Source organism: Colius striatus, chromosome 1 (assembly GCF_028858725.1).
Source record: "Colius striatus isolate bColStr4 chromosome 1, bColStr4.1.hap1, whole genome shotgun sequence".
Taxonomy (NCBI): Eukaryota; Metazoa; Chordata; class Aves; order Coliiformes; family Coliidae; genus Colius; species Colius striatus.
The window spans coordinates 187394492-187466580 of NC_084759.1; the positions used below are offsets into that span (position 1 = coordinate 187394492).

General features: G+C 38.7%; 1 protein-coding gene across 1 annotated transcript; it reads left to right on the forward strand.

Annotated features, from left to right (window-relative positions):
- Nucleotides 1–24073: 24073 nt before the first annotated feature.
- On the forward strand, nt 24074–29263 carry PIM3 (Pim-3 proto-oncogene, serine/threonine kinase). Its single transcript, XM_062018316.1, has 6 exons — nt 24074–24866; nt 25078–25187; nt 25341–25391; nt 25708–26071; nt 27324–27500; nt 27669–29263. Exons 1-6 carry the CDS (start codon nt 24782–24784, stop codon nt 27851–27853), a joined length of 972 nt encoding a protein of 323 aa, XP_061874300.1. The 5' UTR covers nt 24074–24781; the 3' UTR covers nt 27854–29263.
- Nucleotides 29264–72089: the final 42826 nt, after the last annotated feature.

Consider the following 72089-nt stretch of genomic DNA (forward strand, 5'->3'; position numbering starts at 1 on the left):
TCGCTCTATCCCATCTATGTGTTGCAGAACCATATAACATAGTAGTGCTTTAATTCACACCATCTTGTTTTGAGTCCACCTCTAACAACATCTCGTCATCTTTTCTGTTGTGTCTGAAACTGAATTGTCAGGGTAGAGAACAGATGAACGGATGTAGTTATAATAGAGCATAAATTATGATAAAAAGTAAGAAAAATTACAAGTGAAACTGCAATTATGTCATCTGTGGTTCCAGCTGAACACATTAGACAGGTCAAGAGCTAAAAGAAACAACTACCATATTTATTTAGTGAATTCCATGGGTAAATTCTGGTAAATCCAGATGGCTCAGACTCCAGTGAAGGCTGTAGCAATCACAAATGCACAGGAATTGAAGTTCTGTCTCTACATGACTTCCTTCATGCCTGATACCCAAGAAAGAAGAGTGCCACTCAACATCCAGTACCAGGCATTTCTGTCAGAACAAGTTGGTTTGTGAAATCTTGCAATATTGCTTTCTGCATCACCCATTACACTGTACATCCCACAGGTGCTACCATGGAACTACATTGTACGGGCTGGAAGAAATAACGTACATATCACACACTGATGGTGACAAAGCTTTGTCTGTGATTGGTACCCACAGGCAGTCAGGGACAGATTTAATAATTCCACATTTCCACTCTTCAGTCTGATGAATCATAATTTTGTGCAGACTTTAAGATCAAATTGCTAATTAAAACACTGATTGTTTAACTGATTTACTATATCTGTTATCAAAGGTGTTTATGATTCCCTGGACATTCATGAGACAGTAACTAGGACATCTGTTGATGGATGTGCAATTAATTTGACGTTTTTCTGTACCTTGACCTACATGAAACCTCTCTCATTTTTAGATATGTATGTGGAAGTATCATTTAGGCCAGTTTGCTTGATTGTATCTATGCTATTGCATGTCAATAGGCTATTTTCCTGTTATCTCCTCTGCTCTCAGCTCTTATCAAATGTGTCACACAAACTGATGAATATTCATGAGATCACAATAAGACAAACCAATTTTCACAGGATTAGTGTTCAGTGCTCCCACAAATCTTTCAGTATGATGGAACCTGTCTTTATCAAATTATGGTACTCAGAATTATTGGTACTTAGAAACAGCTACATACTTAAGTTTCATAATTGCAAACAGCGAATGCTACTTGGTTTGTATAGTTGCATATTAACTGTACAGGCGACACCAAAATTCTCGTACATCATCAGTCCTGTACTTGTGTTATCCTGCTTAACCTATTACTTACATGGATGACACATAGAAGTACAAAACCAGACAAATGTTATGGGTTCAAAGCTCATTCCTGGAAATTAACACATGAACATTAATGAAATTCACACATCTTGTACAAAATTTCAGCTATTTTATTAATTTAAAAAAAAAAAAAAAGGAAGCTAAAAGGCAGCCACATTGATAGTCACTTAGTAGAGAATTATCATGCCATAACTAGTTCTGCTGTGCCCAGTCACTGTAGTGTGCTAGGGCTTTCAAGTGGGAAGAATTAATCCTGGGAAAAATGACATGGGAAGAGGCACTGGAGTGCACTCTTGTCAAGTCTGCAGATGACATCAAGCTGGGGAGAATAGCTGATATGATTGAGAGCAAGGCTGCTCCACAAGGCAGACCTGCAGAAGGAATGAACCAAGAGAAACTTTATGAAATTCAACAAGGAGAAATGCAAATTCCAGCACATCATGAGGAGAAGCCCTTTTGCATTGACACAGGCTGGAGACCAACTGGCTGGGGAGCAGCTCTATGGAAAGGGAGCTTATTAGTAGAATGCAAGCTGAGCATTAGCTAACAGTGTGATCTAGCAGGAGAAAACAACAACAACATCAACAACTAAACTAACAAACAAAAAAGTGCACCAGCAGTATTCTGGGCTGTACTAACAGGAATGTAGTCAGCAGAATAAGGAGAGGGATTATCCCCCTCTACTCAACACTCGTCACATCACAGTGAGGGTACTGTGCTCTGTTTTGGTCTCTCCAGCACAAGACGGACATTGATAAACGGCAGTGAGTTCAGCAAGGGGATGTGACCATGTTTGGGAACTGAAGCACTTGCCCTCTAAGGAAAAGCTGAGGAAGGCGGGCTCGTCCAGTCTGGAGAAGAGATGGCCTTAAGGGGAGCTAGTAGCAAGCAGTCTGACAGTACCAACAAGAAGATTATGGAGAGGACAGAACCAGACTCCCCACAATAGCTCACGGTAGGAGGACAAGAAGTAATGAGCATCAATTAAAACAAGAGAGGTTCCAACTATATGTAAGGATAATCTGTTTCACCTTGAGGACAGTCAGGCTGTCCTTGGAGGTTTTCAAGACCCAATTGGATAAAATCCTGAATTACCTGATCTAATCTCAAGTCAACCCTGCTTTCAGAAGGAGGTTGGACTACAGAACTCCTGAAGCCCTTTCTATCACGAATTGCTCCATGATTAAACTAAGTTATTGAAAATGCTAATTCTGTTCTTTAGTTGTAATGGATTAAATCTTGGGATTGCTTTGCCTTTCCAATCAGATGAACATGTCACAAATTTAAGATGTGAGTTTTCTCAGATACTTAAATGCATATCTTTGAAAGTCCTTCCTTCAGAATACTTTCACCAGTGTCAAACATTTTAACATAGAGAACAGATTAATAAAATAATTACACATAAAATATTTTCTTTTTTTCATTTAATATCTTTAATGGACAACTTATATTAAATCTTGCTTCAATGATTTTAGGCAGATTTTAGGCATTACTCTCCCAGCTGACTAGGCAATCACCTTCTGAGAGATTACGTCTTTGAAAAAGACTTGGAAGAAGTAAATAATCACTGAATAAATCCAGATCCAATAAAAATTCAAGCTTCTTAAGTCTCTAATAACCATAGGTTTGACCAATGCTATGGGACAGTGTCTTGGAGCAGGCAAACGCTCTTTTCTGATGATTTTTTTGAACAGGAAAATCTTTGGCAGAGACAAGAGACAGACATCTGAGGAAAACAGTTTAAACCATTACAACAAGATTCAACAGAGTCCATCTGTCTGATCCAAGAATGGTTTCAACATAGAGAGAACAGTGTATATGCAATTGAGATACCGTTTAAAGCAAAAAAGGACGGCTATGATAGTGATGGTTATCACCTTTAAAGACAAACCTTCAGTATGATCAGGAATAGTTAAATAATGTTTCACTAGTCACTAATTATCATATATAGTTAATAATATGATGTAGTATGGAAAAAACCACAAAAACAAAAACAAGAAACAAACCATCTCAAATTAGACTGAATTTGCTATACAGTCTAGTTAGCTAAGACATTGCTAGCCCAATATCTAGCTAAAGGAATCTAGTGATCCTTCTAATTGTGGCCATTGTATGACAGGAAGGATATATAGGCATCTATGCAGGACATATAAATATATATATATATATATATATATATATAAATGGAAATATAATCTTGTTAACGTAATCAAGGTCACCTTAAGAGTAGCTGGGTTTCTTGCTCCCCCAGAAGACTGCCTTAGAGCATCATTTCTTTCTTGAAAACTTTCAAATTTGCACTCTAAACTGATTTATGACTTTTACCTTGGGCCATTATCATCCTTTTTCCTTTCTGGTAATTAGTTCCTTGACATAGCCACCAGAAACATTCTAGCCTCCCTTAGATCTTCTTTATCTAGCCCACATTTGTAATGCTCTTGCAGCTTTTCCTACAGTAGCTCTTCATTTCCTCACTTATGCAATAGGCTTTGAACCTTAATGAAGGAACAACTGTAGCATAAAGTCTTCCATGTTGGATACCAAGACAGCAGAAAGACTTTTTAAATATTTTTAATCAGAAATCACACTTATATGAAAAACAAAGTCAATCACTTGCAATCATCTAAGGAAAAAAAAAAAAATCTTGTTGATTTCTGATACCTATAAATGTAGCTTTCATGATGCAACTCAATTACTACTCTTGATTGGGAAGAATCAGCATAAAGCAGAGAGCAGTATTTGCACTAGATTTCATGTTCTTGCAGCTTCTTTTTCCTAATCTTTATTTATTTATTTTGAAAGATGACATTGTAATGACTTCTGAGGCCTAGCAAAATTTTAACATTCACATTTTAATTTAACATTTAAACACCTTTACAAGTAAAAATATTGCTAATGTAAATTACAGTTTTCTTTCAAAGGCATTGGTGAGGAACACACAATCTCCTTTTCCAGTACATTTTCCTCTGCCCTAATCTATCTGTATAAAGGTTAGGATTTTGGTCTAAGGTAGTTAGGTAATTGGTCTGCTCCTACAGTCAGTGCAGAGATATGTATCTTAACAAGGCAGTTCAGTAGGTGTGTAAAATATGTGCCCTAGGCCTTCCCCAGACTTAATGCAAAAAAGAGAGACACATTCAAAGGTCTACCACAGAGGGGACGAATTTAGTTTTCTTTCTTCCCATATCTTTTACATAGTACAGGGAACTGGACTGGATCATGATTTGAACAGCACTGTACATTAGCAGTTGTTCAACAATGCTAACCAGAGAAGCGTGAGTGTAACTCCAGCAGAATTCAGATCATCATTTGGCCCTTGGTGTTGAGTAACTCCCATACTTTCAAAACGAAACAGTTTGCAAACCACCGAAACTGCAAGCCAAAACTTGCTAGGTTGGCTTGTCATCAGAAGAGCTCTTGTGGGAAAGTGCTTAGGGAACATAAATCTGCCAATCTATCCTTTTACTTGTAGTAAATCACATCTCTGTCGGTGGCCCTAATATTAATTTTGTTGCACTAAAGCAAATGAAAAATATATTCTTGCATAAAGAACTGAATTCAACTAAAGAGCCCCAATTTTTCGCAGTCTTTATATGAAAAGATGCCGGTTTCTACTACAAGTCATGATTCTTGTAAAAGTAATTTTCTCCAATGAGAAATCCTTTTATAGCAGGATAGTAAACTGCAGAAATTCTATATGGCATACTTTGCATATGTAATTCATTATAATTGCACCAAGGGCTTCTGGACAATTCTCCTACATCTTGGCAATATACGGACTGTGCTCTGTTGTTGTAATAATCTGAGTTTTGCAACACTCCACATCTTTCTGTTGTGTACCCTAGAGTCAGCTTAAAATGTACAAAGCTTTCATCAAAGTTGGCTTGAATTTCTGTTTTAAGTTCTATTTGAGATAAAGCTTTACTTCCTTTTTAAAAATTATATATATACTTGTGCCTTAAGGGATTTTTTTGTAAGCATTGATGCTAATGAATAATCTATGTAATTAGAAAATATGTCTTCATTTTTGGCAAATTACTTAATTCTCTACTTCTCTTCCATTAAGAGATGAACTGTTTAGAAATGAAACATCGGAATATTTACCAAAACAATTAAACTGTGTATAGTGATCTAAATTAGCATACTTTACAAACATAAAATGGCTTTGACTCTTCTTTGATTGACCAGCTAGAATTCATTAACATAATTTGTGTCCATTAAAGGTAAAATTTACAACACAGCAATAATCTAAAAATACTATCCCGAAAAAAATAAAATAAATCTATTCCATTTATAATGTAAAGATATACAAACTACAATTCACTAAACCAAGTTTCAAAATTACTATTTCCTTTCAGATCACCTTCCAGGTCATCACAATGCAATGTCTGAGAAAGTTTCTCTCCTTGCAACTCATCAAATGTGAAATGGTAGCAGTATACTTAATCTGTTTTAAACTTGTAACATATATGCATCGTGTAACTGATATAAATGAGGAGACAGTAATACAAAACTATGTCTTTGAGAGTCGGTCTGAGGACATTTGTTCCTAACCATGCAGAAGCAATACGGTTTTCTGTTCCAAAATTCTCCTAAATTTTGTGGAGTCCAGGAAGCTGATTCAATAGTGCAAGGACTCAAGGAAACTACGAAGGTCCTGATTCTGATCTATGCTTTCAAAGATTGCTTGAGTGACAGGAAAAAGAAGCAGAGGACAAACTGCTACACAAACACAATTTTAAAACATACTACAGAATTATACAGAATCAGATTATTTAGATTAAATGAAAACTAAAGGAAATAAACTTAACTCATTTAAAACTGGAGCTAGATAGTCCTACGGAAGTTATAAGCCATAGTTCCTCTTGATACTGACCTAGAAAGTCCCTTTCCCACATTGTGCTGTAATACTGAGATGAAAATATCATTAAAATGCAAATACTGAGAAAAAGAGGAGATGATATGGACAGAAACTGCTCACACCCAGCAGCTTGCTGAGAACCTGCTGAAGTGGAAAGATTGTTCAAGCATTAATATCTACAGAAAGGGATTTCTCTTTTACAGGGAAAAACAAAACAACAAAACCTTCATCCTGAAAAATACCACGGGGAGAAGGACAACGTGGAAGAGGAAACAGTTCACAAACCCTGTGAAACCAAAAGTAAAGTTCACAAGGTTTACAAAACCTCAAAATAACACAAGGTTTGCCCATCCCTTACTATTAGTCATCTACGAGAAATGTTCCTCCCTGACCTCTGATGAATCCTTTCCCTTGCATAGTTGCTCCTTCAGCCTTTGGATATGGTGCCTTCTGATAGGGTGCTACACACACTATTATTGAGGAATCTTTGTTCTGAGAGCAAACTTACATCTGGCAAAAGAACAGTTGACTTAACTACTGAGATGAAATGAGAAAGTTTATAACAGAGCAGATAGAGAACATTCTCTGTGTGTTACACTGGAATGCAACCAAATCCTGCAACAAAATAATTTCCAGCAGCCACCACTAAAACAGGGAACTATTTATTTATTTATTTAGGTTTACCACTGACTTTTGTTCTCCAAGAAGGTGAGAAATATATTTCAGCAGCAGGAAGCATATTGACAGCATTCCCAGAGAGACTTCCTTTTCATCCACTGCACCATCCCCCTTCCTTATTTCAGGACTTGTGAAAGTCTAGAAACGTTGTAATAGACAGTGCCCAAGAAAAAAAAAAATTATATGGGCTCATGACATAGTTTCATATACAGAACTAGTTAACAAAGTTAGTTTCCCTTTTCCCCTGTAATTTTCAGGAACTAATCCTGAGCTGCAGCTATTGTTCTACACTGAAGACTGTAGAGTTGCACCACCCTGCAGGGACTACTGGGATAGAAGGAAACAGATCACTTCTTAGAACTCTGTATTTGCATTGGAGACATTGGGTGTGATCTGTGACACCCTTAGCATAAAGCACTACTTCGTTCCAGCATGAGCAACCATTTCTGGTAGCCTGTTTGTGTGGGAGATGAAGGTATACTTACACTTTCTGTCTGCATATTGCTTTGAAATACTTTCAGGAGATGAAACTTATCAATTCTTAAAATACATCAGTTGCAATCCTGGACTACACAGGAAGTTTAGAATGGAGCAAAAGGGGATAATTTCTTTCCAATTAAATAAGGAATGGGTCAGTATAAGAATTTTCTTTCAACAACGTTTCCTTCTGAAGAGAAAGATTTTTTGCAGTCATGATACAATGCTTACTATTTCCTCTCCAAAGTCTTGCTCCTAAAAGTATTAGAAAGCCAACTGCATACCAGACTTCATTAGTGTTAATTTAGAAACTCTCCGAAGCAGCCTTATACGGCTGCTTGGCAGTAATGAGAAAGGGTGGAGTCACATACTATTTGAACAACAAAGCAAACTACAAGCTATGATAAATAAATGCCTGAAAGAAAACACCCTGACCCCACCTTTGTCTGATTCAAATGAAAAAATACTAGTTTCACCCAAACCACAAATGCGTACATGCACACACACATACACACAAACACTGCAATTCTAAATTCCATTACTGGATGACTGAAACATTTTGAGCAGGTGAATAACTGCATCAATAAAAACACTGCCCTTTTAATGAAGATTCACAATGTTTACAAAATCCAGTTCTTTGCTAATTTCAAAAGTTTCAAAAATAAGTTTCAGAAATTATAATATCTACTTGTTCTTAAAAATATAAACATTTTATATTACTTTTGCTGTATTGGTTGCTTCAGTGCTTACTGCTTCCCTTTCACAGAGTGTCTTCCTAAGTACATGCCTTGTCCTATCAATAGAATCTTATTTCCTTTGCTCTTTCTCTATCAATGAGCATCTTCTCTAGCTCTTCATCACATTCCCTGTTGTTACTGTCCTTCCTTTCAGTTTTGCATGCTTTACATGTTGTCCATAAATGGAAAAGACAAATATTTTTTAATTTAATTAAATTAATTTTTTTAACTTCTCCCCCTTCTTGGCTGCACATAGCCGGAAAACTGAAAAGTATCTCCATACTGAATGACAAGCTGCAAAGCTACAGAGTAGTTGCTGTCTTCCTGGAGCCATACATAAATAAACCGTAAGAAGAGCCATAACAGGTAAAAACAAAGTTCTCTTTAGCTTAGTTATCCAACAGTGTGTATTAGCAGATGCCTAGGGGAGAGCATACAAACATACAGTATATAGCTTCTGTACATTCTCCCAGCCTCCAGCAATCCGTGACTCAGACATGATGTCTTCCATCTCCACAGAGGCCAAAGAGCCCCAGAGAGGCAAGGAATAAAACATGACTCAAAGAACATGCTGCTAAGTGAAGCACAACTAACTTGACGGGAGGAAAGAAAATGTATCTATAAATCAATCAAAATATTAAAAGTAGCTCTAAAAAAGACTGCTTTAGATACTGAGTGCAGTCTAGCCACAGAGGATAGCAGTATAAACTTACTTTCTAATCTAGCTGTACCGAGTAACAGGCTGCCACTTCCAGACTGACAAAGAGCCCCCTAACCCATTTTGGTAGAGATGGGTAATTTGCCTTAAAGGATTTAAATAGTGGGTCTTGCTGACCCTTTTGCCTGAAATAGGTTAGGAAACACAGATCTACAGGCTAGTTGTATTCATAAGAGAGGCAACAAGCTCTTCAATTGGCATACTTAAACATGACAGGTGCTAACAATCCACAGTAGAATAGAGCCAAAAATGAAAACAGATATACCCTGTGGCAGCCAAAGGTACAATGATTCCCAGCTATCTGTCATCATGCTGCCACTATAGCTTACCACATTTACAGTTCTGCAAAACTGAGTGCTTTAGCAAGGGACAGAATCAGTCTCCTATTGGCAAAGTTTCCTTTATGAAGTGCAGATGTCACTAGCAGAACAGCATTAATGCTTTTTCATGACAGCACTCCTTTACCAATTCTTCTGCACTAAAATGAGTGAAGTGCTTCCTAGTCTGCATCAAGACAGATCAGCTAAACCCCTTTCCATTGTTAAACTATTTGAAATAGCTGGTTTTGTCGGAAGTAGAAAGTGCTCATACAAACTTCCAGCTGAAGTCCAGGATGGGACAAACTATAACAGAAGACAATAGTACTCACCTAGAAAGCAATAGTAGGATATCTTCAGTTGCAAGTTATTTGCAGAGCATACACCTACCTGCAATTATGGTGTCATAGACAAACCAGTACAACTTAAAGACTTTTACTTAATGCATGGTCAGCTAATAGAAGTTTTGATCACTGATACTCAGTATTGAGAAAAAAAGAGAGCATTATTCAATAACACTCTGAGAGAAATACATTTTCCCCCTGCCCAAGCTCAAATGAAGCTGAATGCCTCTGCTCTCAGGCTTCTAGCCATGACTAGCCCAAAACTCATTGTGGCTTGCTACACACTGTCTCATCATACACCCATGTCCTGTTGCAGTGATGCTATGCACTCCCAAGCTTCCTGACTGTCTCAGCATCTAGCCCCAGGAGGCTCCTCATTTGATTTCTCAGAGCATGAGCCCTTCAAAGAAAATCCACACACAGACTAGACATCACAGGGAGCTATTGAGGAACTCAAGAAAGATAACATCCAGAAATCTGTACACTACAGTGCCAGCTTTTTATGCTTTCCCCATTTTTTCAAAAACGCAATGGTGTCTGAAAGACACACAACCCTCTTTTTCATAATATAGTACCATTGTGTCAAGTCATACTTCCAGTAATCTGTAAGCAGGACTATCCTGGAAAGTTTTAATGCACTATTTCTTGTTTGCACATCCTCTTTTATACAGAAGAAAAACTAGTAAAATTGCTGCTTTACCAGAGCAAATGAGTCTTATAACAAGGCCAAAAACTTTGGCATAAAGCAACACTATCTCATATACAAGTTGTTTTAAGAGACCCTTTTTTTTCTTGGCAATGCACAATCACATATTTTAGAAGAATAGATGTCACCACCAAAGCAAGGAGGAAAGAGTGCTCAACTGTTCCACCCCCAGATGTCTCCAGAGAGGTTAGAAAGAGTTTGGTAATGCAACTCTTTACCATCAGTATAAGAGCAGGCACACCAGGAACCATCAGAATGAGAGGCAATTTAATACATTTTTACATTTGCAATACAGAGTCCTGAAGTAGTAGGTACAGTCTGCACTGGACCCTTGATCCCTCAGAATGTAATACTTTATACCTGTTAAGGTATGAAGACTTAATGAAGGCAAACATTGTGGATTTTGAACACAAGACAGATTTCTGTATGAAGAAAGTGCATTTTGCCTGTTTATGCAAAGGTAAGGTGTAGACAGTTTAATACACAAGTGTACCAGACATTGCTTCTAAGATTAAATTTCTCTCTTCCTTCATACATTATGGAAGACGTTCTGCTCTTGGACTTGGCATGGCATTCACTATTACAAACTATTATTATGGCATTTAGAACTTTTAAGTTGAAACTAGACTCACTACATCAAAAACTAGTCTAAAAGGAAAGTTTTTCTATTCACTTCTAATGCATTCTATGATTCCTTATTGTGCTCTTAAAGCACATCATGTCAGTTTGTATGATGCTATATAGAAGATCTCAATGTGTTATGGTATATTGTTTTCTGCAGTGTGTAATCCTGAAATCAGAGCAGGCAATGAATTGCATCTGTTCTTTATGTAATCCTTTCACTATTATTTCCAATCAAAGTGTAAAGTTCAGCAGTATCTGTAATCAGGCATCCCTCACCTCCCCTAAAAAAAAAAAAAAAGATATGCAAACAATAAAATGTAACTTGAGGAATTACAGTAAAAATGAAACCAGTGCATGATATTTGACTGGACTACTTCAGACTATTTTTCTGAAATATAAACCTCAAAGCTGAAAAGTCTTTGCTCTGTTACCCTTTTGACTTGGGTAGAAAGGAGGGCAAAAAAAATGCCCATTTGTTCCAGCAAAATAATGTACTGAGAACCACAGTAAGTGATAGATTGGTAAGACCACAACTGCATAGATGTGCCTGCATTGGTCTTACTTAAATCACTCTTACAGCAAGGGAAATCCTTTTGAATTCAGAGGGGAAAAGCCAGGATACAAGAAATGAGAACTGCACTTGAAATCCTTGTGAAGCACTGTGGGAACAAACACAAAAGAGTCCAATAATATGAAAATAAATGGCAACAGACATAACAGCTTCTCTTGCGAATTATTAGAGATAGTCTGGCAGAACTGGTCTCACTATACTTTGCCTCTTTTTACTTGAACAGAATTTAAAGAAACTGTAACTAAAATACGGTGAATTTATAAGTTATGATTATTATGGAAAATCTCAGCTAAAACAATTGAGATAACTTTATCATAATGACTTGACCTAAAAATTGTAGCAGATGCATCAACAATTGCATGATGTACCTACCGGCTTTGTCCCAAAGATAGCAGTGGTCTGCTTAAGGGCAAGGCATAGGACTGAGGGAATTAACAAACATTACATTTTCATCTGGTGCCTCAGGTCTGTACATGTCCTCAGATAAGTACTTTTTACGTACCTAAAAATGGACTTCAATATTCACATCATTAATTTAAATCTACTTTACCAGAAACTTCATATTCTATGAAATAGTATGAAGATCAGTTGTGTGGCAAACAATATGACAGTGACTCACTCTCTTGTTTTTGACAGATTAGAAATTATAAGGGTTTAGATTTAAACTAGAGAGGCACTAACTTCACCCCATGCATTTCACACATTTTCAAAATGTAGGGCTTTGTTATTAAGTTTCTCACATTTTACTTTTTTTAAAGTATTAGTAATATAGATACACACAGTTTCCCTGCAGACAGATGGCAAAGAACAGTAAATAAATATAGAATCAAGACATGTAAAACAGAATTTAAGAAAAAAATAGGTAACAGAGAAAGTTAAAATTATAGGCAGAAAAATTCTGCATTCGGTAGGAATAAGGACAAGAAGATATTTTAATAAAAATCCGGAATAAAAGAAATTCTAGTTCATGTGAATGTTGCTATAAAGAGGTGGCAAGAATATCAATTACATCAGAAAAAGCAGATGACAAAACCATTAGTCACGTAGGAAAAGGCAGAGGTGTTCAGCATGTTTCTGTTTTGTATTTGGAACAAAGCTAAGCATATCCTTGTACTGTAAAAAAATGATGAAGTATTTCCTTTTCCAAGATAAACTAAGGATGATGTTAAAAAGAAGCAGTTATAAAAAAACACTGCAAAATAAGCAGGTCTGGGTAACTTTCTCCCAAGAATTCTAAAATAATTAAGAGTCATCTGGATCCTTGAGAGTGCCAACATATTTTGAAGACTCAGAACTGCCTTTTTGTCTTTCCTTTCAGAATTTTATTTGCCAATCCTTCAGAGAGAGAAATGCAATAATCCAAGGCAAACTAATGGCACAGCTGCAAAAGGCCCACCAATTAAAGAGGGAATTGTTAATGCTGATTATTTTATCCCATAAAAAATCAATTCCATTTCTATTTATATGGTCTAAATTTATATGAGGGCAGCATACATCTGTTCTCATTCCTGTTGGTTGCCACTATGGAAGCCTAGTTGATACCTCACTGAAGCATCAGAGAAAGAGATGACTGCATTTAACTCAAAAAATTTACTCAAAATAATGTATTTCGGCGCTGGCTCATCCAACTAAAACAACTGGCACTTTTGGGTGAAGCAAGAATAAGAAGAGTGAAGGACAGAGATGTTTCCCATGTGAGGAGAGAATTCAAATTCTATACAGTAACAGAGGCCACAGCTCAAGAGAAAGTGCTAGATACCTCCTTGGCCTCTGATCCTAGCTGGAAATGTCAACACAGACTTTCTAACATGTATTTTGAATAAAGATTCTGAACTACTAAATATTATCAGGCTTAGTATTGAAACCAAAGTCCAGAGAAGTAGAATACTATTAGCTGCCCTTGCTGTTCATGGAAACAGAGGGATGTTTGTCATCAGTTGCCTTTTAAGATGTCATCCAGAAAGAAGTCCTAGTCATCATTCTCTAGTCTAAGCATGGCTGGGTACACCTTAGGCTTTTCTGTTCACTTTCTTGCAGTCCAAGCTACTCAGTCTTTTTCATTTCCCAGCTCCATCAATCTAGCAATTATTTACAGTTTCTACTTCGTTACCAGCTAAAACACACTTTTTACCACTGCTACCAGCTCCTTCAATACAACTTTTTCTCTGTTGCTCTCTTACACGCAGGTAACTTTGTTCCTTTTCACCTCACATGAAAAATACATTTCATACTGTAGTATAACAGCGTCCTTTTGTTTCATGCAATAAATACTGAAACGATCTCTGGACCGGGATTTAGAGTCCAGTACTTCTGTGTCACACAAGATTACCCTAAACAGGAAGGACATGCTCAGAATGCTTAAATTGTGATTTCATTTGGAATGTAAATTCTCCAGGCTCAAGAATAATTCATACTGCCTATCTTCAACTCACTTTACTGTTGAATATACTTAAGATCAATAAAAGTTATTAGAGGACTGGAGTATTTGACTGATGCTTTGTTCACAAGTGAGTATTGTTGTCCTCTGCCAAATCCTGAATTAGGTGCCTCTTCAGACATGTTTTACATGATGAACATCCACACTAGTACTGAGGATTGGTCAAAAGTGATTGTCAAAATTTCTTCCTCAATCCCAAGGCTGAAAAGTGGGCAGCCAGGATTAAAGCTGTACACCTCATACTTTGGATTTGGAAAGCAGAGTGTTTGGTCTGTGACACAATCATCTCTTTCTTGTCTCAGATTCATTGTTGCTAACAGGTGAAAATTACACGGAAATATGTAATTAGGAACAGGGAGTAAGTCTACCAGAAGCAGTTTTTAGCAGGACAGGAACACAGGTAGCTTCCAACACACAGCAGAAATAGAAGGGCTGAAGGACAGAGTTTTCAAGTGAATATTACTCCTGGAGGTCAAGCATAGCTAAACAATTATTAGGACTCAATTGTCAGGACTCGTACTGGTTCGTTGACATAAGCAGAGCTGAAAATAACCTCAAGATATATCCGTAATTTCTGTGTAGGTAGGCAGCTATGAGTGTTACACAGGGTATATCCACACCAGTCTGGTGAAGATTCTGATTGTGCATTCATGGATAATCTGAACATCTAAAGTAAATCAAGAACACATACAGTAACTTACAGGAATACAGGCACTAAACAGTAACAGAAAGAATTATTCGGGTGTCCAAACTATTAGACATCTGAATAATTTCAGCTAACAGCACATCTGAGGCTTCCACATAGGAAGATGACAAAGCAGATGACAGCAGATAACAAAGGACCTGTACAACAGTAGTATCATTCTTGAGCAGCAGTAGGAGGCCAAACAGGAAATCCTTGCTAACTAAAATGGCATCTCTTTACATACTTGAATTACTTCCTAACCTTCCATAAATACTAAGAGGATACTGAGTCCCCACCTCTTCAAAATCAGACCCTTTTTAAGGCTATCCATATATATTTGAAGCCAGAAAGTCTCATATTTTGCCTGAAAAAACATGTACATGGGAACGGAAATTAAGATAATATGGCTAAAATATTAAAAATGGACATATTGTCTTGGATGTCACAGTTTTTGCTGTCCAGTTTTGTTAACTTTTCCTCCTTTTCTGTGGACACATTTTTAGATCAGGCATAAGAGACTTACCAGAAGTTCAAAAGATAAGTAAAATCATCCTTTCAGAAAGCATAATAATTAAATTGCAGCATGTTTGATGTTAGATTTTAACATTTAGGAAGCAATTAAAAAAAACCCCAACTTATCATAACATACCATAAACCACAATAATCTTTATGAAGTCCATGGAAACACAACAGAAAAGGAAAAATTATGATCATAAATTTAGTGTGCTACTACTGCTAAGATACACTGTAAAGTGTCCTTTGATCACACAGTCATACGTGGTTTATGGTACATACCTTGGTTATCTATGAATAAAACATTGAGCAAGGACAGTCACTATGTTTTTAATTATAGTATAAATGTTGGAAAGTGTTCAGCTGAGCCTTGATCAAAGATCATTTAATGATACTCATTCCCTCCCTTTTTAATAGTACATTAACAAATCTGGTATCAAATTTCTATACATGCTAAACAGAATTTTTCTTCTCATAGACTTGATCTGACTTTGGAAAATAAAAACGTGCAGCCTGTGCTGACAAGAGTCATTATACTCATAGAAAAATGTGCTCAATACATACCTTCTCCTCCACATCAATTTCTGTTGTCAATTATAGGCATTAGCACAGTATTGAGGATCCTTTGTACAAGACACACACCTCAATTCAGTTTGCTAATGATATTGTCTGTGTTTGATACTAATGAAAGCAGCAGTGACCAGTGACAGTTCTGCAGAAGCCTACATGGGGCACGCTCGTCCAGGACTTGGGTTTTCACTGGCTAGTAACTATATTGTTTTATCTTAGCAAAGTTTGTCATTCTGAAAGCTGGGACACACCTATTCAAAGTAATCTAGTGGTTCCCTCCTATAGGTGGTTCAAAGGGCAAATCTTACTTCTGTGATTACACCAACTTTACAGTTGTTTTCTCAGTACAGAGTGGTTTGAGAAACTGAAGTGGAGAAAGCAGAGATGGAGGCACACAGGAAGTGATTGATGGTGAGGTAGTAGGAAAGGTTTGAGTGATTTGACCCTGTTCAATTTTGGCTCATAAAACCTTAACTACGACCTTATACAGCTATAAAAGTTGTTGAAAACTTCAGCTGCGTTCCAAAATGCATCCACCTATTGCACTTAAAAATATGAACTTATTCCATCACAGTGTTACAACTATTGTATTATAAAAATTCTTGATTTAACTTACCCACTGTCCTTTCAGTCTCTTTTAAATGACTCCTTTCTTTTAACATTAGAAATATATCTCTATGTAGAGTATGAATTAGTAGCATAGGATCATATAAACATAGAGCATTTTGTTTCACAATGTGGGTAGTATAAGTTTGGTTTAAAATTTGGTGTCACAATTTAAGACAGATCAAGTGAAGAGCTGACAGCTCTGTATATGAAATCTCTATTTGCAAGCCTCCAGTAATTTTATTATTTATTATTATAAACATAATAATTGAAAACCAATTACACTTTTCTATCTGTTCTCAAGTATAGAAATACACATTAGTACTGTCACTGATCATTGGAATTAATTTATGATTAACAAATTACTGAATTATTTTACTGAGAGTACAATGATGTGCATTTTGGATCAGGTCACTGATCCAATGGAATTATTTAAACTTTATAGCTATGATGGCCATAACTCAGGTAAGGCTTTCATATATTTATCCTTCACATTTCAAAATTTTCATACAATAATTTTGAAAAGGGAATGTCCAACAGAATGCAGTTCAATCTGTATACTAACATTTCTTTAAAATTCAAACACAGGCACAAAAGAAATACTTTTTGCTTCATGCTGTGCAGTAAATGTCCCTGTAAATTCATGACTTGTACCTGAAATCACAAGAGATCAAGTGTCCCAGTGTTCCTCTAATTGTAACTGAAAGATTGAGTTCATCTACTTTTGCAACTTGCTGGTTTTTACCACGCTTTTTTTTTTTTAATCAAACTTTTTAAAATTATTTCTCTGCTTGGCCCTCTCAACTTTGTTTGATGCACGTGGGCAAACCTAAAATACATGGGACACTATTTCCAACAGTACATAGATTACATGCTAAAAAATACTCATCCAATCTATCACACTTAACGTAACATTGGGATCAATTTTTCACATCATTACAGTAGTTCAATGCTACAGAAACAAACAGAATTGAATCAGACAAATGCAGGACTTTATTAAAGAATTGTCTTGTTGCACAAACTATTCCAGCATTTTGGATCACTCTGTACAAAGACTCCAGAGCAGGCAGAGGTGAACCACTTCCTTCTCACCCATATTCCTTATTCACTGGTTTGACAAAGTCAGTATCAACTCATTCTACAAGACAGAAAGTTGGTTTCCACCTTGAAACTTGAGACTTAATAGTCCTTCTATTATTTTTATCCTCCAATCATAACTCTGAATATTCTTGTTATCCCTAAAAATATAATACTCCTTTTAATCTTGTTGCATTCCTGACCTTCATGACTTGGCAGTGAGTTTCACGGTCTAATTACAAGTTTTATAAATGGAAGTAATTACAGGTTGAGTAGGTTTTTTATCAGTTTTGAATGTTACCTTTTAATTTTCCTTGATGTTCCTGAGCTCATGTTAGAAGAGAGAGAACACAGCCATCTACTGTACCTAGACCACTATTTTACTGCATCACCTTTCTTAATCTTCTCTGAAGTGAAAAAAAAAAGTTCTAATCTTTCAGAAGAGGGTTTTTCTCATGTTCTCACTCATTCTCATTATCCTTCGTTGACCCCACTTTAGTTCTCTAATACGTTTTTTTAAATGGGGGAAACACCTACTGAAATTGTGCAATCTCTCTACTGAACACAATGTGCCATCTGCATAACAGTGGAAGATGAGCTCCTGAGAACTCAGTTCTGTGGAGAGCCATGCTGTTTGAGTCATAAATATTAATGCTGCAGCGACTTTCCAGTCTGACTTCCCTTGACACAATGTCATGGTACCTAATGCAAACTCTGTATCAAATGTGTAAGTTCTTTTTACACGTGAGCATATCTTCTTGCCTCATTTTAAATGTAGTTTCAATGTGAAGTCTTCCATTAACAGAGTACTAAATCCACATTTATCCTGTTACCTGCTTGTACTTTACTTCTGCAGTTTGTTGTTTTCTTCCAGTTCGCAGGCTGGGAGACTCTTCCCGTTTGAGACATAAAGGAGCTGCCAGATACCAGGTGTGGGGGGGGAAAGAATAAATTGCACATACTTCTAGACTGTGAGGGCAAGAGGTTATCTCTTAAACTTCTCCCAGATAAACAGAATAGACTGAGCTATGAAAGCTTCACATTTTAAGACACTGGTCCTAGACTCATATTCTCCTTGAAAGCCTTTTTGGCTTTTTCAGCCTTCTTTTAACAGCATCCCAGTATTGGTCTCACTATCGCTGTACCAAAGAGGCTACATTCTTTGCCTACTCTTAAATTAATAGTCCCCTGAATAAAGGTCAGCGTTCACCTTCTTTGCTTACAAGCGTCTTCACCAGACAGGTGGTTATGTCTACAAGTGTCTCACATTCCTGTCTATCATTACCACATTCCTACATAATCTTTCATATGCAAAGGCTATTTCTCATTTCTATTATTTATATTATTTTTTACCACAGAAGAATCTCCATCACAGACCAGATATTTCTGCTGTTCTACACACCAAACAGATGGTCTTTAACTCAGAGGTATCTTTGGATTGTTCTCCTCTTTTTCCATCCCTCCAGCTTAGGCTGAACACATTTCACCAAGAACAAAGTATATAGATAGGCAGATTAATCTTCATGTTAAATACAACCTATAAACTTATATGTTTGTGATTTCATCTGCCATTCTCCATGAACACAAAAATACATCCTATCAGTTCACTAATAACAGAAGTTTAATGTATTTCTCAAAGATACAGAGTGTACTAAAATACATGACATCTTTTGAAATCTCATCATATCTTCTTCACTGATTCATTGATCACTTACCACTACCAAGTCCTAAGTTCTGACTGTCTCAAAGCAGCATTGCTTCTGTAGCAATGTAATAACGGTTATTTTTAATAAAGTCCTTGTTCTAAACAGCTAATTAGAGTACTGACAACATCTATCCATATATATAGTCCATTGCTTGATTTGAAAAACAGTAATTGTGGTTATATTAAACAGATTAAACTTCTAGCAATGCTACTAATGACAGATGGTAAATAGATATATGGATCATTAATGACAACATATGACAAAAACTGCAGACCTGTGTGTCTAGGAGGGGAATAGAGATTAAACAATAGGTGTATACTACCTAGACAAGTTGCAAGAAAAATTCTGTTTATTAATGTAGAAATATGAACTAAAACGGAAGATAAATTTCTTAGTGGTAGGAGTCATCTTTGACTGAATTCACATTGTTTGAGTGATAAAGGAGAAAAAATGTAATGTCCCTGTAAAAGTCTATTACTGATGGAGTTTTCAACATCTAATCACTCATAATTCTAACAATAGGCTCTTTAAATGCAAAGACACACTGGTCAAAAGGAAAGCAGTGAAGCTGCTGAAAAAGTGCCTTAGCAACCTGTATGCAAGACTTGGCAAAGTCAGACATATCTGTTATCCATCCCAATTGGGCAGTAAATAGGCAGGTATAGCAGGGGCTTGCCTTAGCGGAACAGTGACTATATGACTGAGCTCAACAACAAAAAGGAAGCATCTGGGAGGTGGAAGTGGGGACACAACAAGGAGGAATACAGGAGCATTGCCCAGGCATACAGGATAGAATTAGAAGTCCAATGTTTGCATGGTTAAAATTGATGAAGAATGTCACGGGTAACACCACTTTTGCAGAAAAACTAGAATAAAATAGTATTTTTTTTAAAAAATAGAGTAAAATCTAGATCTGCTGCTGAACACAGCAGCTAACCTGTGATACAGCACACTGGTACTTAAAGTCTTCTTTGTCTCAGTTTTCACTGGCAAGGTCTGCTCTCTGGCCTCCTAGAGCTCCATGTCAAGTAGCAAGGATCAAGTTAGTGTTCCATTTGAACAAGCTGGAAATCCAATGCAAAGCCACAGGACTAGACAGGATACATCTGAGAGTACTAAACTGTCAGCAAACATCACTGGAAGGGCATTCTCTGTCCCTTGTGAAAGGTCACACAGTGATTAGAGAAAGTTTCTGACAACCTTAAAAACATTATGCCTGTATTAGAAAACTGCAAGAAGGAGCATTCTGGGTGATGACAGGCTAACCAACTTTCTCTCCATTGCTGGGAAAATTATGGAGCAAGTACTTATGGAAACTACTTCTATTCAGGCAATGACAAGAACGTTATTGAGAACAGTCAACTTGAATTTCCCAAAGGCAAACTGTGTTTAGTCACTCAGAGGGCCTCTGGTGAGGTTAGAGTAATATGTGGTGTCCTCCTTGTCTTCAGCAAGGCTTTTGATACAGTCTTCTAGGGTCCTTGCTGCCAAATCAGGAAGATACGGGTGGATTACAGGGTGAGTTAAAAATGACCAGATTCATTATCCTCAAAGGATAGCTAATAACTGTCTCCAATTTAAACCTCCCCCAGTGCAACTTGAGCCCATTTCCTCTTTTCCTATCATTCATTACTGGAGAGAAGAGATCAACACTCACCTCACTCTCACAGGTGGGAGTGATGTCTTCTCTCAGCCTCCACTTCTCCAGGCTAAACAACTCCAGCTTTCTCAGCCACTTGTCACAAGACTTGTTCTCCAGACTCTTCATCAGTTTCATAGCCAGTCTCTGGACACGCTCCAGCACTTCAGTGTCTTCTTGTAGTGAGGGGCCCAAAATTGAACACAATATTTGAGGTGCGACCTCACCAGTGCCCTGCATCTTGGGGTAGGACATACTTACGAAGCAGTGCAGTCTGGGACTAGCACCTCTACAGGAGAGGATCCAGTGGACCACAAACTGAACAAAGTCAGCAGCTGTCCTTGGGTTAACAAAGACTAACCACGTATTGGACTGCATTAGCAAGACTGTGGCCAGCAGGTCAAGGTCCCATCCAGAAGACCTACAGTGGCTACAGGTATATATTAGAGCACACTAATGCCACCAGTGCAGAACCGGATGATGTGCCACAGCAAACTTTGAATTGGGTTCCATACAGAGACTAGAAGGTCGTCTGGAGGTGGTACTGTCTCAGTCCTGCAAGCTGAGACTACCATGGATCATCCAGATTTCTGTGCCTGACAAACTCAAGACTGCTCAGGGCCCTTTGCACAAAAAAACCCAATTTCAACATCAAAGAACAAACTGGCATCCTACCCAGGAATGATTTTCCATTTATAGTTGAAAAGCCACTGCTAAAGAGGCCAAAACTAGTTTATAAAATATTTCTGCAGCTATAATTGTTTAGGACCACTAAACTGCATGTTCCAAGCCAGATCAAAAGGAGCACCACAAACCCATGAAAGGCTCATGTGTAAAGACAGGGTAAATTCCATGTCTGGGATCCATCTGTAATTCTGTCAAACCAAGAGTCCTTGTAGCTGTATACAAATTAAATGTCTGTCTGCCAAAATTAAGTGAACAAAGAACAAATATACCCTTATCACTTTTTTACAGTAACTACTGTGTTTTCTTAAATGTTAAATATAAAATGCCCTTTCTTGTACACTGTGTGAAAGTACAAATCAAATTGGGAGTTACACCAATAGCAGACATTGATTATGGCCTCTTAGATTACCATTTTGCTTCAAACACAGATGTGTAAAGGTACGGTATATTCCTTCGACTCAAAGTATTACAGCTGACAGAGATGAAGACGACGCAGCTTAAACGCAACAGGATTTTCAGGAAACTTTGTTTTCTTTAATGGGTCCAAGGCAAGTATAACACTGATTTACCATAGATTGACAACACAAAGATGGATTTAAGAAATTGTAAATGCAGTTGGAATGAAAGAGCCTGCCTGATGTTATGCTTGCGACCAGAGATGATTTTTCATGCATAGCCATGTAAAAAAAATAGGAATTAATAACTATATGTACTGTTAATTCCCTAAATAATTAGCACTTATGCATACTAATCTTTTACGTGAGTTCTCTCTCTTTAAAAATGTTTGCTATTCCAGTAACCGGAGATCTCATTTTGGAAGTGAGAAACACTTCCCCTCCACTTAAAATACTCATAGCAAGCCACTGATAAAGGTTATAGCAAAAGGCAGATACAGCTAAATTCTTTCAAATAAACTTTCAACATCTATTGTGGGATCACAAAATCTTCCTACTGTTGTTTACATTTCAGCAACAATAAATTTAAGCATAGCGTGCATACGCCATTACCTAGAGAAACTTGCTAAAGAATTAATGTAAGTAGAGATAGCCAAGCACAAACATATACATGAAAATTAGCTTTCTTACTGCTTTATCTGATAAATCCAAATCATTAGCTTTAAGGAAAAGAAAAATCTGTTAACATGAAACCTCTTGAATCCTGCTGCTCAATGAACTGCAAACACCATGGTCTGTACCAGCAGTAGTAACTTCTATAGCCCAGCTGATCTAGCTTCAAAAAAACACATTCTGGGACACGAAGGGTTGAAACTGTGCCTGAAAACTTGACCTTTACATCAGCTGATCTAATCTAATAAAAGATATTACCTCTCCCTAGAAGCCCTTGCTTTGTTTATGGGCATGATTGCCTGATATTACAGCAGTACTATTATCAGACAATGCCAACTGCAAGGTTCTCCCAGTGCCAAGGATGGGAAGGACTGCCAGCTCTTCAAGCGATTGCCCAAAAATACCCTCACATTAGGGATCCCCGTGCAGTACTGGTATCTCCAACTGCACCGCTTTCAAGAGAGGGGCCATGAGCCACTCCCATAATGGACTGCAGTGGTGTAAAGGAGCTCGCAGTGCCAGGGATGCGGAGGTGCTGACCGCCTCAGTTGACTGCAGAGGCATTCCCCAGTTGAGCTTCAGCCTTGATTATCTGCACACCATTTCTATTTACATGCAGCTGGGCAGCAGTCTAAGCAGCTGCCGGAACAGTTATTAAGATATTGTTACCCACCCAGCACAGCACTAATTCAACTTAATTAATTTCTAAATCGGTGACCCATGGGTTTTGCTGCAGACACTCGGCAAGATCCCCACCCCCGAATGCCCTCGGGCTTTCCTTTCCCCCTGCACTCTCCTGTCCGTCTCGATCTCTCGTCAGGCGAGGCCGTTGCTGGGTGCCTCAGAGCGGACGCACACCAACATCCGCTCACGATCCCAGCAGAACGGCCTTACGGAAAGGGTGTCTGACGGCAAGCCCCGTCGGAAGAAGACCCTTACATGCCGCCTTGAAGCCTGCCGGGGAGGGGGCGGCCGCCCGGCAGCCGGCCCGCGCCCCCATTCCTGTTGATACAGCGCCCCCTGCGGGGCGGGGCCGAGCAGCGGCGGGGCCGAGCACGGGGCGGGGGAGGGAAGCCCTCAGCTCCTCGGAGGCGCGCCGCCGCGGCACCGGCGCCCGCCGCCGCGCCTCATCGTCCCCGCGGGACCTCCGCACAGGGGGGCTAACTGACGGAGCCAGGCGCAGAGTACAGGCGCCCGGCGTCCTCCTGCGCTGGCACGCGGCCGGCGAGGGGGGCAGCGTCGGGGTGAAGGAGAATATCGCCGAGGAGGGCGGGGGAGGAGCGCGCCACGGTCGCCTCGGCGGGCGCCGGCTTTCTGAAGACAAGGGCTTTGACGCGCCGCGCCAGGCGCTGCCCGCACGGCAGGCTGGGTCTGCCGAAGCCGCGGCCTGGCATGCCCCCGCGATGGCGGCGGTGGCGCCCCGCCCAGCCCCCGTGCGGCCCCAGGCACAGCGCCTGGGCCGGCGCGGAGCGGAGCGGAGCGGAGCGACCTTCCCGCAGCCGCGGGGCGGGGCCGCAGCCGGCGCGCCGCGGAATTCCCGCCCTGCCGCCTGGCCTCGCTCCGCCGCATGCAAATGAGGCCCCTCCTCATTGGCCGTGCAGGGAGCCCTTTGAAAAGGCGTCCCGCGATTGGCCGCGCGGAAACAGTAACGCAAGTAGGAGAATCTCCCCCCCTGCCCCCCCGCGTTGTTTTTTTTTCGCTGCTAACGTGTGATGCGTTCCTCAGACAGTCTGTAACTCTGCGCGCCGCTTACTACAAATAAGTAGTTCCCAGCCCCCCGCCCCTTCCAGGCCCGCCCGCGCGGCAGGGCAGGACGGGAAGCTGGAGTCCTGACCGCCGCACCGCGGGCGCCCCGGCGCGGAGGGGCGGGGGCCGCTGGGGCGGCGGGGAGAGGTGTTTCCCCCTCCCCCGCGGAGGGATATCCTCGGCGCACTCGCCGCGCTCTGCCCGCACCAAAATATTGGGAGTTAAGAGGAGGCTCAGCGGCGCCGCCGGATCAGAAGCGCGCGGGCAGGCACGACGGCGGCGAGGCTTAGGTGCCCGCCACGGCTTCACTGCGGCGTCCAGCTCGCACCCCGCCGCGGCGGCCCCCGCAGGGGCGGGCTTCACGCACGGCCCCGCAGCCCCCGGCCCCGCCTGCCTCAGTGGAGGACTCTGGTTCTCTTGCCGCGGCCCCGCGGCCGGAACAGCTCTCGACGGTTAGGAGAAGGAGAGCGCGAGCGGCGCTCTCACCGACTGCCTTTCACCGGAAGACTTGGTGCAACCGCTGCGTGGATATTTGCCGGCGGGGACCCTCAAGGACTCCGTCAGTGCCCGTCCCCGGCCGAGGAAGGAGCCGCGCCGAAGGTCTTGGTGTCCCGCTGTCCCCAGCCGGCTCCGGAGAAAAGAGAGCCGCGCCGCGCCGCCGAGCGCTGAGCCGGGAGGACGCCGGCGGTTTCACCGCGGGGGACTTGCCGTGCCCCCCACTCGAAAGATGTTGCTCTCCAAGTTCGGCTCGCTGGCTCACATCTGCAGCCCTACCAGCATGGATCACTTGCCCGTGAAGATCCTCCAGCCAGGTACGGCGGGGCCAGCGCCGGGGCTGGGGTGTCCCCCCACGGGCGCAGCGCGCCGGGCCGGCCGCGGATCAGCCCTGTCTGTCTCGGGGTGCTTTGGTCTGGCGCCTCGCGGCCCCCGAAACTTCCAGGGTGCGATATTTTATTAAACTCTTGGTGAATCGCAGCGCGGCTGCGGACTCTTAACGCGGTGTTTTCCCTCTCGTTTCCTCAGTGAAAGTGGAGAAAGAGCCATTCGATAAGGTCTACCAGGTGGGCTCCGTCCTGGGCAGCGGGGGTTTTGGCACTGTCTACGCGGGGAGCAGGATCGCCGATGGCTTGCCGGTGAGGCGCGGGATAACCGCACAGCGCTTGCCGGGCGGAGGCGGCGGGCGGGCGGGTGGGTGACTGCGGGCGCGGCGCGGCCCTTCGCGGCGGGGCGCAGCCTGTGCCCGCCTCGCCGCTCACGGCGCCTCTTTTATCCCCCTCACTCCGCAGGTTGCCGTGAAGCATGTGGTGAAGGAGAGGGTGACCGAGTGGGGCACTATTGTAAGTACCCGGGAGAGACTGGGGGGCACGGGGAGAAGCGGCTGGAAGTGCCGCTCGGCCGCGGGGCTCCGCCGCGGCGGGGCCATTGTGTGGGCGGTGGGGCCCGCCCCGCTGGCGCGGCCTCTGCGTCGAGGGGAATTTGGCGGGGGTTCGCCTCCGCAGCGCCGCGCCCGCCCCTCGGACTGCGGCAGTGGCGGAGGGGGCCCGCCGGCCGCACCCTCCTCCCCGCCCTCTTCTCCTACCTCCCTCCCCTCAGCATGGGGGCGCCCCGGGCCGCGCCGCCCCCTCGCTGACCCGCACCCCATTTTCTGTTCAGAGCGGCGTCATGGTGCCCCTGGAGATCGTGCTCTTGAAGAAGGTGGGCTCCGGCTTCAGAGGGGTCATCAAACTGCTGGACTGGTATGAGCGGCCCGACGGCTATCTGATCATCATGGAGCGGCCCGAGCTGGTGAAGGACCTCTTTGACTTCATCACGGAGAAGGGTGCCCTGGACGAGGAGACAGCCCGCGGGTTCTTCCGGCAGGTGCTGGAGGCGGTGCGTCACTGCTACGGCTGCGGCGTAGTGCACCGGGACATTAAGGACGAGAACCTACTAGTTGACCTTAGGACAGGAGAGCTGAAGCTGATCGACTTCGGCTCAGGGGCCCTCCTCAAGGACACGGTCTATACCGATTTCGATGGTACGTGCCCTTCCCACATTTGCCAGACCTCCGCACCCCTCCCAAGGCGATGCCCTCCTTAATAGCTGCAGCTTAGCTCGTTTCTGGCGCCTGAAAATAGTGAACGGTACATCTAACGCAGGGATTCATATCGAGTCTATCGGTAATGGAAACCTTTGGACCCGAAGCAGCTTAGGGGTGTTCAGTTGCGTAGGAAAGAAGCGATTCCAGGCAGTGACGCAGCAGTTTATGTTTCCTTGTCTTGGAAAAAAAAAGTGGTGTTTTTTTTTTTCCTAGAGGGCGATCTGTTTACATGGAGGCTTCACCAGTGTCGGATGTTTCCATGTGTGGATTTGCAGTTTTAGTATGCGGTGCTTTTTTTAACTCGAGGCGATAGATTCCCCCCGCCCCGCTCCCTTTCCACCAGTGTTCTGGAAATCCCGCATTGCAGATTTTAAAGCAATGGGGGTAAATGCGCATCCTCAAAATGATTTGATACTAGCTTCAGGGCCAGGCTCGATGCTTTAGAGATGGGAAAGCTGCAAATAAGCTTGCGTGTGACAGGACGGGGTATTTCCCCCTGCCTTTTGAGTCTGACTGATGTAACGATGGATACTTTTTTTAACCTCCCCCCCTTCCCCCAGCTGCCGCACTCACATCTGTTTGTTGTGAAACCCGAAGCCCTGCTGCACGTGACCCTCGGCATCACGAATTCTGTTTTTGTTTGGTATCCAAGGAGCCTGCGGGTACCCGGCGGGAGAGGGGGAAGCGGAGGGGGGGGGGGGGGTGAGGCGGCCTTTAAAAACACAGAAATCGTAAGGGGCCCTGGTTTGTTTACTGCCTTATGAAATTGGATAAAGCAGATTAGCCCCGTGTAATACGGGCAGACCTGGGCTTCACCTTCTCGCCGCCCTCTTTTCTCCTCCCCGCCAGCCCCCTTTGTCCTTTTGTGTCTATTTTTGGTGTGATGCTGCAGACGCCACGTGGTCAGTGAAAGGGAGCTTGCTTTGGTAAACAGTCAGCTGATGGGGCTGTGTTGTGTTCTTCCTGCAAAATAGCACCGACTGATGGGCCAAGTCTGTTGATGGTGTAACCCTGCAGATGACCTGAAATTACACCGCTAATGACTTTGGTCCCTGAGATATTTAAAGCATTTTTTTTATACTTACAAATGATAAGTTTATGAATTTAATTTAGCTTTTCTAGAAGGAACTGAACAAGGGTTAAACACTAAACATGGCTTTATTTTATTTTTATCCCATTTCGTTTTCAGGAACGAGAGTATACAGCCCTCCAGAGTGGATCAGATACCACAGATACCACGGGAGGTCAGCAACAATATGGTCTCTGGGAGTTCTGCTGTATGACATGGTTTGTGGAGACATCCCTTTTGAGCAAGACGAAGAAATCTTGAGGGGACGGTTATACTTCAGGAGAAGAATTTCACCTGGTGAGTTGTACAGGTGTCAGGAGGGGATTTTTTTTTTTTCCCCCCCAAGTCCTGTACATTTGAGTTTCTGTGGGTAGATTTCTTGTTGTGGGTTGGAGGGGTTTTTTTTAATTGTCTTTTTATTTTCCTTATCTAAATTTGCTTTTTGTTGTTATTTGTTTGTTACAGAATGTCAACAGCTGATTAAATGGTGCCTTTCACTGAGGCCTTCAGACAGACCAACACTTGAGCAAATTTTTGACCATCAGTGGATGCACAAATCTGAAGTAGTGAAGTCTGAGGACTGTGACATAAGGCTACGGACCCTCGATACTGACGTATCTAGCACAAGTTCAAGTAATGAGAGTCTGTGAATTACTAAGGACCTCGCACTGGGAGGGGAGCTACAAGCAGAAAGACCACAGTGCTGCTGCCAATACGTAGGAGGGGCTAGAAAAATGCATTCATTATTCTGTAGTTGAATCTTTGTCTGAGGGACTTGATTTTATTTTCTCCCTTTGCTGGTTTCTGCTTTGGAATGAGATTTCCTTTTGGAAATACTGATGTTTGGGAGTTGCAGGCCAGTACTTAGTCAAAGACTGACCTTATTAAGAAAGCAGTGACCTCTTGAATACATGGTAAACTTTTTTGCTCTCATAGAGCCTGGACTAGATTTTATTTGCTTTTGAGTGCCTTTTTGAAAGCTGCTTCAGTGGGACTTTCTTTTTTGAGCTGTGTATGTCCAAAGAAGATCCAGTTCATTATAGGAATTTGCTCCCTTTAGATTCAATTCTGGAGGGAGCAGCTCCTATGATGCATTGGAGAACATGTTCGGTGATTGAATGAAGTAGTCCCATCCACTGGTGATGGAATACTTGAACACAGACATTTCACTCCTGCCCCCTGGCCTTTTCCAAATCCAACCTCACCTCTGCTGCTCAAATTATTTCCTATAGCCTGCACAGAAATATGAACAGATATATCAGCTTTTTTATCAGAAACATTTATTCATGTTTCCTTTTATCATCTCTAACATTGGGCATGACAAGCCCCTTTCTCAACTCCCCCCAGCCTTTTGTCACCCTGCGAGTCTTAAAGTATGTATGGGCATGTTGAATGCACAATCAATGCAATATTCAAGGACTTTATTTTTTTTTTTCATACCTGTATAATGTGTTTATGTAAACTTGATTTTTGTTTTTCCCATGTACTATACAGTTATTTATTGTTTGGAGTTTAGAAGACCTCCCACAGGTGTTTTCAGCTGTGGCTATTTATTTGGTTAATTTATTTGGTTAGAGTTATTCAACACTGTGCTTTCCCCTCCTTCTCTCCATGGGAATTCTAGTTGTTTGCCCATGGCACTTTTTTTCTGCATTCCTGTCAACTTTTGGTTAAAAAAAAAAAAAAAAAAAAAAATCTGACCTTACCAGTTTTTGTTGGAAGATGGAAAATTGTTGTACAAAGTCTAATTTAAGGGAAATAGAATGACTTTTTAAAGTTAGTATGCCTTTTGTCTGGTATTATTGTACCAGAAATGTAAAGTAATGCTGTTTGGAAGGGTTTTAAATTATTGACATTGTACAGTCTCCGTGCATTGGCTCTGGAAGGTAGAGTGGCAGAGTCATAAACCTTAATTTATTTTAATAGCTGTGTTTCTGTGATCTGGTTGCATTTATGCAGCTTGGATTTGGTTTTTTTTTTCTTCTGTTTAACAGTGTGAAATGTATGGAGATCATATTTTTTATACAGGTATTTCAATTAAACTTTTTTTGTATATAACAGTTCTGTGTTTGTGTGCTCAATTTTATCATGACAGTTACTCTGGATGCCCTCTGCAAAATATGTATTCCGTTATCTCCTGTAGCTTGTTAAAAGCCTACAGCAGCTAACCTGGAGTTAAAAGGGATATGCCATTAAGCAGTGACCGTTTTGGAAGAATTCAACAGTCCCTCATCTTGACTGTATCTACTTACAGATGTTGATCTGGAGAATGTGTACTATACAACAGCACTAAGGGGTTGGCCAGTAATTGTGGGGTTTTTAACTCTGTAAACGCTTAACTGAAATACCACTGTATTCATTTTCTGAATGTATAACGAGGGAGGATATTTGTACTCACTGGTGGTTCCTGTTGTCACAGTTTGTGATGTTTACTTTCCGTTACACTGAATTTCCTTCCTCCTAGGGGTGGCTGGGGATTTCCTGTGCCCTTACGGGAAAGAGACATTCTTGGAGAGTGGGGTAGCTTTTCCTTCGGCTCCCTTAGATTATCAAAAAACGCTGGTGTGTTATTTCACAATAGTACTGAGGCACATGTGCCATTTTCATTCATAGCCAAGAGCAAGAGAAACGTCCTTTGGCATTCATCTTGGTGTGTTGGGTGTCAAGCCCTGCCCGTTACTGAGTTCTTCCTAGTTTCTCTACAGCTAGAAACAGGCTTGACTACAGAAACAGGTCTTTCTACAGAAAGGGTAACGATTCCAAGGTTTAACTACTACAGAGGGATCTACAAGGTGTATTCAAGGATGTATGCAGTCACAGTAAAGGGTTTAGGCTTAGAATCTGTAGGGTTTGGTATTTCCCTTTCTGGGGATCTTTCCGCTAGCTCATTACTGTTGTTTTGGTTCCCTGTGGGGAATACCTCACTTGCTGACATGACATCAAGCTGCTGATACTAACTAGTTTAGACTCAAAATGCCACTGCAGAGCAGGAGGAGAAAGGCCATCTTTGTGCATGCAATTTGCTGATGATGCAAGGTGGAGATGCGTAGCACTTTTTTGGCCATAAAAAGGAAGTTCAAATGGCTTTTATAAGGAAAAAACAAAACCGAAATCCATGCACGATTGCATCCATCAAGTTGTCTCTTTTCTGTTTCCCAGTTTTATTTCCTTTTTCATTTTACATTTATTTCTCTGTTTTTTAATATCTGTACATACTCTAAACATCTTGGGGAAACTCACAACTACATGAAAATATCTGTTGTTAAAACTCTATTCACAGAAATAAAATATGTTATGGTTAAGACTGTTTAGGAAAATCGCACAGTCATGTACTAAAAGAAGAATGCTTAAAAGTGAAGATTGTGAGTTTTCATTTATTTTATCTCTTTTGCTTAAGGGGAAGGACTCAGATAAGGGACAAGAGGGATGATCTCAGCGCCTAGTGCAGTTCTTTAGGGAAGCATGGTTCTAACCACAAGTGGTCCCTGGAGAAATTCCAGTAGCTGATGATAATTAACATCTTCCACTCCAGTGGCTTCTCATTCTCACAGCTGTTAAGGGGTGGTAGTGAGGCCATAGGGGTGAGCTTCAAAGGACTACCAGAAAAGCAAATCTAAAAATACATTTGTAAAGCTATTGTTGATTGCTGAACTAGGGAGTTTCCACAGGAGCATGTGTTACTTTCCTTAGCTTCATAGAGAATTGCTGTTGAAGCAGTCTGTTTTGAAACATTAAAACTAGGTTTTCACCTTTTGCTACTGAGGCAAAATGCATTAAAAGGATGAAGGTCAAAAGGACACGGGTGCGAGTGCTGACTCCCCTCTGGGATTAGCGCAACATAAAAGGTACACTTTTAGTACTGCACTGGCAGCTTTAGTTGTGAAACTCCCCTGCACACTAATAGAAGCCACGTGGCTGAAACACCATATACAGAAAGTAATGATTTGTAGAAATAGCTTTTCATTACAGTTGAAAGTTGGAAAATGATGTGTTAATATAGTTCCATTAGCTGCGTGTTACTGCCAAAATGAGCAAGTCGATGACAGCTCTTGGTTTCTTCTGCAGTTTTACCTGTTATTTTAATGTTGTTAAATGTTATTTCTCTAGGATCTTCTTCTTCGTGCTCTCTCCACACTAGGTTCATTTTCAAGAACACAAAGTTTGGAAATCAGCAGATTATTCAAAATGCTACAATTTAAATCGCAGCCTGTTTTAACCTTGACAAATTGATTTAGCAGAGATCATACCTATGCATGTAACATCTTCATAACAGATATTTCAAAGACGTTCTAACACTGAAAGGCCTTTAACAGTGTAGCATTTTGTGTAATTCATATCCCTAATAATAAAACTTGTTCTTCTGCATGCATAAGCATACACTTGATTATTTTATTGTCTTTTTTTAAAATCCTTTTTAGTTAACTAAGCTAATATTTACTGAAGCATCTGAACAAGAGCCATTTGAACAAAACTATCAGAAGGATGTTAGAAAGATTGATGAGTGTGTGTGTTCTCACCAAGCAGTTATGGTTCTTTCAGTGGTTTACTGACCTCTGTTGGTGAAATTACAGTATGTGTTCTAAAAATTATGATGTATTAAATGAGAAGAGATTTTAAAACACTATTGACTGGTTTTTTTTTCAGATTTGGGAGAGTATGGATAATACTTAAATATCCCACAGTGTTTGAAAGGCTACCGTTACAAAAATAAGAAAATCAAATTAAGATACTAAAAACATGAAAATAACTTTTCAATAAAAATGGGAGAGGGGAACATGAGCTCAAAAGGTTGTTGACTCTGCATCTGAAGTTGCAGAGGTAGCCTGCCTAGTGAACTAACCCGTCTAGTGAACTAACCCCCAGTCACTTGAATGACTCTTGGCACTGGCATTTATGTGCATATTAGCCCCCATTCTTCCACTTAATTTCAGTCACGATGAGAAACACTTGTCTTCTGGCATACAGACGGGCAATAATTCTCTAGCTGCTTAACTCGATAACAGAACATTGTGGCACTATCAGCTTATTATTAGTGGTTTTTTTTTTTTTTCCTGCCAACAGCAGAGTTATTAGTGTTGGCATTTTAATTTCATTTCAATACACTGTTTTTCTGATTTCGTATTGAAGTTTGCTATGCTGGTAAATTTTGCAATTGCTTAATTTCATGGTTATCTGTGATTTCAATATTTATTATGTTTTTGCCTAAGGGTTTCCTTCAGATACCTGATATACCATGGACATATTAAACTTTGGTTATATTGAAGAGCCTCCAAACAATGTGATAAGGAGGACACAAGCCCATGCAAATAAAAATAAATTTAACTCTGTATTTAGACAGGATCCTTAATTTCAGAGAATATTTGTCTCAAAACTGATGTGGATCAATAAAAAATGTGGGCATAGAGACACATTAGCCGTTATTTTTGCTGAAGAGAAGTTACACTGGAGAACTGCAGAACTGGAGCCTAACTCAAGGCAAAATGAGACCTTCTGTTCCAATAAAATTGAAAGATATTCAATCTTTTGTGTCCTTTCCTATTCATGATCTCATTATTATTTGTAACATGGCCTGGCACACTCACTTTTTTAAGGAAATGTTACATGGTTTCCAAATACCTGTTAAAATGTACGTATTTGTATCTCAGATGCTAGGACTTCTTTTTCCTTAAAAACTCATTGAAGGAAACCACTTGCCTAATCATCGAATCATTGAATCACAGAATCATAGAATCATAGAATGGTTGGGTTGGAAGTGACCTTTAGAGAACATCTAGTCCAATTCTCCTGCAGAAGCAGGTTCACCTAGATCAGGTCGCATAGGAACATGTCCAGGCAGGTCTTGAAGACCTCTAAGGAAGGAGACTCCACAAACCCTCTGGGCAGCCTGTGCCAGGGCTCTGTCACCCTCACAGTAAAATAGTTTTTTCTTACATTTAAATGGAACTTTTTGTGTTCCAGCTTCATCCCATTACCTGTTGCTAGATGCTACAGTTTCAATACAGGTTTCAGATTAGCTGTGTTTAAGCTGTAATTGATACGGACTTTAGAATCTTATGTATTATAGCTAATATTCTGCTAATTGACTACAGGTACCATTATGTAAAAAGCTGATTACACTAGTCCAGTAAGAGAATTAGTGAAATACATACTTTAACTCGCATTTTTTTCTCAGGTAAGTTGGTATTAAACCTTGAAATTACAATTAAGTCATAGGCAACAGAGCATCTTGTGGGTCAATATGCTGCCTTGTTTGCTATTGATGACTCAATAGTCACTTTAACTTTCTAGTCAGGTATAATGAAAGATTACAGAAAATTATACTGAAAATTGAAGGGTATTTTGCTCCATTCTAGGCAGAACTCTGAAAAATTGTTTTATTGTTTTGTGAATCATTGTCTGTGTAATAGCTTACTGGATTTTTTTTTTTTAAATATATACTATTTTGGTAATTACGAATAGTTTGTTTTCTGGGTTGAAATTTGTCTCCACATTTCTGCTTCCTTTGTCTTAGGACAGGAAAACTTAAATATCAGCCACCAGTGTATTCCAGTTAAAATATATAAGTATATTAAGAAGCATATGCTATGACAGGTTGGAGTGGGGATCTCCCAGATAGTTTTATTCTCGCTAAAATTTTCCAAACCTAGTAGCGTCACAAAAAGGCACAGTCTCTTTTGAGATCATCCTAAGGGGCAATGTGCACTAATTGGGGATGGGGTTGTGAAGGGGGTGGGGAATGGTTCCATGCTCAGGCTCTGTAGAGGGTTGTTTTGGGTTTTTTCTGTTTTTTGAATCCCTATGTAATAGCAGATTTAAATCAGCATAGAAAAGCATATCAATTCTCAGCTTTCCAGAGACAACTTGTCTACTGTCCAAGCAGAGGTAAATAGATAACAAACTTAATCCACCGGAAGGTAAGGAAGAACTTTGTAAGAATATCAGAGCAACAGAGTAAACTGACTGTGGGATGTATCAAATAATTTTTATAAACAAACATTTTTCATAAATCATCTAGAAATCACAATTGATTTAAAATACTTCAAATTTCATCAGCATAATGCTCATGAATTAACAAAAAAAGATTGCAGGCCACAGCATTCATTCTGCCTCTTGAACCAATAGAAAATTTATTGACAGTGCCCCTTTTGCCACTGGCAAAACACTTTTTAATGCAGATTTGACCTAATCAATAGGAGCACTGAACGACTTTCTCATGATGGTGAGGCTATGGGCCTACTGACCTTTTCTTAAAGCCAATATCAGCTAAATCCGTCCTCCCTTACACCATCCCTGCCTTTTGCTGGTGCTCGGATATTCAAATCAATAAACTGATTTCTCTGATAATGACCCAGAGTGAGGGAGTGTACACAACCACTTGGGACTGGGGTGTGGGAAAAGCGAGATGTTACTGCTAAAGAAAGGATATCTATTATGACAAACTGAATTTTCTCTACTCTATACAATCAAACACTTAGTTTTTATTTAATAACTTCTGCAACAAATAATTTCCAAGGAATGTTGACAAATCCTGATATTTTTAACCTTTCATGCAAATTATTTTAGGTGGCTTTATTTTCAAATAAGGTACTGAGCACTTGTATGAAAGGTACACAGTACCTCATCTCCTGATGAAGTGGAAGAACGCAGATCACTCAGAACTTAATTCATGAATATTTTTACACAAATCAACAGTATGCCTTGCTTTTTAAACAGCTTCACAGGTACATTTGCAAATGAGAAAATACATGAAACATTTCAGAATAGCTAATAAATAATGACACTTTACAGCTATACATGAGGAGAGAAAAAAGTTGCAGCAAGAAAAAACTGCAAATTAGTTGAGAGATGATAATTGCATTTATTGTTTTATCTCAAGGTCTATGATTTCCCTATGTCCTTTTGAGTCTCTTCAACAGGCAGTAACTCCATTGTAATCTGTACAATATGTGTAGTGATACTTAGAATTTAATGTATAATATTTCAACAAACTTCAAGGAAAATTTCAGCAATTGATCTTAAAAAATCTTAGTCAGTCCCTGTGTAAACTATGGATTTTGAGTGCATTTTAAAGACAAACTCTTCCTCAGTGTAGTGCTTGTTATGGTCATCCACTCAGTTCTCTCTAATAGCTGAGTAACATTTCTGACAGCTAGTCAAAATGGTGGCATAGGTGACATAGGACCCAATTCTGTTGTTCTTATCCAACAGTTCTGATCATTTCACAGGAAATGTTGCCTGTGTAATGACTACAGGTTTATCTCTTAGCTTTTGACAAAAGAAGGACTACCCTAGAGAAAAAAATTATTAAGAAAGCCTGATGTTGTGAAGAAAACCCTCTACTGCAATGCTGACAAGTGGTAGAGAGAGGAGAAAGGGAGCCCTTCTGTCTTTCGGAAGCCAATCTGTAAGATAACAAATGAGTTATTTCTAAAGGGCAAGACAACTTGAAAGAAAAGTAGAACATAAAAAATATCTCAGAACCTGAGACCTCAGTGGTACTTTTGTTAATACCACAAAGAGCAGTTACTCACCAGAAGTCTTTTTTTTCCCATATAACTGCCTGTTAGTGTGAGAAGGTGTTCATAACAACATTGATAATAATTGATATCTCTCTTTTCCTCTGCTGAAAAGACTTCACACAACAAGGGCACACTCCAACTCCCTTTATGATCTGCAACAAACTCCTAGTGGTATAGATGATGAGGTGAACATGTTCAGATTCTTTACCGAGTTATATCCTTATTAATTAATATTATTTTTAAAACTAATGTCCATAATGGCAAAAAAAAAAAAGTGCAGTGGTATCAATGGTCCTCTTCACCTACATAGCTTTCACAGTACTTTAGAAGCTTCCTTGGCTGACTGTGAGTATACATGTGATAGCAGCCCTTTGCCTACATCTTACACCTTATAGAAAAGTTTTCTCGCTTCCAGAACAAAGCAATATAGTTTACAGCACTGAATTCTGTAAAAGAATTCTAAAAAAGAGAATGTTTGTTATGTGTACATTTATTATAAAAATATTTGCAAATACCATTTATCATACATTGTATAAGAGAAAATACCAAATAAAACTGGAATTCTGGGAAATAAGTGTCTGTGCTGTATTCTAATGCATATTTCTCAAGCCTCTACTGTTCCAGTTCCCTGTGTTTAGATCCCAATGCATCTCCATCATGAGTGAGTTTGTTATTTAATCACATTTTCTCACCTTTGCCTGTAGGTAATAACCTCAAAATACTCGAAATTATTTTCTCTTTCTGGCTGATTTTTTTGTTTCATGGGAAAAAAAAAAAATAATTTATTTAAACAAACTTTCGAATTATGCAAGAACTTGTATACAACTGTATCATTAACTAATATTTCATACTGCAAATCTTTAGGCCATATGTTTTCTGCAATACACAGGTTAGTTCAGCTGAATCTCACTGACAGCTAGAAACCATAAATATTGATTATCAAAACAATATTAGAATGTCTTCAAGAATCCCTGGACAAACACAAGATTATGAGAGATGCCCATGAAGTTCTTACCCTTTGCAAATGGCCAATACAAAGCTTATGTGGCATCAGAGAAAAAATTGAATGAAAGAGGCTTCAAATAGGATAGTGATATCAAATAGCTTGGTACTGCTTTTCTGTAGAGAAAAATCATCCTTTGCAGTTGCACAAAGTTTGCATGTGTTTGAACTGGAGTACTGCATTTAAGGCTGCTAAAATTAATTGACTGCCAATTGGCTTAGACCTAGAGAAAAACGCAAACCTTTGTGTCCAAATGGTCATGAAATACTTAGATTAACATTTAAAAAGCTGTTAACTAACTCAAGTTAATTGGCAATCAACTCAAAGGAACAAAAAGTCTAGATTCACAGACTTCAGCTAAAGAATTGCCTACTGATATTTATTGCTAAGTGAACTTTCACAGGTAAATTTTCAAAGGATCATCCCTTTGAGGACAATGGATAACAAGAGGTGCTCTTTTTATCCTTTGTTATTAGCTTTATACAAAACATGTTCAGAGACATTTATTGGAGTGTCTTTTTACACCAGTTTATCTAGAATGGCCTCAGCAAGGTAAGAGGAAACCTTGGACTGGGTGGGGAGGTGAGTGCCTGTGGCAGCAGCAATTCCCCGGGAGCAAGGTGACAGCACTCCCTGCCCATCTGCTCACATTCCTCACTTTACATCACTGGTAGATGGTTCTGCACATGCATATTTCCATGGAGATTTGCCCTTAGAAGCTGGTTTGCTTATTTAAAGAACAATATGCAACATGAAAGTGTAATGTAAACATATACTTTGAATCTGCAATAGTAGTGGCCACTGAGAATAAGTGCCATTAAAAAGAAATCATAAACAGAAGAAAAAAAATCACAATGGCATCTTGTTCTAAATACAGCTGCTCATTGCTAACTTAAAACTATGGAGCAGCAACTTGACATATTTTTTTCCCCACACACACTTTGCAGTCTAATCAACTTGAAAACTGGTTGAGGTATGTTGTATAAATTTTGACCACAAGCTGGCCTACATATGCCACTGTAATTTATACAGTTGATTACTTCCACTTTCTCAAGGATATTAACTGGCATGAACCTTCCTTTTTTTCATTTCCAGTAATTAATTCCCTGTAGAGAGTGACTGAAAACACTAAACAAAAGCATTTAATCAGAAATTATTCGAGTTGGCTTGTCAGACATCTGTTAATCACCATTCATTTTTGTACAAGGAGTGAAAATTATATTAATCTTTACACTTAATTAAAACATATTGTTTCCATGGCAGATTGGAAAGTACTGTCATCTGTTTAGACTTATATCCTAAGATTCATTAAGAATTCATGTTTCTTGCAACATGCAGGCATTTAGAAATTTGTTCTGTTGGGATCTGAACGGAGGTACAAAGGGTGAGAGCTGTAGCACAGCTAAGTATTCTTTTATTGAAGGCCTTCCAAAAACCTCACCATAACGCAGACTGACAACACAGTGAAAGAATACTAATGAAATTGATGGACTTAAAACTAGAAAGTAAGGAATAGTGAGCGGGGGGAAAAAAAAGTTGCTTCACAGATTTTGAGATTCATTGTGATAGTCTGCTCTTGTGAATTATATAGGCACTACAATTTTGTACAATTATTCCTGCTTGAACCTGTATTACAATACTCATTTAAAAAATGTTATTTTGTGTATATTTGCCATTTATAGGGAAGTGACTACAGCACCTTGTTCAAAGGTAATGAAAGCAGATTGCTCTGGTGTAACTTTCCTCTAAAGAGTCAGAAAGAAAAATCAAAAAAAATCCGTCAATGACTGATCACTGTTTATTATTACAGCAAGGTGCAAAGATTTGCAAAACACTGTCTGTTTTCAATGACTCTTTACAGATACCAGTGTCATGCTGCATCATCGTTCTGTAGAAACTTGTAAGATGTGTGTGTCTCTCTACCACTTTTTCTAGGCAGAATGCTATATGGACCTGAGATTCTTGTCATAGTGTGATAGGTGCTGCTGTATCATTCAAGTCAACTGAGCTGCACTCAACCGTTTGACCAAATCCAAGATTAAAAATTGACTCGTTAGAAAGATAGGTGGTAAAGGAGTCCCACCACTATGTCAGTTGCCTATTGTGTGTTGTAGGATCTTGCTGTTGTCAAGCTTAGCAGGTTTTTCCCTGTCCCTACCTGTTCCTTGGCCCAGGGTTCAGCTTTGTCTACATGATTTTCTTGATTCTTAACTGCTCTCTTTGCTCTCTTTGCCATTTTCACACCATGCCTTTTAATTTACTATGTCTCTCAGCTTTATTGGTTTCTGTCCCTTGCCTCCAGCCCTGACACCAGGGATTTGCTTTAATGTCCCAGGTGTATTGCTGCTGTGATGATGTTAAAGGGATTGGACCATGGACATATGGTCAGACACAGCAATAACAAGTACAGCACTTCACTGAGGGACAGGTATAAATGTGGGCAAATTGGCATTAATGTTTTATATTATACTATTTATCATTTACAACCACTGATTGAGATGACTGATCCCAAGCAATAATGCAGCTATGCTCTTGGGTGCTTGCAAGGTAAGAAGATGAACTGCAGATAAAGTGTAAGGAGAAAGGGATTAATATATTGTTTTAAACAAATACCATCTATTTTCACTGGCCTTCTACATAGCCATTATTAACTCACAATAGTTTGTAGGCAGCCAAGCTGAATCTTCTTGGTTCTGCTGGAAAAATGTTCTTGGCTTGTATATGAAAATAATTTCCATTCAAACTCAACACTATGTTGTTACAACATCCACTCTGATAATGTAATGGTCAAATGTGATGATTGTATATTGGAGTACGTTACAGGAACATCATTGTTGTGTGGCGATGACCTTACATCTGAGAACAGCCTTACCCAGAGCTTCCCAAATCTGTCTCTTAAAAGGCCATATGACAGATACGTGTAAGGCTCCATTCCAGTCACACCTGTTTAAGAACTCCTTGACACAGTTATGGTACTTGTGACTCTCTGTGCTGCTGTAACGTATGACCCTTACACCACAAATATTCTTTTGTATTATGCAGGGGTGTCACTACAGAAGGATGATTATGTGACATTGTGGCTCATGTCTGATCCTGCCTCATCCCCAGAGATTCAAGCAGAAAACGGTGGAGTGGATTAATATGTAAGTGGCTTTCAGAGGCAAAAGCCCTCTTATTCTGACATTGCAAGGTGAACAGAAGGATTGGTGTTGCTAGATGTCCCCAGTCTCTTCAATAACCACCTACATCTGCTTATAACATAGGATAACCTTGGACAAGACCAGCCAATGGAACCAGCCCACCTTTGCTGCATATATAGACATCTTATTTTTACATGTTAGGCATGTACACATTACTCTATTTTCATCCCTTGACAGCTACAAGACTTAGTCATAGTTGGCAGCTGATGTCATCTCCCCTTCATCAACAACAACAAAAAAAGCTGGTCAGAGAAACTATATCACTTCTAACAGGAAACAATGTGCTAAAATAGAAGATTCCCAGAAAGAGAAAAGAGTGATAAAAGTAGGTGTGTAAGGTGGGCCTTTGTTTCAAACTACTTAACAGACTGCCTTGACAGAATTGGAGATCTCTCACTGCCTAAGGTAAGGTTCCTAGCTTCATTACATTAGTACCACATGTACAAAATCTCTAGTCTACCATATATATAGGTGCTTACAGATTCCTGTTGAACTAAGAGTTGATTATTAATGCAAATATCTTCTAAAACCTACTGCTTTTCAGGCATATGAATTCTGTGTTCTTTTCCTCTGTATCTACACTTCTTGAAAAAGAAAATCAAGCCATACCACATTGTCAAGTTTCCACTCCAACTGATTGCCTATTGCAATACTGCAAAGATTTCAAGCAGTAGTAGCACTCTAGTAGCACTAGTGGCACTCTAGTGCTACTGCTCTCTAGTAACTAAGGTTATGTCTAGACTTGGAGACTGAGGAAAGTTTGTCCTAGATTAGACAAGTTTCAGGGAGATTAGATGAAGTCCCTAGATTTTTTTTTTCCTTGTGATATTAATGAAATAGGGCTCATTAGCATATCATTCATTCAGTAAATTCCTGTTTAGGTGGAAATATGAAGACACATTGAAAATATGTGTTTGTCCTTAACATCAACAAGGCTGCATTTTTTTTTCTCAAGCAGGATTCAGTACCTGTTAAACTGTTAAAGCCAAAGATTAGTAAAAAGTCTCTTTATCTTGAGTGCACAAAGGCAAATGATTCTGTTAACACAGATTTCATTTACATAGCTGGATCTTGAGCCTTTCCAAACTAAGGTTTCTTTAGATAAGCAAGGTTCAGATATGTGAAAATGAGAGGGTGGAGGTTTCAGTAACTCACTCTTCTCTCCATGGGTCATACTAATTTTAAGGCAATCAGCTAAACCCATCTAGTCAGTCTGGAAGTAATCAAACTTGAAGAGAATTTCTACAGGAGGCGTTAAGTGCTCCAATCTTCTCTGCAGAAATTTCTAAAGAATGAAAACACACCTTGGAGAAGAGTATAGGGAGAAAACAATGCAATTCTGGGAGGTGTAAACTGCTCCATTCACTTTGAAGGGTCCTCATTGTCTCTGCCCAGGGCCAGGGACTTAAAATCTGTGATGCCCTCAGGCCTGTTGTTAGCAACTAGGACTTGGTGGTTGTTTACTTCATTCCATAGATGTCATACATTCCATGATAACAGAGAGAAAGGACTCAGGCAATTTTAGTGCACCACAGACCCCCTTCTCCATAGCCTCAGTTTCCAGCACCAGAGAACAACGATGTGGCAGTAGAAATGTATAGTTTCCTTCCTCCCTCCTGCCTCTACCTGAACATAGAAGTGAGACTCCACTAACCCTGTGATAGAGAGAAGGGAGAGGAGTTTGTATGCCCTCAGTGGCAAAGGGATCCCTTTCCAAAAGAGAAAGGGAATGCAAGAAGTCTGATCCCAGTTTCCTTGGGGAAGTATGTAGAGTCCAGGAGACAGTTAGAGAGTCGGGGACCTTTATTACACTTGTTTTCATGAGGAATGACAAATATCTCCCACCTATTCTGCTTCCATTTCATTCTTAGTATGCATTTGGCCTTGAAGGCCCTTTTTCATAACAACTTCTCCTTGTCCTGTCTCATCCCTTTCCCTCCTGAACTCTTATCCCTGATTTGGAAAATTCGGGCTAACTGTACCTTAATATAATTTCTCTCAGCCTATTTGTTGTCTTCTACTGCCAGTCATCCAGCAAATAGGTCCACATTTAGTTCTTTTTTTAATATATATATTTTAAAAACAGTTTGACTAGAACTATATATTTCCACTGTGTTTAAACAGTTGGCAAGAAGTTACAGTGTTTGCCAAAAAACATAATACTAACAGCGAAGGGGCTGATTCCAACATGATAGTCTCACAACTTCTCCCCTTCTCATCACATTGACATGACATGAGCAATCTCAGTCAGTGGCAACTTTTTAGCCTGCCATTCTAAGTGTTACAAAAACTATAAAATCACATTTCTGCATCCAGTCAATGAATACGTGGTACTGTGTTCATTACTGAACATTATTTAGCATTATTTAAGCTGCTGTCGTTAGAATATCTTCTCTAAGTAGCAATTCCATTGTCTATGGTAGCTGACTGATCAATTGGTTGAGGAACAACTATATGATTAATGCTATAGTCAACATGAAAAAAAAGAGTCCTGCTCCAAGCCACTGAACAGGGCCAGGAGAAGATGTGCCACATCAAGAAATTGTGATTTCTAAGTGTTCAGCGTTTTAATTTGAAGGTCGCTTGCAGCTAACTGCATCTTACTATGTGTTCCAGCTGCTGGCAAAGAGCAAGCATGGAAAACTATGTGTTTGGAGAATCTGAAACTTCATTTACAGGAATGTTATTTACTTATCTCGGGCCTGATGTGCCATTGGAATAAGATTAATAATATCAGTACGTACCACTGGTTCCACACTGATTGTGGCAATACTAATACTAGTGTTTCCAAATTATATTAATTGCCAGTAATTTAAGACTTTAAATTTTTATTAAGGAATTTATACAGGTTATTTTTTCCCATTTCTAATAATTCATTCAAAGCTTGAGGTTTTGTCTTGCTCAATGACATGTATAACACATGTTGGCCTACTTTTCTTCCTCATTTCAAAAGCCACATACGAAATATATTGGAAAAGTAATGCCCTTTGGCCTCTTCTTAATCCTGTAACATTTGCTACTGTTGCTGTCTTTATAGACTTGTAGAAACCCGGAAAGGAAAGATGACACCCTTTTCTGACTCCCTGACAACAGAAACCTCTGTATTATTAAAATAAAAAAATAAAAAAGGCAAAAAAGGCCAGGGTTATACTCTTCCAGCCCTTTCACCATCATTTGCAGTAGGTCTCTGAATGTCAAGGACATACGTTTATTTTAGACTTTTTAGCTATTAACCAAATAGCCACAATGGAATTTGATCATTAGATACTCAAAGCCAGGAAAAATTACCTATGATTATATGCTATTAAATGTTAAAAACAAAGGAAGAAAATAAATCCTTGCATATCTATTCAGTACTTATATAAATTTCATTTAAAAAATTCAATTAGTTCCCTGCACATGTCACATGGAACACATCAGTTTCACTGCTTCAAGTACAATTAGGCTGAGAGACTGCAGAGCATTTAGAAAGGAAGCAAGGTCAGGGCTCCTGAGCGGTAGCAGCATTGACACACACAGCTCTCTTTAGGGAGGTGACTCTCATCTCCCCTCAAGAGCTTTGTCTAGACAGTGACAGTGCAGTGCATAAGCACCTGGCACTAAATGAGACTTCAGCAGCTAAGTCTAGTCATGTTTTTGATCTGCAAGAGAATTAAAAATATATGAATTCCCAGAATCTTAGGTGTGTGAGGGTTTGTTTGTTTGTATTTTTTTCTGAAGTGTTATAATAAAAAATAATTAATAATGTATTTTAACTGTTAGTATCTTTATACATAATTGCTTTTCCTGGTGTTAATTTAGGTTTTTCTCCAAGAAAAGATGCACTTTGAATAATCCATAACTCTGCCCTAGAGCAAACTGAGATTTATACCAGAAACAACAAATAATGTTTTTAAGGTAAATTAAATCACATGCCATTCTTCTCATGTAAAATTTTATTTAAAACACACCCTGCTTATTTCATCTGGGAGTATGAGATATAATTAAGTCCAAACACTTTATTTTTATTTGTGTAAAAGTAGAATAGCTACAGAGAAATGGAAATGGAATAGAAATGAGTTGTGGTTTTTTTTTTAAATTTTTTAATAAAAAAGATGTTAAAAACCACTCATTTAAGTAGGTTAGCCATCTGACCTACTTATTACTTACACTCTCAATGTGAAGACTTGGCAAACCTAGTATAAAAGCACCCTGTATAGGTATAAGGTAGATATTTCAGAGAAGCATAGATGAAAATTCAGAAACAACCATCTTTTTAATGCATACATATTCAAAAGGCACATACACAATATGTGTTTCTTCATCTCTGGGTGTTTCCTCGCTTGACCCCATAATTACGTGATGTAACACCTTTAACAATAGTGCTGGCCCTGAAAGTCTGACATTCATTAAAGATTTTGTTTGAGCCCAGCTTAATTACCCATCACCTTAACAAGAGATATTATATAAAGATGAACTATAAAACAAATTAAATGTACATTTATATTATCAATTGTTCCTTTATAAGACACATTAAAATGGGCTAAGAAAGTCTTTTTAAAAATGTGATAAATATTAGTTCCTCATTTCATTTTCCTTGATGAAGGTCATTGTCAAAGTGCTTGAAAGGCCAAAATTGTGATGTTCCATGAAACCTACAAGTTACTCATGAGTAGAAAAGAAAAATTATGCAGGCAACAAACTTCTTTGAGAAAAAAATCACAATGTTCTGGTTTCATTTATCAGGCAGGAGTGGCAATATTTTGTTTACTTTGTCACATTAAGGCAAGAATTTATGGCTTTTATTAGCAAGTATTTTGTGGGATAGACATATAACAGTGACTAAACAGAGTTTAAAATCAAAAAGCCATTAAAGGTGATTTGCAAGAGATTATTATAAGCTTATATTTTCCTGTTATGTTCAAAAAGTGTAAAGGAGGGTTCTTAAAGGTTTTTATTCCCATGTTTAACAAGTTCAGAATAAACAAAATAATACAAGTCAAAAGAAAACAATCCAAAAGCCAGCATAAAAAAATAATACACTTCAATATGTATGATATATTTACAAAAGAGAAAATAGAAAATGGTTTAACAGTTTCCTTCCATATTTGATTTGTGACAGACCAAAACTGAGACCTTCTTTGCAATTCTTAGGTATAAATCTCATTCTTGGATAAAACTGCCAGGTACCACGTACTCAAAGGATTGTGATGACTAATAATCTACAGTACTCCAGCTTTCAAAGTGATTGCCCCAGCAAACCTCCACATTTCATGCACTGGTTTCTTAGACATACTCACGAGGAAAACAAACATTTCTGATTCATAGTGTCTTGAAGCCGGTGTGTAGAGAAATCACACTGCTTTGAAATGTGTCTTCAATGTGATATAGAAGCAACTTTTACTTTGAGTAATTAAGCTGAGAAAAATATGGTAACTTCTCTTTCCCTTTCCGCATAGCACCATCATGACTTTCTGTGTGATCTTTCCGATCTTTATGATATTTAAAGGCTGTATACCTTCTACTCTGGTTAACCAAACCATCTTTATCTTTTTCCCAAAATACCACATTTGTTAGAAAATATGGGTTATTGAATTCTGTAATAAGAAACTGATGTTATGCTGCTTATCATGCTATCATTATAAATACCTGCTTTTAATAAATGAGCTACTTGTGAGAGTCTCATCAGTCATGCTGCTTACTGTGTTCTTACTGCACCTTCAGGCTTGAATGAAGCACCATCTATTGAGGGAGCTTCATGATGCAAAGCACTCCCCTGCTCCTTCCCTGATATTTCTACAAAAAGAGTGAAGACAAGTACTTTTCTGTAGTCTAAATAGCTTCCCTGGGTAACTAGGGACTGTGCAGGAAAAGAAAGTTGAAATGAAAAACATAGGACTTGCGTTAATTAGCATTACACTTATAGTTCAATCATCTAGCCAATGTTTGTGCTTGTAGCATGCAAAGATAATTTTTTCTGTGATTGACATCAACCTTGCCTTTCGTCACAAATGGAGAAGCTCACCTTAACAGTCTGTGAAACACAAACTTGTTTGGTTTAGAATTTAATACCCAGACCTAAGAACTCTTATAATGTTTCAATCAGTCATATTGACGAGAGTATATCAAAATGTATGTGTAAGTGTTGGTACATGTAAAGCCTTTGTAGAAAAAGAGCTGAAGTTTCAGACCTCATTTAGCCAGTAGATAGAGCAGAAAAATTGTGCAAATAACAAAACCAAGCTTTGGGCATTAGGGAACTGGAGAATTGTGCTACTTGTGCTTCTTGTTCCATTTGCATGGATATCCATGATTACAAAAAAAATCAAAATTTCTAAAGATCTTTGGTTTGGGATATTTAATTTATAACTACAATAAAATCCTCCTTATGAGAGAGTTGTCATTATCTCTAAAAGCAGAGCTCAGTCTATGTCACATATAACTTCAGTCCAAGCCACTAATGTTTCTTTTTTTCAAATGTTGTCAAGTAACAGCAGTCCACAGCTTGATTCTACTGCTTACCTTCCTTTTCATTAAATATAGCAACAAAACATGTAACTGCATCTGTCCTCAAAAATGCGAACAATACTGCTAAATGTAGTCTATTACTTGATTTATAGGAATGACTCTTTTTTCAAATAAAATCATCCAAAAATGATCACTGGAACATGACATAGATCATATAGCCACCATAAATTTAGCTCCTTGACACAATGTAATAGCAAGATTAATTTAGAGTGACTATTGTTTCTGGAATATTTATTTCTGTCTACATTTACTGTATCATTTAGTTTTCTCATTATTAACTTTGTGCTCAATTCCTGTCTTCCCTCTTACCAATATTCTCATGAGGCTTGCATGCTTTTCTGCTGAATAGTTAGGGTTTTTCCAGGGCATAAAGGATGCCACTGTTCCCTTTTTCCTACAGCTATCCCTATGTATGGGTGCTGGGTGTCTGACCTATCAGTAGACATCAACATCTAAGGTGCTTCTAGCTGATTTTCTTAGGAATGTCAAGTTCTTGAGGTTTCTCAGCTCTCAAGTCCACTACGAAGCCTTGCAAGCATTTTTTGTGGGCCTAGTGCAATTAACAATTAAACATGAAAAGTTAGGCCCTAGGCTATAAATCAGAAATTGGAACATGACAAATCCACTGTGACCTGAACAGGAACTCTCTCTATTTTTTTTTTCCCTAGGTGAAAATAGCTACACCCAGAACCTGAATTGTTTAAAGGAAGAGATAAGATTCTTACAACTATGTAAAACATAATGTGACCCTTCTAGCATTAGGCTGATGAGAAGCTGAATGCCATTGTCCATATGGACACAGATTTCCAGTTCTCCTACTTCACATAGAAACAGGAAGAGCGTTGCAATACCTTCTACTTTTCCAGATGAAAACGATTCAGATCTGTTACTCTCACACACTGTATCATCACTGAGGTCAGTTCAGTCTTTTAAGCCCCAAAGTCTGGGTTTCTACTGATGCTAAAAGTTTCACAGAATCACAGAATCTTGAGGGTTGGAAGGGTCCTTGACAAATCATCTAGTCCAACCCCCCTGCCAGAGCAAGAAGAGCAGGTCACACAGGAACTCATCCAGTCGGGTTTTGAATGTCTCCAGAGGAGACTCCACAACCCATTTGGGCAGCTTGTGCCAGTGCTCTGTCACGCTCACAGAGAAGAAACTTTTCCTTACGTTTCTTTGGAACCTCTTATAGAATCATAGAATGGTAGAGGTTGGAAGGGACCTTTAGAGATCACCTAATCCAACCCTCCTGCAGAAGCAGGTTCACCTAGATCAGGTCACATAGGAACATGTCCAGTCAGGTCTTAAAGACCTCCAAGGAAGGAGATTCCACAACTCTTCTGGGCAGCCTGTGCCACTGCTCCCTCACTCTCACAGTGAAATAGTTTTTTCTTATGTTTAAGTGGAACTCTTTGTGTTCCAGCTTCATCCCATTACCCCTTGTCCTGTTGCTAGCTACTACAAAAAAAGGGATGTCCCAAACTCCTCACACCCACCCTTTAGATATTTATAAATGTTAATAAGATCTCCCCTCAATCTTCTCTTCTCCAGACTAAACAGCCCCAGTTCCCGCAGCCTTTCCTCCTATGGAAGATGTTCCAGTCCCCTGATCATCTTGATGGCCATGTGCTGGACTTTCTCCAGCACTTCCCTGTCCCTCTTGAGCTGAGGAGCCCAGAACTGGACACAGGACTCCAGATGAGGCCTCACCAGGGCAGAGTAAAGGGGGAGAAGAACATCCCTTGACCTGCTGGCCACACTCTTCCTGATGCATCCCGGGATGCCATTGGCCTTATTGGCCATGAGGGCACATTGCTGGCTCATATTTAGTTTATTATCAATCAGGACTCCCAGGTTTCTCTCTGCAGAGCTGCTCTTCAGCAGTTCAACCCCCAGCCTGTACTGGTGTGTAGGGTTATTCCTTCCCAGATGCAGGACTCTGCACTTGTCCTCATTGAAACTCATGAGGTTCCTCTCTGCCCAACTCTCAAGCCGGTTGAGATCCCGCTGAATGGCAGCACAGCCTCTGGGGAATCAGCCAGTCCTCCCAGTTTGGTGTCATCAGTGAACTTGCTGAGGGTACACTCTGTCCCCTCATCCAGGTCATTGATGAAGATGTTGAAAATGTTATGTTCTAGCTTGTACCCATTGCCCCTTGTCCTATCATTGGTCATCACTGAGAACAGGCTGGCTCCATCCTCCTGCCATTCGATCTTTGCATATTTGTAAACATTATTGAGATCACCCCTCAGTCTCCTCTTCTCCAAGCTAAAGAGCCCAGCTCCCTCAGCCTTTCATCATAAGGGAGATGCTCCACTCCATCATCTTTGTGGCCCTGTGGTGAACTCTCTCCAGCAGCTCCCTGTTCTTGAACTGAGAAGCCCAGAATTGTACACAATATTCAAGATGTGGTCTCATGAGGGCAGAGTAGAAGGAGAGGAGAACCTCTCTTCACCTACTGCCCACATCCCTTTTAATACACCCCAGGATGTCATTGGCCGTCTTGGCCTTGAGGGCACATGGCTGGCTCATGGTCATCCTGCTGTCCACCAAGACCTCCAAGTCACTTTCCCCTACACTACTCTCCAACATTTCATTCCTCAGCCTGTACTGGTGCATGGGGTTATTCTTTCCCAGATGCAAGACTCCACACTTGCCCTTGTTGAATTTCATTTGCCTTATCTCAGCCCAACTCTCCAGCCTGTCCAGGTCTAGTTGAATGGCAGCACAGCCTTCTGGTGTGTCAGCTACTCCCCCCCGTTTAGTATCATCAGCAAACTTGCTGACAGTGCCCTCTGTTCCCTCATCAACATCATTAATGAATATATTGAACAGTACTGGTCCCAGAATTGACCCCTGAAGGACTCTGCTAGACACAAGGCTCCAACTAGACCCTGCCCCATTGATCACAACTCTCTACTTTTCTTCAACCAGTTAACAATCCACCTCACTTACCTGTTCATCCAGCCCACATTTTCTCAGTTTTCCTGCAAGGATGCTGTGGGAGATGGTGTCAAATGCTTTTCTGAAATCTAGATAAATCACATCCACTGCACTACCACCGTCTATTCACCTGGTTACATCTTCATAAAAGGCTATCAGGTTGGTTAAACATGACTTCCCATTGGTAAAGCCATTTTAACTTCTCCTAATGAACCTCTTATCCTTTAAATGTCTGGAGACAGCACCCGGGATAAGTCGTTCCATCACCTTTCCAGGGATATAGGTGAGTCTGACTGTCCTGTAGTTACTTGGCTCCTCCTTCTTACCCTTTTTGAAGACTGGAGTGACATTTGCTCTTCTCCAGTCCTCAGGTATGTCTCCTGTTCTCCACAACTTAAGATGACGGAGAGTGGTTTAGCAATGACTTCCACTAGCTCCCACAGCACCTGTGAGTGCATCCCATCAAGACCCATGGATTTATGCACATCCAGACTGTTCAACTGATTCTTAACCCAGTCCTCATGAACCAAACAAGACTCTTCCTTTAACCTGACTCAAATGGAGTCTGGGGCTCCCAAGGACAGTCTCCAGCAGTATTGACAAAGGCAACAGTGGCGAAGTCCATCTTTAATGAACTGACTGTAACCCCCATTCCCCATCCCCCTGCATTGCTGCTGCGGAGGAGGTAGGTACCTAGGAAGAGGAGAAGGGTGGGGGGACGTGTTTTAAGATTCATTTTTTATTTCTCATTTCCCTGCTCTGTTCTGATTTTTCATTAATAAATTAAACTTTTTTCTCCTGAAGTTGAGTCTGTTTTGCCTGTGACACTAAGTGCTGAGTGGTCTACCTGTCCTTATCTCAACTCATGAATGTCCTTATTTCTCTTTCCTCTCTCCAGTTTAGGAGGGGGAATGACAGAACAGCTTGATGGACACTTGCCATCCAGCCAGGGTTAAACCACCACAGCACTTAGGTTCATCTATATGGTTTCATCTAATGCTTTTGTTAGCAACTCAATTATCATTGGTCCAAAATCCAGGGTCTCAGTCTCACACACATCCTTCTCTTCTGACACTTCTGTAAATTTGAACTACTATCCAAAGGAGCTGCTGAATTTTAGGTGTAGATTTCGAGACCATGGAGTTTGTAAGATGTTCTTGCTGTATTTTAGCAAGCACAAATCTCTTTCTCAGGAGTGCAACACTTGGAGGTAGATCCATGTGTACATTTTTGGTGAAAGAATATGTGCTTTGGACTGCATTCAGTTTGAGAAGACAGAGAACACACAGGTGAGATTTCTTCACCTGAGATTTAAGTTAGCTTGTCACAATGTCCCTCATGACTTCGCTACCCAAATGAGGCTTACTGTCTTAGTATCATATTTTTTTATCACCTGATATTCATATACTGCAGCAAGACACTCTGCACACACTATCTAGCAAGAATTGTGTAAGGTTGAAAGAGTGTGTACTTTTGATAAGTGACACAGAGTTGCTAGTTAGATTCCTACCAGCCATATATCCATCCCACCACCATATTGCAGCTGTTTATCTGGTGGAATAAGAATAGAAAGCTGTTTTTCTGCACTGGAAAAAGTTAGAAATGCATGCATTCCCCTTTCTGCATCCACAGAGGAGCTGTAGAAAATTCCAGAGTCCTATATTTGACTTGGTGAGCTACAGCTGAGGGAGTTTAAGTGGCCCCAGTGGTATGCAAGGTATGCAAATTGAAGAGAAAAATCTTTTCTTACTGATCTATTGCTTCAACAAATCTCCAAGCACAGTGTGGGGATTTGTATGCTCTGAAAAGCACTGATATAAGTAGATAGTCCTGTAAGTGCCAAGCTATCCTATTTGTACAAAGCCAGCTATGACTTACGAATTACATGATCTGTGAGTAGTATATTGTGAAATATTATTTATGACACCAAACTGTCAAAAAATACATCCAGCCAGTAGATCTTCCAAATCCAAATAAACAGACTGCAAGCTGCTAACAAAGGGGGTTTAATCACCATCACCATTTCTGTAGTCAATGTCAGGTGGCAAGGGGTTACTTACTTTACTAGATATGGAAGGAACTCAGCATTAGCTTAATTTCACTTATCTTAAACTTGACCCCCTGATAGGTGTAGCTCTTCTGATGCATAATCTTTTCTCTACAGTTCTGGAAGTTATCTCTTGTCTTAGACCAAGAACTGGCAGATAATGAGAAAATTATGTCTGTACAGCATTTACGTTTTTGTTCATTAGGAACAGTGAAATGCCATACAAGCTCAGACATCTAGAAGTGACCTGGGGAAAGAAAAAATGAGTCCTATAGCTTCTATATCTACTGTTTGAGTTGCTACTGACGTATGGACTCATGCTTCCTGGACTTTCCCTATGACCACCAAGCAAGCAGAATCACCTACCCCAAATCACTCTCATGCCATGATGAAGAGAGTTACTCACCAGTGATTAGTCCTTAAAACTCAGAGATACATATTCCATGACACATTTGGGGACAACGGTCTATGCTGGTTGTTGCATAAAACACCATAAATGGTACAAAATGAGACTTCTGGTGAGAGGAAATTAATAGTTGGAAGAACTTGTATCCGTATCTCAGATATCACAAATTCTCTATACCTTGCAAATCACCCATGGCCTCAGACAACAAAAAATATTTGTGAATTAAATGGTTTTGTTTAGTTGAAGTTTTTGTTCATTTGTTTCTTTCATTGTTTGTTTTTTTTTTTTTTTCCCAAAAAACAGGAGGAAGTAAGGATGTTTCCTTACTGAGGCAGCAGAGGAATTATTTTTCTCCTATATGTTCTACATTTTCTGTATTTGTTACTGGTTTAATCCACTCACCTCTAACTGAAGTACAAGAATGGGTTTTTTTTTTCCGTGTGTGGAGGATCATGACAAGAGCCTTCAATTAATACCAAGCTTTACTCAAAGAAAAAAGTGATGATGTGAAACTCTACATTCATTGTAGTCTTGAATGTCCAGCAGAGATTTAAAATCATAGCACTGGGCTGTAACACTGATGTGAAGGAAACACAGTTTAGTTGGGCTCTCGTCCTACTTACTTTTGAAAGGATCTGTATATTCTTAATAGAAAAATGCATACTCTCTTTTAGAAAGAGTGAAAAACAAAGTTTTCAAGCTCAAGTTTCTTGGTGCTACTACAGAATAAAACTTTTGCATTTGTGCCTGTAGTTCCCAGTCCTACAGTTGAGCAGGAAATGAAGCAGCTCTGACATTTGTACAGTACTCATCAAAACCACAGGAAACCCATGTAACCACATACTCAAGAGTACAAATGAGAATGAACAGAAAATATTTTCAATGGTGATAGAGATCTGCAAATATGTTTCAACTCCAGCATTTAATCAAGCAATACATGGTAGTATATCAACACACTTACTACAATTTCTTCGTGAAATAATATCATGTCAAAGCATTCCAAAAATAATGCAAGAAATAAAGTATCCAAGCTGTAAACTCTTTTGGGAAAGATGACAAAAGGTGAATGAGCATCTGAGTGGCATCTTCAAGAATATACAACTGATGACAAGCACAATCTAAGTCAGCACTTAGTCTTCCTTGAACTTGCCTCACCTGGGGCATATCAATCGTGTAATGTACAAAGCCACAAGGTTCTAGGCATACTAGACTTCCAGCTGAGCAGTCAGTGACATAGTACCTGTTCTAATGTCAAAAGAAACTACAGTGCAGGAGTGCCTCACACCCTGTAGCTGCAGTGAAGCTAGTGGACTGTTCTCTGACACGTCACAATCACAGAATCATAGAATGGTGTGATAATATTTTGCTTTCACCTAAATGTGCCATTATTTTTAAGAGTGTTTTATAAATTGTAGACATACACTCATGTCTAACCCAGTCTGTCCTATAAGCCAAGATGTTTTAATATATTTATTTTCCACTGTTGAAATAACTATACTCTTCTCTAGATAATATGAATTCATAAGGCAAATTTCTGTCCTGTGAATTTAACCCACAGTAAAGGGGACTGTCTTGACTTGCTGGTGTCAAAATGAGCATATAGCTTTTGAAAAGAGAATGAAATTTGTTTTGTTGGCAGCGTTATCCACTATATCATCAGCTCATCTGTGAGTGTTCTCCTCTGTATCCTGGGAGTACTGAGTCAGGAAAATGTCACCTCAGCTGTGTTTGCATCTTTTCATGCTCATTAAAAAAAAATCCAAGGAATCAAGCTTTCTAAGATAACTAAGAGTCATGTAAATAACCAATGACATAGAAATTGTGAAACAAGAATATTGATATTCACAACAGAATGGCGACAAATGAGTTTTGGAATACTTTTCAAATAATTCACAATAATGAAATTAAAGTTTCTCCATCTGCTTATGAATATTTTGAAAATCAAAATTTTCACTCCAAAATGTTATTATTTGTTCCACTTCAGCTACAGATCAAAATCTTACTTTCCAGTAGACATCTCTGTGTCACTGAACACAGTAACTGCTTCTGGAATTTACCCAGGTATTGCAGATGAAAATCAATTGTGTTAGGATCAGTCAAATGATACAGACATTTCACTGCTCTCTAGAAGGGTATAAAGAAGGAGATACACTATTTAGACATAAACTATGTTTCTCTAAAGATACTAGTTTTATTAAACAGCATTAATTACACCAATGTTAATCATTAAGTGTAAAAAAATGTCTTAGAGTAGCTTTCAGTTTAATTAAAACTTACAGCCACTTTCAGTGTAGGATTGTTCAATAATATGAATTTGAACTGGCAAAACCACCGGGGTTGGTGTAGGCTTTAGATTTTATGCTTGCAAAATGTAAGCCAGTATAGAACTGAAGTGCCATAGACAGATGACACCCGATCTAGCACAAAGCTTGTTAGTATAACAATAATCTGTTAACACTTTAAAATAAATTCGATCAGCCAAGAAAAATTTATTCTGTATCAGCATTCTGTGTCATTTGGCTACATGATTTGAGTTTGGCAGTACAAGTCTTGAAGTTGTGTTTTCTGTTTTCAAATTATGATTTTTCTATTTTACATTACTTTAGCTATAGCATTTAGATGCATGTCTCAAGTTACTCTAACTTGATTTTTGTGTACAAATAATATCAACAAAGGGATTTACATACTTTCTGGAGGAATATTTTACTCCAAGAAATATTCTGATTATAAATGGCAGTATGTTAAATAACTATATAAAAAATAGGATGAAGCAAATAAAAGTATACACACCCGATGGTAAGAAGTTACAAATACCTGGAGAGGAAATTGGTTTTATTCTCAATGCAAAATAACAGTTGGTTGCTAGGAAGTGTTTTTCTTTTGCCCTGGATGACAAGAATAAACGTTATCTAACACGGAAGATTTATCAGTGGAAATTGCCCCAATTTTCCATAAGCTGAGTAGAACTTCTGCTTGGATTATCAAGTAACAGAATGGGAAAAACACCTCAGAGACTAATACCCAAAAGGTATTAGAGTAAATGCAGAGGACATATATTTGGATCTTCTTGGGAAAAAAACAAACCAATAACAACAACAAAAATTTCTTAAAAATAATTGGTAAATTAAATATTCTTTGAAACATTTGTTACAGAAATAAGCATGGATATTCAGTGTGTGTTGGCAAAAGAGTTTGAATTGCCTTGAACTCATTAATTTGTCCAGCTGCCATCACAGTGATATCTTATGAGTGGTATTTACTACCTCTCAGAATACAGCTGTTGTATTAAAAATGCAATGCAATTCAAAGAGAATAATAGAATTATAGAATGGTAGGGCTTGGAAGGGACCTTTAGAGATCATCTAGTCCAAGCCCACTGCAGAAGCAGGTTCACCTAGATCAGGTTGCACAGGAACATGTCCAGGCGGGTTTTTAAGATCTCCAAGGAAGGAGACTCCACAGTCTCCCTGGGAAAGAGATTTCTTTTCCCCCAATTTAAAAAAGGTTTCCAGGCTATGTACCTTTTCCTTTTTACAGTATTGACTACCAAACCTCTGCTTTAAGTATAGCATGCAGTTGGTTTTCTTTGGTTTAATTAAGAAAAACCTAAACTAATAACTACAAGGTAGTACACAAAGATGTCCCCAGACAAAATTAGGATCTTAGTGTGTGTTTAAATATAGGTATGCTAAAGTGGACGAAGTTGTCTTGATAGATCTCTGAGCTCATTGAAATTTCAGAGCAGCAAATATGCCATTTGCAAAGATCAAGTGGTGCACTAAGGCAGAGTCGTGCTTCCTGCTATGATTCTTCTGCATCTACCCTTTCCTAACATCACTACACATATCTCAGACAAAATACTTAGAGCCTGAAATTTTGCATGTTCTATCCTAGTTTTAAAGTTTGGGTTTTTTTACAGAAAGTTTGCAATAAATACTTTTATTAAGTGAATGTAAATACTATTGTATTAACATTTACAGCTGTGAAACACATTTAGACTATGTCTTTGCATAGCTTATCATGCAAGTTTTATGTTCTGTGGCATAGAGTCATTGCAATCTCTGTTCCCAAGGAACAGATGGGCACATGTGTGTAGAGATGTGTGTGAGAGAATGTACACTCTGATTCTGGAAAGAGGAGAATCAGTTTCTCTAAAATAGCTAAAACTTTAAACAATCAAACAAACAAAACATGCCAACATTTTACTAATTGAAAGTGCAGAAGCTGTGAGGGTGAAAGGCAGCTGTTTGCTGCCCTTTACCTTTTGGGATGACCATTCGTAGAGAGCTATAACAGACTGTTTATATGGAGTTATTTAAGAGAACTCAAGCAAGAATTTACAGCTTCAGTTTCCACGGTGTATTCTGCACAGGCATTCTACCTAATCTATTTAACAGATTGCTAAGATTTCCAACACTGAAAGCAATGCTCTCTTTGCTCTCTTTTGCGAGTGGCTCTGCAAGTGACTGCCAAGGAAGGATTAGTGTACAGGGCGAAAGACGATGGTGACATTACCACCTCCACCCTTGGACTCTACTGGGAAGGAAGGGTGGACTAGCACCTTGAAAACTCCTTCCTTGCCTACTGATTATTCCAAACTCCTTTACTCCATCCCTCTTCCTTGTGGTCCTACCCCTTTTCAAGGTTATGCCAACTCTTTTGAATTTATCTCCTTCTTCTACTATGGTAGCATCTATCTTACCCTTCAGTTTTCTTCTCCTCTTCCCCTTAGCTCCTTTTTGTGAGCAGGCTTTCTTCCACTCGCTGTCCACAGCTTGGGATCCTGCCAACACAACTGAGACAGCAAGTCTGGAAATAGCCCATAGAGCCCCACTTTGCTAGACTGGAAACTTTTATATAAAATAGGCTGGAAAGATTTATACAATGGATTGGCAGCTGATTAACAGAAAAACACACCCAGGAGCCAAAATGAATTTTGAGTACTGTGGAAGGATGCCAGCTTGACAGCTCTGCAAACCAAAGCTATCCACAGGACAGGTACAGGACAGAGACCAACTCCACCAGCTTCTACCATCCTCTCTGAGAAAATTTAACAAAGACGATGAGCAACAGCCAGTTTCTATCCTTTAGTGTGTGTACTAAATTACAGTGATTTTAAGTCTGGCTTCTGCAAGAACAGTAGGAATAGTTGATATAGTCTGCATCACTCCAGCTCTACTGTTTTCTCTCAGCAATTTCAAGCCAAAATCCATTTGAAATGCTGAATCAACACCTCTCTTGTTTCTTTCTTGGTTTTAAAAATACTGGTTTTAATTGAACTGTTTTAAAAAACAAACAAATAAAAACATTCACCGAGAACTAAGTTAAAATAACAAAAGTTTTGTTGACTACATGCAAGGCACCACATTATTGAAGCTTTTCAAGGACCTAAAGTTTGAATCAGATGTTTAAAAGAATTGTTTGAAATTTTCAAACAGATTGCTTGTCAGTAGAAAACCGAAGTTTCAATAAACTCAATTATTGTAAAACTGACTAGTTTCAGTTAACTTTATTTTTTAACAACTGACATCTGCACAATAAAACATTATATTTTTCAGATAAAAGCATAAAAACATTAACTCAAAGCAATCTAGGGTGACTAAGCTACCAAATTAGGTAAAATAAATATTCTTCCTTACTCACTGGTCTAAGTTGGAATTGTCTTCCAAATGATAAATAGGTCATTCATATACGAAGGTCATATATTGTGTTTCTAGAGCCTACTGTGGTAAACATCTGATGAAAGCTGCCTTAAATTGGTCAGAATAGACTTTTACTTTTATGAGGAACGTTGTATATTTGTCTATCATAAAGCCAAGTAAACAATCAGATACACATCAAAACCTTACTCACACAGTGTAGAAAATTTTTGATATTTTTCCATTAAAATATAATTAGAACTTACTAACTTATTATCTTTTCCTTAGACAAAAAGCTTAAATGTTTCTCATTTCCTCTCTTTTTTCTTTCCTCCATTTCTCAGTTTTGGATGTTCCAAGTTGTATGTTATTATGCAAAAATATTATCATGGATAACGTCTGGTGCTCCCACTGGTCATCCAAGTTGGTCAGTATACCAATTTGTGTTATAATTATTGGAGGCAAGGTTGTACTTTCTATACTTACAGCAAAGTAAAATCACTTTCAAGATAGATTTTCTTTTTTTGACCTTTCTCCCTCATTTTAGGATCATGAGATAGGTCAGGTTCTACAGGGCCTCAGGAATCTGTAGTCTAACCTCTTGCTCAAAGCAGAATCAGTTTGAGGTCAAATCAAGATGGCTCAGAGTTTTATTCAGTTGTGTCTTCTGCATCTCCAAGACTGGTCAGGTATTGTACAGCCTCTCTGCGCAACTTCTTCCAATGTTGAACCATCCTCATAGGGAAAAAATTTACATCTACCCTGAACAGCTCTTCCTTCAGTTTATGCCAGTTATCTCTTTTCTTTCTGTTATAGTCCACTATGCTTCACACAATGTATTCCTGATGACTTTCTGTTTAGTCTGTGCCGAACTATCTCTTTTCCCATTGGTACAAGCCCAGCTCTCTCAATCTCTATTTACAGGATAAATCCTCGAGCACGTCAACCTCTTCATGGCTTTCTGCTGAATGTGGTCCCGTTTATCCATATCTATGTTTTACAGGGCGACTCAAAACTGGATGTGATACTCTGTAGTCTAGAGAGTGATGAGTAGTAGGAAAATTTCTTTCCTTGGTCTACCGGCTCTGCTCCTTTTAAGACAAGCTGTTGACCCTTTTTTCTGAAAGGGCACTGCTTTCTCATGCTCATCTCACTTCCCAGGACTCTTCCCAGGGTCCCCAGGACTGTTTTTTACAGTCCTCCTCAGTCATAACTCTCAGTCTGTATCATTGCAAGGGGATTTCTCTAGGAAAACCTAGGGTGACACACAGGGGCATCTATGAAGTGCAAGCACATTGAGTAGTTGTGCGGTAACGAATTTTCATAGCCACAAGAAAAACTAAAATCTGGTTCAAGTAACCAGATTTAACCAATTAAAATAATCTCATTAATTTATAACATTTGCCTATAACAAAAATTCTGAAAGTATCTATACCCCAGATAGCAATCCAGTTTCTGTATTTATTGGCTCCTGATCTCATAAAGTATCTCCATGATTAGCTTAAAATACCAGAGTTTTCTGTCTAGGTGAATGGATGATGTATCCAGTTTAAGGAGGATAATCCTTGTAGTAAACTGCTGAAGACATCTGAAAAAGTGTTTATGGTCCTGATTACAACTGCTAGATTAGGCATTAGAATATTCCTTTAAAGTATAATGTTTACAAATATGTAAAGAATGGGTGTCAGGAGGATGGAACCAGTCTCTTCTCAATGATGTCCAAGGATAGGACAAGGAGCAAAAGGTACAAGCTGGAACATAAGAGGTTCCAAAGAAACACAAGGAAAAATTTCTTCACTGTGAGGGTGATAGAGCACTGGAACAGAATGCCCAGATGAGTTGAATATCCTTCTCTGGAGACACTCAGAGCCCACCTGGATGAGTGATCTAGGAGACTAGGTGATCCTTTCAGGGATGACCATTGATAGTAAACTCTTCTAAGACCATCCTTTCTTCTCTGTCTGAGTCTCTGAGCATCATCTGTGCACCCACCCAGAGGCTGCCTAGCTTTTCTCTGGTGTCTGGGATATTATAATATGAAAACTGTAGAAGGTTGTACTTTCTATGTTTATGACCATTCCTTACACTTTTTGTCTAATGTAAAATAAATGTCAGGTAACTTGACTTTCCTTCTCTTAGTTGGAGCTAAAACTTTCATTTGCTTACTTTCTCTGTCCACTGTAGTTGATTTGCTGATGAGGTTATTCTGTAGTCCGGTGGGAAAGGAGTTAAACCTTCTCATACTGAGAAGGACTGGAAATTAAGGTCCATTTCCCAGGGCTTTTTTACTGATAGACTATTAAAATGGAGCAGAGGTAGAGGAACACTAAGTCCTCAAAAAAAAAAAAAATTCTAACACTTCACCATGAAAAATGTTTAAATAACAAACCTACTGCTCTAAATCTGAAGATACTTTCTAATATTATAGTAGAAGGCACAAAAATATTTACTTTAGAAGTATGTACCATTCCATAAGGAGTATGAATGTACAATCTATTGCATCTAGAAATCTGTGCTTTTTCAGACTTGGGGAACACAGAAAACTAGTATTTTAAAATTTAACTAAGATAAGATATATCTACCTATCTTTTAAAATTATGTTGTGCTTTCTCTCATTTTAAAGGAGAGTAAAAGAATTTTTTAAATTTCTGGAAATTAGAGAGTAAGCCTTTGCTTTTACTGAGGCTTAATTAGTTAATTTAACACAGCATTAGCCTTACTATGAAGGTTTATAAAAAAAAATAATTTCCAAATAACTTTCCTGTTCAGCTATAAGAAAGTCTGTCTAAACCAATACAGCCTGAATCGGGAATCATTTGCATCCTGGCCAGAAAATCAATCAATAGCTTTCATTTTGTTTAAAGGCCAGGGGCCAAATTAGAGTTTGAAAAGTCCTTGTAAAACCTTTGGGTAATTTTGAGATTGAGTCTAATGAAAGATTAATGAATACAGGCATCCATTTCTAGCCCATCTATTTACATGTGACTTGTACCTTCAGTCCTGCTGAGTGGCAATCAAAGTGAATCAGTCTGTTTCTGCAGATAATGCTGACTAACTAAGAATAGCTTCTGCTGCCATAGCAGTCTCTTTATGTCATTCTTTTCTGTCTGTATCATAAGCCTAGAAAGTCAGATATAGGAAGAAACAGTGGATACAGTTTGAGTGTTTATCACTCATGAAAAAAATCTACCATAATTTCCACTCCAAGTATAAGAATTATAGTAAATACCTAGCTGTGGTAAATATCATCACATAATGGCTCCTCTGAGCTACAGATATGAAGAAAAATTTCCACTGTTGAATGAGAGCATAATGTTCTTCGAATCATTAATCATATTTCCAAAACAAACAGCTGAGTACATTTGGATACATGATTTTTTTAAAATGATAATCACTAGATGGAGTAACTTGAAGATTTTGATTGTATTTAATAAATGCAGTTAGTTAATTTAACTTTTCCAGTATGATTTAATCTGTGGAGAAGAACACATATTTTCATTATTGCTACATTATGTAGTTTTATGAAACATTCAATTTGTTTTCTTGTTAAAGGGAAACTAAATATTTCTGGCCCAAAATTTTGCTACAAAACAAAGTTTTTCTTTTAATATGAAATTAGTTACTTTGTTGAAAGGTTTTATATGCTCCATAAAAAAAAAGAGTTGTCTTTCCTGATGAAAGTTACTTGACATTTCTTGTACTACTCAGTTTAACTTAGACTTCCTGAGAATCCTCCCCTAAATTTCTTCTGAGTGATGTTTTCACCATGGAAATGTTACTTTGCAACTCAGAAATGTGTGAGAAGACTTTGTTTTCTATCCTATTTGTTTATTTTTCTTCAACAGTGTTATCATTTTTACTGTAAAGAATATTAAGAAAATTAATTTAATTAATTTAATATAAAGAATATAAAGAAAATTCATTTGCAACCTGATCTAGGTGAACCTGTTGCTGCAGGGTGGGGAGCTGGACTAGATGATCTCTAAAGGTCCTTTCCAACCCCTACCATTCTATGATTCTAATATTTTAAGTACCTTTTCTTACAAATGTTGCTTCTTATTCCTGTACCTTCACATTTTACACTTCCTTCATATTTTACACTTTATATATGAAATCAACCACTGTTCAAAGCACATTTTTACTCTTCTCTTCTCCAGATAAGTAGATAATACATATTTTCTTTATCCTTATTACCCTCAAATAGCTCAACACATCAGAAATGTTCTTCATTCATTCCTCTTTCTCAAGCTAGTTGCAAAACTTCTGGTCAGTCTTAACATGTGTGGCTCATGACTTTCAATGACTAAGGAATATCTGCTAGCTTTGCATTGGTAACTCCTTTTATTCTTACTCAGTGCTAATCAGACGAGTCATTGATGTTGAAGTGATTTTAAAGAGTCTGCTTCAAGTTACTGGAAGTGAATCCTAGTAATAGACTTCAGGATTCAATGCAATATGAATAACAAAGTCTCCCAGATATTTTCTTGATCATGACTAGAGGTCTTGAAGCAACCAGTAGAAGGTTTTACTCATATTGTATGTACTAAAATGAAAAAGTATACTCTATATATGATATATGGTATGTATATATGTATGTATATATGTGTGTATATATATATAGAGAGAGAGATGTGTATATATATATATAAATATGCTGGCTCATATTTAGCTTATTATCAATCAGGACTCCCAGGTCTCTCTCTGCAGAGCTGCTCTTCAGCAGTTCAACCCTCAGCTTGTACTGGTGCATGGGATTGTTCCATCCCAGATGCAGGACTCTGCACTTGTCCTTGTTGAACCTCATGAGATTCCTCTCCACCCAACTCTCAAGCCAGTTGAGATCCCGCTGAATGACAGCACAGCCTTCTGGGGAATCAGCGAGTCCTCCCAGTTTGGTGTCATCAGCAAAGTTGCTAAGAGTACACTCTGTGCCCTCATCCAGGTCATTGATGAAGATGTTGAACAAGACTGGCCCCAGAACTGACCCCTGAGGAACTCCACTGGCCACAGGCCTCCAACTTGATTCTGTGCCATTGATCACCACCCTCTGGACTCTGTCATTCAGGCAGATCTTGATCCACCTCAGTGTCCACTCATCGAAGCCACACTGCCTGAGCTTTCTGATGAGGATGTTATGGGAGACAGTGTCAAAAGCCTTGCTGAAGTCAAGGTAGATGACATCTGCTGCTCTCCCCTCATCTAGCCAGCTGGTTATGCACTCATAGAAGGCTGTCAGGTTGGTCAAACAGGATTTCCCCTTGGTGAAGCCATGCTGACTCCCCCTAATAACCATCTTATCCTTCATATGTTCAGTGATAACATTCAGGATGAGTTGTTCTATCACTTTTCCAGGGATGGAGGTGAGGCTGACCAGCCTGTAGTTTCCTGGGTCGTCCTTCGTGCCCTTTTTGAAGACTGGCGTGACATTGGCCTTTCTCCAGTCCTCAGGCACCTCCCCTGTCCTCCATGATTGTTCAAAAATGATGGAGAGAGGCTTAGCAATCACATCAGCCAGCTCTCTCAGCACTCTAGGATGCATCCCATCAGGACCCATTGACTTATGAGCCTTAAGCTTGGCCAACAAGTCTTTAACCTCTTCCTCTTCTACCCAGGGCAAGTCTTCTGCTGTCCTGACCATCGTGTTATCCTTGCCGGACTGGGCTTCCTGAGCGTTGGCCTTGGCCATAAAGATTGAAGCAAAGAAGACATTCAGTACTTCGGCCTTCTCTGCATCCTCAGACACCAGGGCACTCTCAGCATTTAGCAGGGGGCCCACATTACCCCTCACCATCCTTCTGCTGCTGATGTACTTGAAAAATGCCTTATTGCTGTCCTTAACATCCGTGGCTAAATTTAATTCTAGAAGGGCTCTAGCCTTCCTAGTTGCACCCCTGCATGCCCTGGAATGTAGTAACTGAAATAACTAAAGGTTTCTGAAAATTTTGTTCTGTGAAAATGAGCTTACCCCAACTCAGATCTCCACAATGTAGACATAAATATCTGAGCTTTTTTTATAATCTATGGAGAAAAAAATATTCTTTTTGGGTGTTATTCATGTCATGTCAAAGTAAGCAACCAAAATAAATCAAAATAATTGAACTCCAAATTGTCTTTTTATCACTGATATAAAGGGACATTAGGGAAACTGAGATGTAGAATGCTACAAAGTAGATATTTAAAGTTTGGTGAGATGAATCTCATCTAATAGGACAAATTCTATAAAAAATATCTGTTTAATAGCCAGTCCATAGAAGAGGTTGTGATACTCAATATTTTACTATCTGATTTATTTTGACAAACTAATTATAACTTCACAGACTTCTGCAGTTCCTGTTTCAATTGTCGGCCACAGAATCAATCACAGAATAGTCCTAAAAATCTTTTGCATTATAATTTATTTGCTAATCCAGTAAAGAATATTGTACTTTGAACCCTGTCCACTTCTTATGAGGAAAGTTGTAACTGGAAAGTTTCTGCTATTGGGAGTTAGGGTTTTTGTGTTTTTTTTTTTTATTCTGTTGATTATATTAGTTTTTATTTTACAAAATTGTGAAGTTCCTGCACCAACCTATGTGAAAAGTCACAAAAATAAGAGACGTCAAGGAAGAAAAAAACACAAACAGATTTGTTAACAGTTTTTCAAATGTTGCTAACTTTACAGCCTTTGGTTTAAGACAGACGCTAATTTTTAGAAAGACATAAATTTGTATGCACTATACACTTGATAATGTGAATTTCACCTAATTTTAGCCAATTAATAAAGACATCCTAACAAATGAGTTAGTTAAGATGGAATGTGGCTTTGGCTTAAGGTTATCCTACTCCTTTCTACCCCGTCTCTGTATTGCTGGTATATTTTTTTATTTGAGCTGTAATATCTCTGCAAAAAAAGGATTAGAAATACATTCCTCCACATACTGAATAGTCATATTTGCCCCAGAGTTGTTCTGATATGTGTGACTGTTAATTTCACATAGACATAAATGTGTGGCTGGAGTGGACAGTAATGGATAGTTTTATTACTGAAAACAACATATAGTTTTATTGTGTTATGCTACTGCTTAAGGTCTCACTATAATCAATAAACAGAAATGTCTTCAAAAGGCAATTAAATTATTTTAGACACCTATAATGAGTATGGCCTCACTCAAAGATGTCTGTCTATATTATTTAGGAGAAAGTCTAGACAACCCTACTACATGCTGAATTTTCAAAACACTGAATCTGATTGAGATTAACCCACTCTAAATCTTTAAGATCTTAATTTGGTCATGCATGTTTGAAGATTTTAATACCTTTGTGAACATATAAAGAAATATCTGTACAATAAGTGTTCATCTGCTTGAAAAATTATTTTAGTAGTACCTAGTGAGTCATACACATAGTGCCAGAAAGTAAAATAGCAATTATTTGGTTTTAGGGTTTTTTCTTAGACAAAAGAAAATAGGTAACTGCTATAGAATTAGGAGATGAATCCTGAAACCTTTTGGAAGACAGTTGGTATTTTTAACTTGTTAACTGAAGAATAAAGTAACTTTGTGGGACCTATACTAAGACCAATGTTTTTCTGGCTCTACAGAAGAAAATACACCACGTCCATAGGGAAGTAAGCTGCCAGAACAAGGCACACACTCAGCTTTGTAGGCTGCTGGTGCTGGGTACAAAAGCAGAGGAAGCCTAGGCTCTACTTCCAGGAGTTCATACAATGATTAATGCTCTGAATTTCACCTAGTCAATCTGCCACGGTCAGGGACTCCTGATGTTCATGTAATATAATTCTACATATCAATGTCTCTTATACCCTTTTTTGCTCTTTATTTACTGCCCCTCCAAATGTGTTACTGTAGATTTCCAAATACTGTAGGTGTCCATCAAAGCAAGCTAACACTGGCTAGACTAGACTCCCTAGAAGAGGACAGTGATATAATCATGTTACTATATGTAGGCACAAAACTTTCCTGGACAAGGGTAGACACTGTGCATTTCTAAGGATTCTGGGTTTTCTGCTCCAGCATAAACTTCCTGGAATCTGTAAAATTCTGTTCCAGACATCCAGAATTGTATTTGGGAATATCTTTAAAAGGGAAGCTCAGCTGTTTCGGCTTTCTCAAAACCATAGCCCCACTGATTTCCTGAAATGATAGTTCTCATTCAGCATGGCTGTAACACTCACTGTGTAATACTCATGGAGTTCCAGCTTCCCTCCCAAGTATTTAATTTTTTGCTGGTGTTACTCTTAGGGATGATTTTGTTACTGTGCCTTCAAAGACAGAAAATAAGGCTGGTTTAGTTTGTTACTATCATCACAATATTACTCCTTTAGTTTGTTACTATCATCACAATATTACTCCTTTGAAGACATCCTTATTCATTTTAGAGACTGCACTCACTCTCTCCAAGGAAGAAAATACTTCCACCTCATTGAAACAGAAATAGATTTTTAAAAATTTTGCTGACACAAAAATGTCAAACTTCAGCCTTTCACAGGCAATGTTATCCATGAACAACAACTGACTAAATATAGAGAATATTTGAGTTATTCTGTGTTTATCACAGTTCATGGCACCTAAAGCACTTACAGTCTGCATGGGTGTACTTCACAATAACTCAACGTGACATCAGTAAGAGCACAGACAAGAAACTTCAGCTCAGATGGGAGTTCAGAAGCTGCAGAGGCAACCTGAAAACCTCTTGAATACTATAAAAATCAGAGTCCATGACTTTCATTAAAGATTTTAGATAAGTGAAATCCACATCTGAAGGTGGACAAGATCACGCAATCATTTCCCTCCAACTTTGGGTCAGCAAATATTTGCAGTTCAGTTTGAGGCATCCTGGAAGGTTTCTACAGTGAGTTGTATGCTCTGTACCAGCAGCCTGGATATCAAACAACTCATCTATCTTCTTCTGAACTGTTGCAGTGTTTAGCAGGACACCAAAGAGAAACCATTGCTTATTTTCGAACCTCAGAAACTGACTGAGCAGTGTCAGGCAAAAACTGGAACTAATTAAGCGAAGTCTTGATTGCACATACAAAGTCAGAGCTTTACCCTCAGTCAAATGTCATAAATATCAACACTATGGCTACTTTGACATTATAGAGGATGAGTGTAATATTCTACAAATGATTATTTAAGATTTAATTTTGCAGGTCCATTAGTGCCACATTAACAAAATTCTCCTTTCTGTTGCTTTTTGTCTGTAAAACAGTTGGTACAATTGAAGGGAAACAAAACTTGATTTTCCAGGGCCTGTGATAACCATATTACCTTTACATTAAGGTAGGTTTTACATTTTATTGACTATGTTTCAGTGAGCACAGATTTATTGCCCCTAGAAGAAAATATTGACCACACATTTGTTTTGGTCAATAGTTAGTCTTACAGGTAAAAAAAAATTAAAGACCTCCCAAAAAGTAGATATCTGATTATTATTTATATGTGTGGAACTTGTAGAAGTACATACTCATTTGAAGTAGTTATTTCTCTCATATATAAAAAAGCGTCTTTGTGACAGAAGCACTTTTTATTAATTTAAGGATGAACCCAAAATAGTTTTACCAAATGCTTGATGGTTCACACAGTATCTTGAGTACTCAAGGCTTGGTCACACTAGAAAAAACTAGCAAGAGCGCCACTCTTGCAATATTCTGATTGCCAACAGAATTCAGACTCAATTAAACTATAATTTTCTCCTTTCTGATTGGTCATAATACCAGACACATTTTCTCTCATTTACCTCCAGAAACTACTCTCAGTCCTAGGTAATTTATAAAGAATTTTCAAAAATAGATTTTAATACCATTAGCATTTGTACCCTAGTATAGAAAAAGTTAAAGCTGATGGATGAATAAATAATGTCTTCACCTGTGTGCAAGAAAGGCTATAGAACCTTCTGTGAATGACTCAGTGGGTCTTGACTGTTTCTGAGCAGTAGATGGTTTTTTTTTCCTCTTTCATTCTCTCAGGATAAGTTATATGGGTTCAGGGCAGTGCTTCACAGCAGCAGAAAACATTAGTTGCACATTGCTGTGGGCAATGCATTAGTCCATTACCTTAAATTGGAAGCTCATATATTAGGACTCGGCGTGAAATTAAGTAATCAATGTTATTAAAATTACTGAAATTATATAAAAATATTTTCATAAGATTGTTACTGTTTCAGCTTTTCATTGAGAAACAAGATTGACTTTGCTAGAGAGACTTCAAAGATTAAAGGGAAGTTACAAAATGTAAATCCCACGATAATAACTTCTAAATGGCAGTGCTGACTGCTGCAAGCTACGAGTGTGTGTATATGGATACTTGAAATTACATCCTACATCAAAGAAGCTTACATGATGCATAATGGGATTTAATGCTAAAAAGTGATCTCCTTTAGAACCTTACAGCTGTTGTAACAGCACTAAAGCCCAAAGAAATTCACACATGTCAGGGAGAACAACCTGTAGAGTGATTTCTTAATGTAGAACATAATTATCAGAGTTGCATTAGTTATTTTCTGCAACAGGGCAACTTTCCACACTCTGTCTTGTAGCACTGACTTTTTAAATTTGCTGAAAGGTAAAGCTAGTATTTGTATATTTTTCTTGTGAAAATGAGAAGTCCAGATATCATGAGTCACATCTTTTACTTTTGAAATATACTCCAACATTTTAAAATCAAAGTCTACCTGAACAGTTATGTTGATGAATTATTTCAAAACCAACAGTTGAGTTTTGTTCATGGTCTTGTTTCTGACTTTTTATTTAGACAGCTTGCCCCATTTGTCTCATATGAAGCAGGACCGACTGTCTTAGATACAGATAATGCAGAATAAAATCTTCCAAGAAAAGCTTTGCCCTGAGAGAATTATTAGGTTAGTCCTCCTGAGAAACAAGGCTAAAGGGAAAAAAGGAAATATGGCAATTCCACACAGAAACAGTATTAAGATCACAATCATAAACTATTCTTATGCAAGAGATCAGCATGGCTAAACCTTCTGCTCTTCAGTAACCTGAAACACAAAAAGAAAGATTGAAGAAATTTTAAACTAGGTCAGTATATCAGGGACAAGGATAAAAAACCGGTGTAAGTATGTATGGCCAAAATGAGTAAAGTCAAGCCATAAAATATGGTACAATTAGAAAAGACCACGAAGAGGAAAAAGAAAACATCTGTAAATACCTTATTATTCCATGGAAAATCCAGTGAAGAGCTGATTCACTACTAAGTGGACGGAAACTCGTCACAGATGTCACTAGAAGGGTAATTGTCTTGTGTTGTTCCATTTCATTGAAGCTTTAGCTGTAGTAAGGTTGCTAATGTGCAACACTTTCTTTAATGATACTTATGGCTGATAACACTGAACTCAGACAGCAGGAAAAGTATAAAATAATATTTCTACTTGTCAGTTGCATCTTCTGTTCCAGGTCACTGACTTTGAGGCAGGAAGAGAAGAACAAGAAAAAGCAGCTTCAGCAGCTTCAGTTAATGTTTTGATACCTTAATGCAAATGTACTTTCATGTGAAGTTAACTGAGGCAGCTGCAGAGTGGAAGTAGACTAAATATTAGAGTGGTCCTGAGTCCTTGCATCTATTACCTATTTGGAAGAGGCTACATATACTCATATAAACCCTCTTAGAAAAATAAGTTATCTGTTATTATCTCTTCGGAAACTCAGAGAAAGGAATGAGTTCTCAAATTACTACAAAGAGTAAATATAATACCTAGTTTAATAAATAGGGAAACAATGAGTGAGTAGAGGGAAAGAAACAGAGAGGAGAGAGAGCAAGAGACAGAAACAAAAGTAGACCAATCAGCTCAACTTAAATTCTAGGAAAAACATTGGGACAAATAAGTACCTCAAAGATAACAAGGTAGATGAACAACAGCCAATAGGGATTTGTCAAGAATAAATTGTGTTAGATCAATTCAATTTTCTTCTATGATAAGAAGAAAAGGTAACAGATCTTGTGGACAGAAGGAAAGCGGGAGATGTAATACAGCCTGACTCTAATGTAGTTTTTTGTTGTCATGTGACATTCTCATTAGCAAGTTATCAAAATCAGATCTGAAGGAAAATTCTACAGACTGATGACAAAAAACACTAGAAAACCACAAGTGTGGTTGTCTTTAATCTACAGTCTAACTGGAAGGATGCATTTATCAAATTATGATCTATCGAAAAGTCTCTTGTATCTGGAAATGTTTGCTGTCTTCAGCTTCTTCAATTCTACATGCACTAATAAGAGGTCCTGAGCTTAGGCAGAATTATTTATTGCAAAATAACACACACAGAGCAGCTGGTGTAGTACTGATTCTTTAAGGAAAGATCCATGTTAGTGGATCATAAACTCAACACAAATCAGTAATGATGTGCTATTGTGAAAAATTCAGTTTTCATGCTGAGATTTACAAACAGAAGACCAGTTTGCAAAGCCTGGATTAGTCTTTCCACTCTGCTCAGCTTTTGTCAGGATTAATATATCTCATCTGAGGCGCTTGAGATGGATTTATAGCAAGTTCAGAGGTGAGCAGCAAGGTTCACTTCAAGGTACAACCTGCCAGGAAACACTGAAGGAAACAGAGTTGCTCAGAACAAAGAGAAAACTGATGGGAGATATTATAATAATCTTCAAATATGAAAGGATGTTGAAAAGAAAAGGAAACAATTTGTTCTTTATGTCCAGTATGGAGAGAATTTCATGTATTGGATTTACAGCAGTGCAGCTCTAATACAGCTTTGGGAAGAAATTTCTCAGTCTCAGGGAAAGTTAAGCACTGTAGTCGATTGTGTAGGGAAGATGTGCAAATGCTCTTATTTTCTGTGAATGTCATCAGTGACGTAGGTTTAGTAGATCCTACCTTGGACTAGATGACCTCTAAAAGATCTTTCCACATCTTCCTGAGAAGAACACATTCAAAGTGGGGCTGAAAGCCAAAACAAATCAGAGGGAAACTGAATATTTCTGCTCATGACAAGAGATGCAAAGAGGCTTCTTTGTGTTACAAGTTTTTATAAAAGAACAGAATGGAAAAAGCAGATTATTTGCTGGGATAAATATATTCAGTTTGTGTTGGTATTGACAGGTAATTAAGGACCAGAAGTTTCAGTGGACATTTTTATATATATATATATATATACACACGTTACTCATCTAAATATAGACATACATAAAATAAATGTAAGGTCATATATTTTACTCCTACATTGCTTTATGTTGATAAATGACAATTAAAGATATTATTAACATAATATTGTAATCTACATAATACACAATCCATAATAATTTTAAATAATTTCATTTTTATAATAACAATTTACCAGTGGACAACAGGAAGAGACAGTTAGGAAGAAAGTTTTTTTGTAGATATATGAATATGAGTGCCTTTTAGTCCGACTTGATGTAAAATTTAGTTTGAATGCTCTATAAAGTGCAGCTATTTTTTAAATAACAGTTTTAATTTTCAATATTTTCTTTTTATTCTCAAAGAACTAAAAAATTTTTTATGTCAGAAGTTCAGATTTTTAGTTTTTATATGGATTCTTTTAAAGTAACTAAACTGTCTGTATATATGTGATAGCTCTGTCCAGTCCTTAGTTTAGACACTTTATTAAAACCTAATTCAAAGTAGCATTCCTTACATTTTTAATGCTATCTACATGACACCTACACCTTGGACACTGACATTCACTGCACATGCAAAATTCTATTAAATATGCTCTCTGAAGCCAAGTTTTGATAAATTTTATTGCTGGCTTAAGAAACATATATTAGCCTTCAAGGTTATAGTACTTTCCATCTGTAACAATTTGATTTCTTGACAGAAGGAAAATAATTTTGTCTTGCTGACAATCTTATCAGCAGTACCTTTTAACAGCTAGTCAATTTAGGATAGCAGAAATGTTACCGAATTTTTGCTTACTATGAATATATCTTGTGATCTACTCTATCCTTTCCTAGCTACAAAACTGATCACTAACCAGCAAATACCAAATTATTTTCTGCAATTTTATCTTGCTTTTTTTTTTTTTTTTTTATATGTGAACTTTTAAGAGAAATCCCAGGATGGACATGCTAAAACTACATATCTACTGTGGATGAAAAGCTCTTTAAATTTGCTTCAGAGAGGCTGCCAATGCCTTCTGTAGTACAACTTTAATTATTTCTTTCAGAAAATATAATCTATCTGTTCTGAAACGAGTGTATCTATTTTTTGTAACTCCTAAAACAAGGAACTGGAGCAATTCATCATGATACAGTTTATTCAAATTTTGGCGTCTGTACCACATCTAGACTCAAAATTTCATACTCTTAATGGTCCTTAGCCATGGTTACCACCTCCATCACAGAGTTTGCTGATACCTTTATCGTGTTGTAACTATTTAGAGAATACCCAGGATTACAAGTAAAACACTGAAACCATCTGATTTGGGAACACATAAATTCCTGTGGTTGATAAGATTATAATTTGGTCAGTAAAAGTTATATGTTCACTTGAGTGTTCATTCTTTAACTTTCTGTCTTGTGTTCTGGCTTCCAAATAGTGTAAACAATAGACCTCCATCTTCCTAGATAAAAAAGAACATTTGACATAGTAGTCTTCAGCCAAATTATATAAGATAGGTAAGAAAGAGTT

Excerpts from the sequence above, each read along its gene's own strand:
- PIM3 (XM_062018316.1), top strand. The coding sequence starts at position 24,782 with ATGTTGCTCTCCAAGTTCGGCTCGCTGGCTCACATCTGCAGCCCTACC. Across the intron at positions 25,188-25,340 it reads GGATCGCCGATGGCTTGCCG|GTTGCCGTGAAGCATGTGGT; the intron begins GTGAGGCGCGGG and ends CTCACTCCGCAG. Across the intron at positions 26,072-27,323 it reads GGTCTATACCGATTTCGATG|GAACGAGAGTATACAGCCCT; the intron begins GTACGTGCCCTT and ends TTTCGTTTTCAG.